The sequence below is a fragment of the Ovis aries genome, chromosome 21, assembly GCF_016772045.2.
Source record: "Ovis aries strain OAR_USU_Benz2616 breed Rambouillet chromosome 21, ARS-UI_Ramb_v3.0, whole genome shotgun sequence".
NCBI classification, from domain to species: domain Eukaryota; kingdom Metazoa; phylum Chordata; class Mammalia; order Artiodactyla; family Bovidae; genus Ovis; species Ovis aries.
The window spans coordinates 35353627-35425715 of NC_056074.1; the positions used below are offsets into that span (position 1 = coordinate 35353627).

The window sequence follows — 72089 nt, forward strand, 5'->3', positions numbered from 1 at the left end:
CTCTACTACTCATTTAATTTTCATTTTTATAACCTGCTATTACTTTGAAAAAAAAGAAGACCCTATTTCTTAAAGCAAACTTCATATATATATATATATATACATATATATATATAATAATTTTTGTGACTTTGTTTTTTTCCTTAAATATTGTATTTTTGAGAATCCAACTTCTACTCTAGATGTTCAATTTTTGATTTTTGGTATTTGTTATCAATTTTGTACCTTTAAGAACCCAATCTTCAGTAACAATTTTTACTCGGGAGAGAGATCACTGGCCTGCTTGCTCGCTCCCAATTTGGATCTCCTTTTTTCCACCAGGTCACCTCTTTCTCCCCCCTCCCCGTTCTCTTCTCTACACAACACTGTGAATCTCTTTGTGTGTTCCAGACTGTGGAGAACACTTAGGGAACTGATTACTGGCTGGATCTGTCTCTCTCATTTTGATTCCCTCCCTTTATCACTCTGGCAACCTCTGTCTCCTTCCTCCCTCTTCTTTTCTCTGTGTAACTCTGTGAACATCTCTGAGGGATTCAGACTGTGGACAGCACATCACTTCAGTTAAGTTCAGTCGCTCAGTCATGTCTGACTCTTTGTGACCCCATGAATTGCAGCACACCAGGCCTTCCTATCCATCACCAACTCCAGGAGTACATTCAAACCCACGTGCATCGAGTTAGTGATGCCATCCAGCCATCTCATCCTCTGTCGTCCCCTTCTCCCCTGCCCCCAATCCTTCCCAGCATCAGAGTCTTTTCCAGTGACTCAACACTTCAAATGAGGTGGCCAAAGTGCTGGACTTTCAGCTTTAGCATCACTGCTTCCAAAGAGCACCCAGGACTGATCTCCTTTAAAATGAACTGGTTGGTCTTCTTGCAGTCCAAGGGACTCTCAAGAGTCTTCTCCAACATCACAGTTCAAAAGCATCAGTTCTTCAGTGCTCAGCTTTCTTCATAGTCCAACTCTCACATCCATACATGACCACAGGAAAAACCATTGCCTTGACTAGACAGACTTTGTTGGCAAAGTATGTCTCAGCTTTTGAATATGCTATCTTGATTGGTCATGACTTTCCTTCCAAGGAGTAAGCGTCTTTTAATTTCATGGCTGTAGTTACCATCTGCAGTGATTTTGGAGTCCCCCCAAAATAAAGTCTGACATTGTTTCCACTGTTTCCCCATCTATTTCCCATGAAGGGATGGGGCCAGATACCATGATTTTAGTTGTCTGAATGTTGAGCTTTAAGCCAAATGTTTCACTCTCCTCTTTCACTTTCATCAAGAAGCTTCTTTTTAGTTTCTCTTCACTTTCTGCCATAAGGGTGGTGTCATCTACATATCTGTGGTTTTTGATATTTCTCCTAGAAATCTTGATTCCATCTTGTGCTTCTTCCAGTCCAGCGTTTCTCATGATGTACTTTGCATATAAGTTAAATAAGCAGGGTGACAATATGCACCCTTGACATATTCCTTTTTTAGGCAAGTGATTACTGGCTAGCTTGCTCTTTCCCCTTTGGATTCCCTCTCTTCTCCTCCTGGTCGCCTCTTTCTCCATTCTACCTCTTCTCTTTTCTATGTAACTCTGTGAACATCTCTGAGAGATCCAGACTGTGGAGAGCACATAAGGAAGTGATTACTGGTTAGCTTGCTCTCTCCTCTTTTGATTCTCCCTCTTCTACTCCAGGTCACCTCTATCTCCCTCCTCCCTCTTCTATTCTCCATGTAACTCTGTGAACCTCTCTGGGTGTCCCTCACTGTGGAGAAATTTTTTCCTCTTTAACCTAGATGTTTTATCATTGGTGCTGTAGAGATGAAAAAGTCTTGAGACTACTGTAAGAGTAAGACTAAAAACCAGAGGCAGGAGGCTTAAGTCCAAATCCTGAGAACACCAGAGAACTCCTCAGTCCAGTGAACCATAATCGATAGGAGCTCATCAAATGCCTCCATACCTACACTTAAATCAAGTACCACCAAAAGGCCAAAAAGTTGCAGAGCAAGACATATGACACCTATTCTCCAGCAACACGGGAACATAGCCTTGAACTTCAATATACAGGGTGCCCAAAGTCACTCCTAACCCACTGACATCTCATAACTCATTACTGGACACTTCATTGCACTTCAGAGAGAAGAAATCCAGCTCCACCTACAGAACACAGAAACAAGCTTCCCTAAGCAGGAAACTTTGACAAGCCTCCCATCCAACCCCACCCACAGCAAGGAAACTCCACAATAAAGAGAACTCCACAAACTGCCAGAATACGGAAAGGTGACCCTAAATGCAGCAATATAAACAAGATGAAGAGGCAGATAAATACACAGCAGGTAAAGGAACAGGATAAATGTCCACCAAACCAAACAAAAGAGGAAGAGAGAGGGAATCTACCTAATAAAGAATTCTGAATAATGATAATGAAAATGATCTAAAATCTTGAAACCAAAAAGAAATTACAGACAAATAGCCTCAAGACAAGGATTGCGAAGATGCAAGAAAGGTTTAACAAGGACCTAGAAGAAATAACAAAGAGTCAATATATAACAAATAATGCAATAAATGAGATCAAAAACACTCTGGAGGTAAGCAAGAGTAGAATAACAGAGGCAGAAGATAGGATAAGTGAGGTAGATGATAGAATGGTAGAAATCAGTGAAACAGAGAGGGAAAACAGAAAAAGAATTAAAAGAAATGAGGACAATCTCAGAGACCTCTGGGACAATGTTGAAAGCCCCAACGTTTGATTCATAGGAGTCCCAGAAAAAGAAGACAACAAGAAAGACCATGAGAAAATATTTGAGGTAATAGTTGAAAACTTCCCTAAATTGGGGAAGGAAATAATCACCCAAATCCAAGAAACCCATAGAGTTCCAAACAGATTAAACCCAAGGCAAAACACCCCAAGACACATATTAATCAAATTAAGAAAGATCAAACACAAAGGACAAATATTAAAAGCAGCAAAGGAAAAACAATAAATATCACACAAGGGGATTCCCACAAGGATAACAACTGATCTTTCAAAAGAAATTCTTCAGTCCAGGAGGGAATGCCAAGGCATACTTAAAGTAATGAAAGAAAAAAAACCTACAGCCCAGATTACTGTACCAGCAAGGATCTCATTCAAATATGAAGGAGAAATCAAAAGGTTTACAGACAAGCAAAAGCTGAAAGAATTCAGCAGCACCAACCCAGCTCTCCAACCAATACTAAAGGATCTTCCCTAGAGAGGAAACAGAGAAAGGGTGTATAATCTTGAACCCAAAATAATAAAGTAAATGGCAACAGGATTATACTTATCAATAATTACCTTAAATGTAGATGGGTTGAATCCCTCAAACAAAAGACAAAGACTGGCTGAATGTATACAAAACCAAGACCCCTATATATGTTGTCTACAAGAGACCCACCTCGAAACAAGGGACACATTCAGACTGAAAGTGAAGGACTGGAAAAAGATATCTCACACAAATAGAGACCAAAAGAAAGCAGGTGTAGTAATACTCATATCAGACTGAAGGGTTAATGTGGCCACAATAGGGAAAGTGGAGATGTGCTGCTTGCAAACAAGATGTTCTGCCAAGGAGACGGACACAGCCTAGAGATTGATGGTCCCTTGCAAATAAGGGAACATTCCCTTCTTGTGATAAGGGCTCTGGACAGACTCTACAGAAGGCCGGAATTTCACTCCCCTTTGCTGTACAATAACATGTATGCACCTGCTCTGTACTGAAAAGGCTTACTCATGTAGTCTGGAATTCTGCCTAGGGGGGCTTTATAATAATAAAGCCCAAATAGTTTGGGCAGTTCTGTTCTGTTCCTCCAGCCGGAGTGTGTACGTGTCGTCTGTCCTTTGTGTGTGTCTTGTTTTATGTCATTTCACTCGTAATCTCCAACATCTGGTGCCCAACGTGGGGCTTGAGTGAAACTGAAAGGGTGAGTAACCCTGGGGGGATTTTAAATCCATAGCAGGGGAACTTTCAGGAAAATCATGGGGGAATTCCTCACCCTAGCAGGGGAACTTTCAGAAAATCATGGGGAATTCCTCACCCTAGCAGGGGAACTTTCAAAAAATCATAGAGAATTGCTAGGGGAATTCATGTACATTGAGTTAGTCAAAGGACTTCTCCACTCCATAGGCGTTAAGGCCTCAACTCGTCGGTTGAGTGAGCTCTTTCGCTTGGTGGAGCAATATTGTCATTGGTTTCAATATCAAACTAAGTTACAGTTAAACTTAAAGGAATAGAAAATAATTCAAAAAGAATTTAAAAAGCAACATCAAAGGGGTAATGTGATCCCTTTGAAGTTATAGACTTTGTGTAGTGCTATAACACAGGCTTTGACCTTGCTCTCTACTGATAATAAAACTAAATCTAATGCTTCAAGGAGGGGAGAAATAATTTATGAGGATGTGTCAGACGTTGGTGGGGCTTCTGCATTGCCTGAAGGCAAGGATACAAATGAGCCTCCTCCTGTAAATGGTGAAACATCTGATAGTTCAAAATCAGATTCGGAGGCTTCTCCGGTTTTGTCAGAGGAAGGCAAGGAGATTAAAGAAATGACCCATCTATTCCGGGAATGGTAAAAATCCCTTAAAGAGAAGAAAAAATCTACACCCTCTGCTCCTCCTTGTGCTTCTCTTTTCCCCACTGCGGTTAATTGGCCCGATGTGGGCAGGGAACGTTGTCGGTTCTCCTTTCCTTTGTCTATGCTTCATGATGATAACTTGCCTGCTCCCACTGGTGGGTTTATTGACCCTCCACAATTATTTCCCATCCAGAGACAGCAGGATGGCAATGTGATAAATGTTCAATATGCTCCTTTAGAATATAAATTTTTTAAAGATCTTAAAGCTACAATAGCGCAATACGGTCCTCAATCTCCCTTTATTTTGGCTATGCTAGATTCATTGGGGAAATGCAAATTAGGGGAAGATAAAATTTCAGAGATATTATTACAAACTTTAACATTTGAAAATGCAAATCCTAAATACAAGCGTATACTGAAACCTTTAAAGGGACAGGGCGCATCTATAGCTAAATATATCAGAGCCTGCTCGGAAATAGGAGAGACTAAGCATCAGGCTAATGTCTTTGCTACAGCCTTGGCCAAAGTTATGAGACCACCAAAGGGAGGTAACTGCTTTCATTGTGAAAAACCTGGTCATATTAAAAAAAAAAAAAAGTCAAAAATTGAAAGCTGATCAAGGTGCAATTCCTAAAGACAAATCTCTTGCTTAAAAAAAAAAAAAAAAAAGACTTCTCCTAGACTTTGCCATCGGTGCAAAAAGGGGTTTCATTAGACTAATAAATGCAGATTTAAAACGGACAAAATGAGCAACCCGATACCAAAAAACTATCCTGCAGGCCTAAGTCCTTGGGGCCCAAGAACAATACGGGAGACTTCTCCTCCTTGCCCTCCTCCCATCCCATCTGCCCCAACCCTATTCCCTCCCAAAAACCGTTATGAGTCGATGACCTGTTAAAAAGACCTCAAATGATGGTTTCAGACTTATGGTCTGCTACTTCAGGGAGTGCTGCTGCTGATTTGCCACTAACTGATAATGGCCTTTTGTCACCAGGGAGAAGCATTTATAAATTAAAAACAAATGTATTTAGACCACTGCCTAAAGGCACTTTTGGCTTGATATTAGGCCGTAGCAGCTCGGCTTTGAGAGGTTTAACCACAATTCCTGGGGTAATAGACTCTGACTATGTTAAAAAAAAAAATTAATTATGGTCTCTATTTCTACCACACTTTTATTGTTAGCTGAAAAACATATTGCTCAAATACTTCTACCTTATCACCCCTTTTTGGCTCTTCCTAATAAACAAACAAAAAGATTTAAGAATACTGGGCAGTACCACTTCACACAAGTCAGAATGGCTGCGATCCAAAAATCTGCAAGCAATAAGTGCTGGAGAGGGTGTGGAGAAAAGGGAACCCTCCTACACTGTTGGTGGGAATGCAAACTAGTACAGCCACTATGGAGAACAGTGTGGAGATTCCTTAAAAAATTGCAAATAGAACTACCTTATGACCCAGCAATCCCACTTCTGGGCATACACACCGAGGAAACCAGAATTGAAAGAGACACATGTACCCCAATGTTCATCGCAGCACTGTTTATAATAGCCAGGACATGGAAACAACCTAGATGTCCATCAGCAGATGAATGGATAAGAAAGCTGTGGTACATATACACAATGGAGTATTACTCAGCCGTTAAAAAGAATTCATTTGAATCAGTTCTGATGAGATGGATGAAACTGGAGCCGATTATACAGAGTGAAGTAAGCCAGAAAGAAAAACACCAATACAGTATACTAACACATATATATGGAATTTAGGAAGATGGCAATGACGACCCTGTATGCAAGACAGGGAAAGAGACACAGCTGTGTATAACGGACTTTTGGACTCAGAGGGAGAGGGAGAGGGTGGGATGATTTGGGAGAATGACAGTCTAACGTGTATACTATCATGTAAGAATTGAATCGCCAGTCTATGTCTGACGCAGGATGCAGCATACTTGGGGCTGGTGCATGGGGATGACCCGGAGGGATGTTGTGGGGAGGGAGGTGGGAGGGGGGTTCATGTTTGGGAACGCATGTAAGAATTAAAGATTTTAAAATTAAAAAAATAAAAAAAATAAAAAAAAAAAAGAATACTGGGCAACATATATTTAAAAAAAAATGCTTATCAAAGATTCCCACCCTGTTCCCTCCTTGATTATACAAAAAAACAAAACAAAACAAAACAAAACAAAACACCACAACTTTAAAAGACTAATAGACGCAGGGACAGATGTTTCAGTCATTTCTTCTAAACAATGGCCCTAAGATTAAAAAAAAAAAGAAAGAAAGCCCTTTAATGCTGACGAGATTGGGCTCCATTACAAATGTCTTGAAGGCTTAAATAAAATAAAAAAGGGGGAGATGAAGTGTTAATGTGGCCACAATAGGGAAAGTGGAGATGTGCTGCTTGCAAACAAGATGTTCTGCCAAGGAGACAGACACAGCCTAGAGATTGATCTTGCAAATAAGGGAACATTCCCTTCTTGTGATAAGGGCTCTGGACAGACTCTGCAGAAGGCCGGAATTTCACTCCCCTTTGCTGTATGATAATATGTATGCACCTGCACTGTACTGAAAAGGCTTATTCATGTAGTCTGGAATTGTGCCTAGGGGGGCTTTATAATAATAAAGCCCAAATAGTTTGGGCAGTTCTGTTCTGTTCCTCTGGCCGGAGTGTGTACGTGTCGTCTGTCCTTTGTGTGTGTCTTGTTTTATGTCATTTCACTCGTAATCTCCAACATCAGACAAAATAAACTTTGAAACAAAGGCTTTGAAAAGAGACAAAGAAGGCCACTATATAATGATCAAAGGATCAATCCAAGAAGAATATATAACAAGTATAAATATAAATGCACCCGACATAAGAGCATGACAATATGTAAGACAAATGCTAACAAGTGTGAAAGGGAAATTAACAATAACACAATAATAGTGGGAGACTTTAATACCCCATTCACACCTATGGCAAGATCAACTAAACAGAAAATTAACAAGAAAACACAAACTTTAAATGATACAATAGACCTGTTAGACCTAATTGATATCTATAGGACATTTCAAGCCAAAACAATGAATTTCACCTTTTTCTCAAGTGCACACGGAACCTTCTCCAAGAGAGATCACATCCTGGGCCATAAATCTAGCTTTGGTAAACTCAAAAAAATTGAAATCATTCCAAACATCTTTTCTGACCACAATGCAGTAAGAGTAGATCTCAATTACAGGAGGAAAACTATTAAAAATTCCAGCAAATGGAAGCTGAACAACACGCTGCTGAATAAGTAACAAATCACAGAAGAAGTCAAAATATGCATAGAAATGAATGAAAATGAAAACACAACAACCCAAACCCTGTGGGACACTGTAAAAGCAGTGCTAAGGGGAAGGTTCATAGCAATACAGGAATACCTCAAGAAACAAGAAAAAGAAATAAGATCATGAAACAGGAGGGAAGAGGGCAGAGCACAACCTTTGAAAGAATGACATAGCACAAGGGTATAATGTAAACCAATTAAAATCAATTGAATCCAAGATGACAAGTCAAATTCAAGTAAACCTTAATCCCCAATCTATAAGCCAACATACCCACCCAGAGTTGGCAGGACAGCTCCAAGGCGCTGTGAAAAAGATGGGGGAGTGGGTGGTTCCCCAATGGGTGGGATGATCCTCTCACTCCTTAGCATACGAATTCACCCTGCTTGCAAAACCTAGCCAGGCAGCATTCCATGACCTGTACCCTGTAGAGTGCAGTACTTTTCTCTGAATCTTAACAAGTTTACTTGGTAAGTCTATCGCTTTGACTCTCAATGAATTTTTGTAACGAGATCTCAGAGCCTAAGCTTTATTAATTTAGGCCGGGCTTGAGTCCCAGGAGAGAGCTGAAGGACAGGAAGAAAAAGCAGTGGGAAAAACGTGTCAAGGAATCCCCTTCATAGCCCACCGGAAAATTTGCTAAATATCTAACCGGTGCTCACCATTTCTTTGGTCCCATCCTTGGTACAGAGAAAAGAAAGGACAAAAGAACCCCCATCGGCTTGTGTAACAGCTACTGAGGCTCAGCAGATAGCACCTTTTGGACATGCTGAGGAGTAGCCTCTCCAGAGTCCCTCAGTTTTGCCCCCTGCTGCCCACCTGTTCACGGGAGGTTCGAGGAAACAAGAAATGAGAGATTGTAAAGGAATTAAGATTTTGTTAGGCATGTCCCTCCAGCCAGAAGAGCAAGGACCTCTTACCTTAACTGGAGTTCTCCTGGGATCTGAGACTGGGCTGCGTGGGCTTTCCGTTGTCCCGGTTTCCACAACGATGGGCCTTCCCCTGCGCTGGATTTTCTTCGCATTCTGCCTCTACAGCGAGAGCTTCACTGAGTTGGGCTCCTGCTGTGCTTGGCCTCTTCCAAGCGGAGGTTGTTTCAGCCAGGTTAAACCCAAGTCACAGCACCATAGATGTCACTCGAGTGTATGTTCCTTGATTCTTTGTCTTGTCACAACAGAGATTTAGAGTGATGGATATTAAAGCCCCCTTGGTGTGTCACAGCTCTCAGGTCTTAGACTGTGTTATAGCTCTCAGGTCTCAAATGGACCATGTTATAGCTCTTAGACAAATCAGTGTTACAGCTCAGTGTTACAGCTCTATTTTATTTAGAAGATACCATGAAAATCAATCTTTGAGGCATGAGGGCACGTTGATCTAAAGACAGGAGAAGAGCGTCCCAGCGCGTGGGGGAGAGAGAGCGAGAGCTAGCTTTGGCCCCTCAGTTTATATGCTTATCTCTCCCTGGGCCTGTTCTAAGTAAATTGGGCCAGCCAGGAGTGTGGCTTATTTTTCCTGAGGTCCTCACTCCGGTCCTCGGACCTTCCTTGTCTTATAGCCACTGCCATTTTGGACTCCTTTTCCCTATTATACCTACCTAACAGTTCCATGACTGCTTCCAAGTTGAGAAGGGGCGTTGTCCCTAAATTGGTGAGGCAAGATATTCTCCTAATCCTCATATTGAGGATATCTGATCCAGGGGCCCCAAATAGTAGTTAGAGGCAGGTGCAGCAGAAGCAGGAGTTTGAGCAACCATTTGTAACTTAAAAGCTTTCATGTGGCTAGAAACAAATTTAGTTACACAGTTACAGATGTAAGGCAACATAGTCATTAAAACAAGTTAAAATCAAAATTAAAAATCATATTATTTCCATAGTTAAAGTACAATGTGTTGCACCAGTCCATTTTAGGGTTGTTAGATGTCATCAGATGAAGAAGAGGCATCGCATGTGACTGTTGTTGAAGGTATTCACACACTTGGAGAAAGTCTTTTCCCTGAAGTGGAGAAGTCCACCATGGGAAGCCTTCCACTGATGAAGAGGGAAGTGCTCCAAGACCCAGCAGTTAGACTGATTGTGGAATGCAGGATAGGAATGAGCCCAGGACAGGAAGGCATTGTCTTGAGAATCCAATGGCAGACTCAGGATATTTGGAGTCAGCAGAAGTAAGCTCACATAGGTTATCAGGCCCATCTGGAAAGTACAAAGTCAGAGCATAGAAAATAAAGACATAAAAAGATGTTACTTAGTTTTGGTCAGGGTGCCACCTCTTAACTTGAGTGTGATCTACCCACGAATCAATTCCTGGCACTTTGACAGCTGTGGGAGAAGAAAGAATAACCTGGTAATGGCCTTCCCAGAGGGGCTCAAGGGATGGGCCCCCAGATCCCAAAGTTTTTATGAGGACCTCAGTTCCTGGCTCAAATAGAGGCTTGCTTGACTCAGAGGCGGGGTCAGGAGTCGTCTCCTGGAGTTTTGTTAATGTCTGTTGAATAGCTGAGAGCTGAGTTACATAACTAATTAATTCCAAGGCTTCAGGGTCTATAACAATGTCTGTGTGTAAGAAAGGCCTTCCATAAATACATTCAAAGGGGGAATGTCCCTCTTTTGGGGGGGAAGTTCGAGCCCTCATTAAAGCTATGGGTAGGACTTTAATCTAATTGTCCTGTGTCTCTTAATGTCATTAGCTTTTTCAACCTTTCCTGAGGATTGGGGTCTCCAGGAACAGTGTAAGTGATATTCTATTCTTAGAGCCTTAGATACCCTCTGAAGGCTCCCCGTGGCAGTCTAAACCTGGGGATAATTTCACAGATTAAAATCTTTATAACCTCCTTAGCCTGTTCACTACGACAGGGAAAAGCCTCAATCCATATAGTAAAAGTATCTACCCAAACTTTAAAGCAAGAATATCCATTAGCTTTTGGCATACGAGTAAAATCAATTTCCCAGTCCTCACCAGGGTACTTCCCACTTCGGTGTAATCCACATTTTGCTAGCTTTTCAGTCTTTGGGTTATTTTTCTGACAAACCTCACATCTTTTGAAAATATTCTTTAAAGTTTTCATTACATTTTTACCTTCAAACAAACGAGAAGCCATTTAGTAAGTACTCTCCGCACCCAAATGAAAACTCTGATGTAAACCCTTAAGAATTTTCCATTGAGCATTTTCAGGAATTTTTAATCGTCCATCCTCAGACTGTAACCATCCTTTATTAGTAATCTTTGTTCCTCTTTTTTCATATCTTTCTAATTCTTACTCAGTATACTGTGGTTTTTCCTGTTCCACAGGACCTGTCCCGATCAAAGGTGTCTGCAGTGAAGGGGCTTTGTAAAGTGCTGCTTTTCTGGCTTGACAGTCAGCCAGCTGATTACCTCCAGCTACTGTACTCCCATCCCTGCTGTGCCCTTTGCAATGCATAACAGCTACTTCTTTAGGATAATATATAGCAGTTAAAAATCTCTTGATCTCCCTGAAATGCTTAACACGTTCTCCTGTTGCCATTTTAAACTGTCTTTCTTTTCATATTGCAGCATAAGCATGTAAAGTCAAATAAGCATACTTAGAATCAGTGTAGATACTTACCCGCTGCCCTTTGCTTAACTCTAGAGCTTGGATCAGAGTCACAGGCTCCCCTAGCTGAGCACTGGTTCCCTGGGGAAGAGATTTTGCTTCCAAAACCTGTTCAGGAGTCACCAGGGCAAAACTTGCTTTACGCTTTCCATCCCGAACAAAAGAACTGCCATCTGTAAATATTTCCATGTCAGGATTGTCTAATGGGGTATCCATTAGATCTTCCCGAGCTGCATAGTTTAAAGTTAGGAATTGAGAACAATCGTGATCAGGTGTTTCATTTTCTTTCTCAGGAAGGAAAGTGGCAGGATTTAAATTTCCACAGACTTTAAACTTAGTGACTGGTCCTTCTAACAACAATGACTGATATTTAAGAAACCTACTGTCTGTCATCCAAATAATAACCTTAGAATTTAAGATTCCACTCACATCATGAGAAGTCAGTACAGTAAGTTTTCATCCATTAATTATTTTTAAAGCTTCAGGTGCTAATAAAGCCACTGCCCCAATTACTCTTAGGCAGTGGGGCCACCCACATGACATTACATCTAATTCTCTGCTTAGATAAGCAATAGGTTGCTGGTGAGGCCCTCGGGTTTGGGTCAAAACTCCCAAGGCCATACCTTTCCTTTCAGTGACAAAAAAATTAAATTCTGACCACGTGGGCAAGCTCAAAGCTGGGGCTTGCAGGAGAGCAGTCTGAAGAACCTTAAGAGCCTTTTGAGTTTCTGGAGACCAAACCAGTTGGTCAGTTTGGGCCTGCTTAGTTTCAGCTATAAGTATATATAAAGGCCAGGCAAGTTCCCCATAACCTGGAGTCCAAATGCAACAGTAACTTGTGATTCCCAAAAATCTTCTCAACTGTCTTAAATTCATACATAGGGGATGATTTAGTATAGGTTTAATTCTCTCAGGGCCTGTGGCCCTAGTCCCTTCTGATATGGTTAGGTCCAGATATCTAACCGATTGTTGACAAAGCTGAGCCTTTTCTCTTGATGCCTTGTAACCACAACCTGCCAGAAAGTTTAAGAAATCTTCTGAGGCTCGTGAACAAGCTTCCTCTGTCTCAGCACAGAGCAAAGTATCATCCACATATTGTAACACTACCGCTTCAGAGCTATTAAAGTTTTGTAGATCCCGAGACAAATTTTGTCCAAATAAGTGAGGACTGTCATGAAATCCCTGGGGCAAAACTGTCCAGGTTAAAAACGCACTGAATAGAAGGCATCTTTTAAATCAATTACTGAGAAATATTGGCTCGTAAGGAATTTCAGAAAATAGAATATAAGGATTAGGCACCACGGGGTGTAAAGGAACTACAGCCTCATTTATTATACGTAAATCTTGAACTAGTCTCCATTTAACATTTGATTTCTTTATGCACAAAATAGCAGTGTTGCAAGGACTGTTACAGGGAATTAATAGTCCCTGTTCCTCTAAATTTTCAATGATAGGTTTTAACCCTTCCTTAACCTCAGGTATCAGTGGATACAGCTTCTTATGTGGAAATAAGTGCGGGTCTTTGAGCTTGAAACTACAGGAATAGCATTTTGTCCTCAACCCACAGATTTTCCATCAGCCCATACTCCAGGATTTACATTTTGTTCAACTAAGGGGAGAGAAAGGGAGAGCTCCATATTCATAAAAAGAGAGGCATGGACCTTGCTCAGTATATCCCTCCCCAAAAGGGATGAGGGAGTTTCTGGCACGATCAGAAACTCGTGTGAAAATAGCACAGAATCCCAGTTGCAAGATAAAGAATAAGTGAAATAATTCCTTTTGGCTCATCCAGACAGTCCCATTATGGAAGCGGATTGGGAAGCAAGTGGACCGGGGGCTTCAGTAAGCACAGAGTAAGTTGCCCCATTATCTAAAAGGATATCGATCAATTGGCCCCCCACAATTATTAATACCCGGAGTTCCTCAGGTGTAATTAGTACTGGAGCTTGTGTGGGGACCCCCGGGCACCTTCAGTCCTGATTGTCTTGAGAGTCTGACCCTGGACACCTACACCTCTAAGGGCAGTCTGTCTTGCCGTGTGGTCCTTTGCAGAGCAGACATGGAGCAGGGGGCGGCTTAGATTCCTGAGGGCAATCCCGCTTGAGGTGGCCCTCCTTTCCACAGTAATAGCAAGCCCATCCCTTGTCACCTGGGTCCCTCTGGGCATTTTTCTCTGGCTGTTTAAGAACGTTTTTCATAGCCGTTGTGAAGGCTTCTGTCTTTTCCTTTGTCTTTTTTTTTTTTTTGCCTTTCTTTCTTTTCCTCATATTCCCTACCATAATAGACTGTCTGAGCCAGTTGTAACAGAGTATCTAAAGACTGATTTGGTTCATACGCCCGTTTTTGTAGCTTATGGCAGATATCTGGAGCTGACTGAGTGAGAAATCTATCTTTTAAGATCACTTTTCCTTCTTCACTTTTGGGATCAATCTCAATGAATCTGCTAAGAGCTTCTGTTAGTCTGTCTAGGAATTTACCAGGAGCTTCCTTCTCCTCCTGTTCTATGTTAGCCAATTTGCTATAGTTTAAATGCTTAAAACGCACTTGCCTGAGTCCTTCAAGAATACACCTGACAAAATGACTCTGATCCCGTCTTCCTTTAGCTGTGTTGTAGTCCCAGTCTGCTTCTATAGTTGGGACCACCTGATTCCCAGGGGGAGGGCCACTGTCTTGTCCTCCCTCTTCCCTACTGATTCATTACCAAGCCATTCATTTCCATAAGCAACCACTTTTCCCAAAACTCAAGTCTTTGAGTTGGAAGTCATCATTTGTCCCAAGATATACATCACATTCTTCCAAGTAAGGTCATAAGCAGAGTAACACCTTTTAAAGCTCTAATATTTTTTTCTGGGTCCTCTAAATAGTCTCCCAGATCCTCCTTGATTCTTTGTATTTTTTGATAATAAAAAGGCTTATTAACTCTCATAGACTGATTATTTCTCCCGGTGGGTGTTTCATGAAGAGACAACAGCTGTGTGGCTGTTCCTCAGTCTCTCTGGCAGCTCTGTGCATAAGATCCCAGGATAGACTGGAGAAACCTGTTATTCTTTTTCTCTTTGTCTCCTGTCATCCATCTCATCTCTTACTTCGATGGTCTGAGTTTCTACTGAAACCAGACAAGTCTGAGGTCATATGGAGACAGGAGTTGTTTGGACCTCCACGTGGGCAGTTTGAATCTCAGTATGGATTTCTACTGAGACCAAAGCAGTTTGAATCTCAGTTTGGGTTTCCACTGAGAACAAGGCAGTTTGAATCTCAGCTTACTCAGCTTGGAGCCCCGGGTACGGGGGCAAAGTAGGAGGACAAGAGGGACCTGAAGGTTTCACGTCCAAACCTATACCATTAGGACATAAGTTTGGCATATTTTGCAGAGAGAAAAAGGGCAACACTTATGCTACTTCTACCCACTTCCCTTGTTCCTTACAGAACAGATCTAATTATAAAACAGAATTATATTTAAGAGACCCTCCAACCAGCCACCATTCTCCGTCCTCGAATGGATACTGTGGTCAGGCAGTATTGCATAGGAAGACCAGGTGTGTCTTCTTTAAGCCCTGGGGATCAAATCTATCCCAGTTTTTCAGGATACAGTTCATCTGTAAGGGAGAAAAAAAGCGACCAGTGCCATTTTTCTACCGGAGGCGTCATTCCCTGCTCTAGATGGGGGTGTAGACAGACTTTACACCAAAAGCTTTTCCTTCCTGGTCGGACTTAGTCTGTCCCTTATCGACGCAGGCGCTGTTGTCGACCCTCCCGGTTCTACCACCAGGATGGGGTTGGGATGTTCCAGGGTTAGACCTGATAGCATCTCTACCTGATGTCCAGCTTTTCACCTTTAACCTTGCTGGCCTCTGATACCACCCAGAGTGCAATCAGAGTAATCTTCTGGAATGCCTGCCAAGCTAAGACTGCTGGGGGGTGGGGGGGGGGGGGTGGGGGGTGGGAATCATTCATCACCTGAGTGCCTGTGCATGACCCTGAGTATATTCCTGACCACAATGAGACCGATACAAACATAAAGCTGAGATGTTGTTTTCAGGCATCACCACACCAGTATAAGAGCCTCCTCTGGTACACTAAAAGCCAGCGTTACCAAAGGAAAAAAAAACCCATTCCAGTCCCAATATGAGTAACCTTTAACCTCAGAGGTGTTCTTGGAGCTAGAGCTCTGTCTAGCTTCTGAACTTTAGATTCCTAGCGAGGCTAGGCACTTTCTTGACTACCAATCCAAGTTTGGGACCTAAGCCACAGTACACAGTAACAGTATAGATCTTAAGTCCCTTGAAAGTCTATGATCCAATAGATTAGGTTAGAACTTCTAATTCCCAAGGAGTTATGAAATGGTCAGAGAGACTGAAAAGTTTGACCAAGAAAGGAGAGTTTGGTCCACACGCTTTGCCCATTTCTGGTCGGTTTCCAAATGTCTCCTTTGGCATTGGCAGGTCAATATAAACCCCTGACAGTTTTCTGCCATGAGCTGTATGAGATCACCGTGGAACCACCGAGCATGACTCCTCACTTGCTTCTCACAGGGCATGTCATTCATTCACACAAGCACACCGTAGAGTTAGTAAAGCACAGCATAAAACATGTTCACTAAGAGAACAAAAAACTAGAGCTCCAAGCATCCTTACCTTGTCCTGAAGGATCCCGGACGAGCCCCCAAGATGAAAGGTTGTTGTTGAATCACGACACTGGGATTCTTGGCCCCCGGAAGAAAACAATTCAATCTGGGGCCAGAGACAAAGCTTGATATCTCAGAGCTTTTGTGTAATAAAATTTTATTAAAGTATAAAGGAGATAGAGAAAGTTTCTGACTTAGGCATTAGAAGGGGGCAGTCCTAAGATGGCGGAGGAATAGGACAAGGGGAAGACTTTCTGCCCAACAAATTCATCAAAACCACATTTGAAAAATGAGGAAATTCCACAAAACAACTTTTGAATAAAGGCAGAGGACATCAGGCACCCAGAAAAGCAGCCCATTGTCTTTGAAGTTCAGTTCAGTTCAGTTGCTCAGTCATGTCTGACTCTTTGTGACCACAGCATGAATCACAGCACATCAGACCTCCTTGTCCATCACCAACTCCTGGAGTTCATCTGAGTGATGCCATCCAGCCATCTCATCCTCTGTCGTCTCTTCTCCTGCTGCCCCCAATCCCTCCCAGCATCAGAGTCTTTTTCATTGAGTCAACTCTTCTCATGAGGTAACCAAAGTACTGGAGTTTCAGCTTTAGCATCATTTCTTCCAAAGAAATCCCAAGACTGATCTCCTTCAGAATGGACTGATTGGATCTCCTTGCAGTCCAATGGACTCTCAAGAGTCTTCTCCAACACCACAGTTCAAAATCATCAATTCTTTGGCACTCAACTTTCTTCACAGTCCAACTCTCACATCCATACATGACCACTGGAAAAAACATATCCTTGGGAGGTAGGAAAAAATGTAAAAATATAAAAAGAGAGACAAAAAAGGTAGGGACAGAAATCCGTGCCAGGAATCAAGTCTTAAAAAAGAGAGAAGTTTCCAAACACCACGAAACAGTCTCAATGTCAAGTCTGTGGTGAGCCTTGGCACCTCAGAAGGCAACATAACTGGGAGGAAAAATACAATGAAAATGAAAATAAAACAACACAAACCCTGTAGGACAGTGTAAAAGCAGTGCTAAAAGGAAGGTTCATAGCAATACAGGCATACCTCAAGAAACAAGAAAAATGTCAAAAAATAACCTAACTCTACACCTAAAGCAACTAGAAAAGGAAGAAATGAAGAACCCCAGTGTTAGTAGAAGGAGAGAAATCTTCAAAATGCAAGCAGAAATACATGCAAAAGAAACAAAGACACCATAGCAAAAATCAACAAAGCCAAAAGCTGGTTCTTTGAGAGGATAAATGAAATTGAAAAACCATTAGCCAGACTCATCAAGGAACAAAGGGAGAAAAATCAAATCAATAACATTAGAAATGAAAATGGAGCGATCACAACCGATAACACAGAAATACAAAGGATCATAAGAGACTACTCTCAGCCATTATATGCCAATAAAATGGACAACTTGGAAGAAATAGAGAAATTCCTTGAAAAGTACAACTTTCCAAAACTGAACCAGGAAGAAACAGAAAATCTTAACAGACACATCACAAGCATGGAATTGAAACTCTAATCAGAAATCTTCCAGCAAACAAAGGCCCAGGACCAGACGGCTTCACAGCTGAATTCTACTAAAACATTTAGAGAAGAGCTAACACCTATCCTACTCAACATCTTCCAGAAAATTGCAGAGGAAGGTAAAGTTTCAAACTCATTCTATGAGGCCACCATCACCCTAATACCAACACCAAACAAAGATGCCACAAAAAAGAAAACTACAGGCCAATATCACTGATGAACATAGATGCAAAAATCCTTAACAAAATTCTAGCAATCAAAATCCAACAACATATTAAAAAGATCATACAACATGACCAAGTAGGCTTTATTCCAGGGATGCAAGGATTCTTCAATATCTGCATATCATTTAATATAATACACCACATTAGCAAATGGAAAAATAAAAACCATATGATTTTCTCAATAGATGCAGAGAAAGTATTTGACAAAATTCAACATCCATTTATGATAAAACCCCCAAAAAAGCAGGAAGAGAAGGAACCTACCTCAACATAATAAAAGCTATATATGACAAACCCACAGCAAACATCCTCAAGTGGTGAAAAGTTGAAAGCATTTCCCATAAAGTCAGAACAAGACAAGGGTGCTCGCTCTCACCACTACTTTTCAACATAGTTTAGGAAGTATTGCCCACAGCAATCAGAACAGAAAAAGAAATGAAAGAATCCAAATTGGAAAAGAAGAAATAAAACTCTCACCATTGCAAGTGACATGATCCTCTACATAGAAAACCCTAAAGACTCCAACAGAAAATTACTAGAGCTAATCAATGAATATAGTAAAGTTGCAGGATATAAAAGCAACACACAGAAATCCCTTGCATTCCTATACACTAATAATGAGAAAGTAGAAAGAGAAATAAAGGAAACAATTCCACTCACCATTGCAACGAAAAGAATAAAATACTTAGGACTATATCTACCTAAAGAAACAAAACACCTATATATAGAAAACTATAAAACACTGGTGAAAGAAATCAAAGAGGACACTAATAGATGGAGAAATATACCGTGTTTGTGGATCTGAAGAATCAATATATTGAAAATGAGGATACTACCCAAAACAATCTATAGATTCAATGCAATCCCTATCAAGCTACTAACGGTATTTTTCACAGAGCTAGAACAAATAATTTCATAATTTGAATGGAAATACAAAAAACATTGAATAGACAAAGCAATCTTGAGAAAGAAGAATGAAACTGGAGGAATCAACCTGCCGGACTTCAGGTCCTATTAGAAAGTCACAGTCATCAAGACAGTATGGTACTGGCACAAAGACAGGAATATAGATAAATGGAACAAAATAGAAAGCCCAGAGATAAATTCATGCACCTATGAATTTCTTATCTTTGACAAAGGAGGCAAGAATATACAATGGAGAAAAGACAATCACTTTAACAAATGTTGCTGAGAAAACTGGTCAACCACTTGTAAAAGAATGAAACTAGAACACTTTCTAACACCATACATAAAAATAGACTCAAAATGGATTAAAGACCTAAACGTACAACCAGAAACTATAAAACTCTTAGTGGAGAACATAAACAAAATGCTCTCCGACATAAATCACAGCAGGATACTCTATGACCCACCTTCCAGAATATTGGAAATAAAAGCAAAAAGAAAACAAATGGGACCTAAGTAAAATTAAAAGCTTTTGCACAAAGGAAACTATAAGCAAGGTGAAAAGACAGACTTCGGATTGGGAGAAAATGATAGCAAATGAAGCAACTGACAAACAAGTAATCTCAAAAATATACAAACAGCTCCTTTAGCTCAATTCCAGAAAAATAAATGACCCAATCAAAAAATAGACCAAAGAACTAAACAGACATTTCTCCAAAGAAGACATGCAGATGGTTAAAAAATACATGAAAAGATGCTCAACATTACTCATTATCAGAGAAATGCAAATCAAAAACACAATGAGGTACCATTTCACGCCAACCAGAATGGCTTCTATTCAAGGTCTACAAGCAGTAAATGCTGGTCTACAAGCAGTAAATGCTGGAGGGTGTGGAGAAAAGGGAACCCTCTTCAACTGTTGGTGGGAATGCAAACTAGTACAGCCACTATGGAGAACAATGTGGAGATTCCTTAAATAACTAGAAATTGAACTGCCATATGACCCAGCAATCCCACTGCTGGGCATACACACCTAGGAATCCAGAATTGAAAGTGACATATGTACCCCAATGTTCATTGCAGCACTGTTTATAATAGCCAGGACATGGAAGCAATCTAGATGTCCATCAGCAGATAATGGATAAGAAAGCCGTGGTACATATACACAGTGGAGTATTACTCAGCCACTAAAAAGAACATATTTGAATTAGTTCTAATGAGGTGGATGAAACTAGAGCCTATTATACAGAGTGAGGTAAGCCAGAAAGAAAAACACCAATACAGTATACTAACACATATATATGGAATTTAGAATAATGGTAACAATAACACTGTATGCAAGAGAGCAAAAGAGACACAAATGTATAGAAAAGTCTTCTGGACTCTGTGGGAGAGTGCGAGGGTGAGATGATTTGGGGGAATGGCATTGAAACATGTATATTATCATATGTGAAATGAATCGCCAGTCCAGGTTTGATGCATGATACTGGATGCTCAGGGCTGGTGCACTGGGATGACCCAGAAGGATGGTATGGGGAGGGAGGTGTGAGGGGGTTCAGGATGGGGAACACATGTACACACGTGGCAGATTCATGTCAGTGTATGGCAAAACAAATATAATATTGTAAAGTAATTAACCTCTAATTAAAGTAAATAAATTTATATTTAAAAATGAGTAATTTCAACGCTGGTGGGTTGGGACAAAATTAGATTTATTCAAATTTGAGACTCAAGGATTGTTCGCTAGAATTCAGACCATACTATCAACTCTCTGCTGAAAACTGGAAGGGTATCATCTGTACACTCGCACAGTTCTCTTTATGTAGCGCTCTCCTGTGAATGCTAATTATATAGAGTCATAAATCTCTCTTCTTGGGGAGACTGTTTGTCTCTGCCTAGGTACACCTTCCATGTATGTGATGGAAAATATTTTTAGAGTAGAAGCAATTATAGAACTCTCCTTGCTTGCTTCCCGCCTTGGGAATCCATTCTTTGCTGCCAGATGTTTGATGTAAAACAATACTCTTTCATTTGTCTTTTCTACTTTGGAGTTATTTGAAACAGCAGGATAAATGTGTCCTTTACTCCTTTATGTCGACTAAAATGGAGGTCCCCCTGCAATCAGACTCACTGAATACCTTGTGAATGCTAGACACTGACTTCTGTGCATGGGTGCAAACTTGATTGGGATATGTGTTGGGGCCTTAGGGAGCCCCAGTCTTGCTGGAGAAACATGCCAACCACAAATAGTATTTGCTATGTGGTATGTTCAGTTCAGTTCAGTCACTCAGTCATGTCCGACTCTTTGCAACCCCATGGACTGCAGCATGCCAGGGCTCGCTGTTCTTCACCAACTCCTGGAGCTTGAGCAAACTCATGTCCATCGAGTTGGTGATTCCATCCAACCATCTCATCCTCTGTCATCCTCTCTCCTCCTGCCTTCAATCTTGCCCAGTAACAGGGTTTTTTTCTAATGAGTCAGTTGTTCACATCAGTTGGTCAAAGTATTGGAGGTTCAATTTCAGCACCGGTCCTTCCAATGAATATTCAGGTTTTATTTCATTTAGGATGACTGGGTAGATCTCCTTGCAGTCCAAGGGACTCTCAAGAGTCTTGTCCAACACCACAGTTCAAAACCATCAATTCTTCATTGCTCACCATTCTTTATAGTGCAACTGTCACATCCATATATGACAACTGGAAAAATCATAGCTTTGATTATACTGAACTTTTTCAGCAAAGTAATCTCTCTACTTTTAAAAATTTTGCATAGGTTTGTCACAGTTTTGCTTCAAATGAGCAAGCATCTTTTAATTTCATGGCTGCAGTCATCATCTGCAGTGATTTTGGATCCCCCGAAAATAAAGTTTCTCACTGTTTCCAACTCTTAGATCTTGCTCAAACTCATGTCATCGAGTCAGTGATGCCATCCAACCATCTCATCCTCTGTCATGCTCTTCTTTTGCTTTCAATCTTTCCCAGTAATAGCATCTTTTCTAATGAGTAAGTTCTTCACATCAGTTGGCCAAAGTATTGGAGTTCCAGCTTCAGCATCGATCCTTCCAATGAATATTCAGGATTGATTTTCTTGACTTGTTGGAGCTCCTTGTAGTCCAAGGGACTCTCAAGAGTCTTTTCCAACACCACAGATCAAAATCTTCAATTCTGCATTACTCACCATTCTTTTAGCTCCAACTGTCACATCCATACATCACAGCTGGAAAAATCATAGCTTTGATTATACTGAACTTTTTCAGCAAAGTAACGTCTCTGCTTTTAAAAATGTTGCTAGGCTTGTCATAGCTTTCTTCAGACAAGCAAGCATATTTTAATTTCATGCAGTCATCATCTGCAGTGATTTTGGAACCTCCCCAAATAAAACATCTCACTGTTTCCATTGTTCCCCCATCTATTTGCCATGAAGTGATGGGACCAAATGCCATGATCTTCATTTTCTGAATGTGGAGTTTAAACCAGATGTTTCACTCTCCTACTTCACTTTCATCAAGAGGCTCTTAGTTCCTCTTCAATTTCTGACATGAGGGTGATTTCTTCTGCATATCTGAGTCTATTGATATTTCTCCCAGCAATCTTGATTCCAGCTTTTGCTTCATCCAGTTGGGCATTTCACATGATGTACTCTGCATATAAGTTAAATAAGCGAAGTGACAATATACAGACTTTATGTACGCCTTTCCCGATTTGGAACCAGTCTGCTTTTCCATGTTCAGTTCTAACTGTTGCTTCTTGACCTGCATACAGATTTCTCAGAAGGAAGGTAAGATGATCTCGTATCCCCATCTCAGTAAGTTTTCCACAGTTTGTTGTGATCCACACAGTCAAAGGCTTTTGCATGGTCAATAAAACAGAAGTAGGTGTTTTTCTAGAATTTTCTTGCTTTTTCTATGATCCAGTGAATGTTGGCAATTTGATCTCTGGTTCCTCTGCCTTTTCTAAATCCAGCTTGAACATATGCAATTTCTCAGTTAATGTACTGTTGAAGACTTGCTTGGAGAAATTACTTTGGTAGCCTGTGAGATGAGTGCAACTGTGTGGAAGTTGAACATTCTTTGAAATCACCTTTTTTGGGGATTGCAATGAAAACGACCTTTCCAGTCCTGTGGCCACTGCTGAGTTTTCCACATGTGCTGGCATATTGACTGCAGCACTTTAACAGCATCATCTTTTAGGATCTGATATAGCTCTACTGCAATGCCATCCCCTCCACTAGCTTTGCTCTTAGTGATGCTTCTGAAGACCCATTTGACTTCGCATTTCAGAATTGTCTAGCTCTAGGTGAGTGATCACACCATCGGTGTTATCTGGGTCATTAATATCATTTTTGTACAGTTCTTGTACATTCCCTCCCTATCTCTAATTTTCTTGAAGAGATCTCTGGTCTTTACAGTTCTAAAGTTTTCCTTTATTTGTTTGCACTTAGGAAGGCTTTTATTAAATCTCCTCTTGCTATTCTTTGGAACTATGCATTCAGTTGAGTTGTCTTTCTTTTCTCCTTTGCCTTTTGCTTCTCTTCCTTTCTATTTATAAAGCCTCCTCAGGCAATCACTTTGCCTTTTTGGATTTCTTTTTTCTTTGGGATGGTCTTGATGTGGTATGTACAGATCAAAAAATGAAGATCATGGCATCCAGCTCCATCACTTCATGGCAAATACCTGGAAAAACAATGAAAACAGTGACAGACTTTATTTTCCTGGGCTCCAAAATCACTGTAGATTGTGACCACAGTTGTGGGCGGGGGGAGGGGGGGGGGGGGGGGGGGGAGACGTAGCTCCTTGAAAGGAAAGTTATGAAAAACTTAGACAACATGCTAAAAGCAGACACATTACTTTACCAGCAAAGGTCTGCATAGTCAAAGCTATTGTTTTACCAGAAATCGTGAGTGGATGTGAGAGTTGGACCATAAAGAGAGCTGAGTACCAAAGAATTGATGCTTTTAAATTGTGGTGTTCGACAAGACTCTTGAGAGTCCCTTGGACTGCAAGGAAATTCAACCAGTCCATGCTAAAGGAAATAAGCCCTGAATCTTCATTGGAAGGACTGATGCTGAGGCTGAACCTCCAATACTTTGGCCAACTGATGGGAAGAACTGACTCATTAGAAAAGACCCTGATGCAGGGAAAGATTATAGGCAGAAGTTAAAGGGGAAGACAGCATATGAAATTGTTGGGTGGCATCACCGACCTGATTAACATGAGTTTGAGCAAGCTCCGGGAGTTGGTGATGGAAAGATAAACCTGGCATGCTGCCCTCCATGATATAGTAAAGAGTTGGAAATGACTGAGAGATTGAACTGAACTGATGTACAGAGGACATCAGGGAACAGGCAGAAGTCTCTGGGGTCCAGTCAAGCTTGTGGGCCTGGTGGGAGAGGTAAAAGATTTAGTGGAAGGGGAGGCTTCTCATCCTTTGGTGCAGGTCCTTGAATCCAAGGCAAGTAGCACAAGAAAATTTTGTGTTTCCAAATTTTGAAGATTTGAATGTATTACCAAGTATTGTTTTCTAAACAAACAAACAAACAAACAAAACTGTTTTCTGCAGGATTGAGAACTTCGACTGAGTCTGTTCTCTAGATTTTACTGAGGGATGTGGAAGGGATCTGGAGTGGGCTGAGTCTGCAAAAATTAGGTGACCAGGTGCTGGAAAGCCAGGATTATGGTAGACATTCTTCACTAGATGGAAAGCAAATCCAGAGAAAAAGTGTCCCTTCTGCAGTGTACATGCCAATGTATCACATTGTTTCAGCAGATCATTTCAATAGTGTTTTGGGGCAAGCAAGAAATGCATGATGGGTGTTTTTCTTTTGTCAATTCCTGTGGGTAGTTAGATGACTAAATGTTCGGTTACTTCATTGCATGGTTGGGATTATGCTTGGGAAAGAAAACTAGATGAGGTACACACATATTTCAACATTAAACAGCAAGCATAGAAAGGTTACTAAGGCAACTATAGATAATTTAAACATGAGGGGCCAAATGGGGAAAGATTCATTTAACAGCCTAAGATTGGACTGTACAGGTTGCCATAGTTATGACAAGTAGCCATAACAGCTACTTGTTGCTATGCTAGAGATGTGGGAAACTGACAAGAGACCAAGAGCCTTTAGGACTTTCCTTGCAGTGTGATTTCAGGGGAGAAGTAGTTGACAAGGAAAGGCTGACTGGTAAGGCGTAGGAAGGGAGTAATCTGAGAGAGTAATCATTAGCTCTTGTGGTACCACAAAAACAAGCATCAGCTCAGAGTTTTGGGTCAGGGTTCAGAGATAGATGTCGTTTGGCTTGAATCAATATTTAGCCTTGGGGATGGAAGCCATAACCTCTAAACAGAAGATTTCCTTCTCACCAGGTGGCAGAATAATTCATATTTGTTCCAGACTCAGGAACCCAGAAAGTCCTCTCAGCGCCACTTGCTCTTCGCAGGCACACACGCAATCTAGAGGGTGGAATTATCATCATGGTGCCCATTTTCCAGATGAGAAAACTGAGGTTAAGAGACTTGATCAAGCTCACACAGTGAAGCATGTGAAAAGCCAAGCAGAAACCCAGGGTAACAGTCCTCAAATTGTGTGTTTTGGCTCCACACCCACCAGGAATGGTAGGTGATGATCTGGAAGCAATGCTTAGGCAGAAGCAAATTATATTCATGTTTAAATTGAAGAAAGTAAGGAAAACCACTAGGACATTCAGCTATAACCTAAATCAAATCCCTTATGATTATATAGTGCGGGTGAAAAATAGATTGAAGGGATTAGGTCTGTTAGCCTGAAGAACTATGGGTGGAGGTTTGCAACATTGTACAGGAAGTGGTCATCAAAACCATCCTCAAGGAAAACAAATATGAGAAGGCAAAGTGGTTTCCTGAGGAGGCCTTAAAAATAGCTGAGAAAAAAAGAGAAGTGAAAGGCAAAGGAGAAACGGAAAGATATACTCAATGGAATGCAAACTTCCAGAGAATAGCAAGGAGAGACAAGAAAGTCTTCATAAGTGAATAGTGCAAGGATTATAGGAAAACGATAAAATTGTAAAGAGTATAGATCGCTTCAAGAAAAGTAGAGATACCAGAGGAACACCTCATGCAAAGATGAGCACAATAAAGAGAGAAAAGTCAGAGACCTAACAGAAGCAGATGAGACTAAGAAGAGGTGGCAAGAATGCACGGAAGAACTATACCAAAAGGTCATAATGACAGGGATAGGGATGATGCTGCGGTCACTCACATAAAGTCAGATATACTGGAGTATGAAGTCAAGTGGGTTTTGGAAAGCATCACTACAAGAAAAGCTATGGAAGGTGATGCAATTCCAGCTGAGCTGTTTAAAATTCCTAAAGAATGAGGCTATAAAAGTCAATATGTCAGCAAATTTGGAAAACTCAGCAGTGGCCACAGTGCTGGAAAAGGTCAGTTTTCATTCCAATCCAAATGAAAGGCAATTCCAAAGAATGTTCAACCTATCATGCCATTGTGCTCATCTCACTTGCTAGCAAGGTAATGCTCAATATCCTTCAAGTTAAGTTTCAACAGTTCATGAACTGAGAACTTCTAGATAAACAAATTGGTTTGAGGAACCAGAGATCAAATTGCCAACACTAATTGGATCATAGAGAAAGCAAGAGAATTCCAGAAAAACATTTCCATCTGCTTCACTGACTATGCTAAAGCCTTTCACTGTGTGGACCACAACAAACTGTGGAAAATTCTTAAGGAAATGGGAGTACCAGATCACCTTACTTTTCTCCTAACAAGTCTCTTTGTGGGTCAAAAAGCAGCAGTTAGACACAGAACAACTGAAAGATTTAAAATTGGGAAAGGAGCATGACAAGGTATTCATTGCTACTCTGGTTATTTAACTTATAAGTAGGATACATCATTCTATATGCTGGTTTGGATAAATCCCAAGCTAGAATCAAGATTGCTGGGAGAAATATCAACATCCACAGATATGAAAATGACACTACCCTAATAGCAGAAGGCAAAGAAGAACTAAAGAGCCTCTCAATGAGGAGAGGCGCTGAAAAAACTAGCTTAAACTAAACGTTCAAAAAACTATTCATAAAAAAGATGCTCAACATTCATGGCATCCAGTCCCACCACTTCATGGCCCATAGATGAGGGAAAAGTGGAAACAGTGGCAGATTTTATTTTCTTGGGCTATAAAATCACTATGGACCTTGATTGCAGCCACTAAAGTAAAAGACTCTAGCTCCTTGGAAGGAAGAAATGCTATGACAAACCTGGACAGTGTATTAAACACCAGAGATTCACTTTGCTACAGAGGTCTGTAGTGTCAAAGCTATGGTTTTTCCAGTGATCATGTACAGATGTGATATCTGGACCATAAGAAATGGTGAATGCCAAAGAACTGAACTATGGTGCTTGAGAAGATTCTTGAGAGTCCCTAATACAACAAGGAGATCAAACCAGTCAATCTGAAAGGAAATCAGCCTCTGACCCCTGCTGTCTCAGGTGAGGCATCAACTGAGGGCCTCCAGGTGGAAAGAACTCCACTGCAAAAATGCCTAACCATGGCAGCTCCAAGCAAACAGTTTGTAGCCCCACCTGAGCTTTCTGAGAAGCTCAGAAAGGCTGATGGCTTTGTGTACCCTGGGTCTCCTGATACATGCGTTGCATTCTCCCCAGCAGCGTTGGAAGCCAATGAAGGGGCATTCTGGGCCCTGGAGAAGGTGGATGGCTCAGTGATCCACTGGGGCCATCACTTACCAAGTAAGACTGGAAAGGACAGAACAGGCATATGTGGCAGAGACCTGGTGACTGGGTGTGGGACAAAAGGGAACCAGCTCTCCATAAAGTACCTGACTCAAACTCCCTTGGAGGAGAAGCCCAGTGATAAGTTCATCTGAGATGGGATGAAGAGAGTCTATTTCATTACCCCTTATAGTTCCTCCGAGTGAGGAGGTGGTGGAGTTGGTGGGTCATCATAAACTCTTCCGTGGCCTAGACTATCTCCCAGTCACTTTCTTCGGGGCTGCCTCTGCCCAGCTTCAGCCATCTAGTTTTGGAAGAAATTGACAATCATGTGTGCTGCTGGGTCAGGGCCACAGACCATGTAACCCAATCATAGGACCCCATGGCCCTGCCAGGATGGCTGATCTAGGACTGTATATGCAATCTGAGGTGGGTCATTCAGAGAACACCCTTGAACTCTGATGTCTTCAGTATTTTCTTTCCTTTTTCAAGATGCAATTGGGATTTAAAACCCTAGGGCAGGTATCTTAGACTCCCTCACTAGGTGTAGAAGCATTAAGGAAGAAAGTTTTCAGGGTAAGACCATCAAAGAGGAATGAAAGAGTGAGGGTGTGAAATAGAGAACTGATGACTTGATTTCTTGGGTCCAGTCACTGAGATCTTTGTATTTGCTCTGAGTCTTGTGTCCTGGATTTCCAGAATCATTTCAGCGAGTCTCCCCTTTCCTTGAAGTCAGTTGGGGGTGGGCTCCTCTCAACTGTGATTCAGACGTTGATCTAGATCCTTCCCGATCATTGAACACCTCCAAGACACAAACAGAGGCACCTGTTTGTTTCAGCACCATTACGAGTGAAACCCTTTATTTTTTAATGAGAATAGGGTGTGCAGACCACCAAATACAGTTCACCAGCATCCTGGGCAGGAGAACCCTAAGTGTGATTTAGTGTTTGCTAAGAGTGGCCTTACTGATTCCTGAACCACTCCAAGAAATTATACTGCCTGTGCCAGGCCAATCCTGTCATTTCCTCAATCAAAGATCAAGAAATACTGACTCAGAAAGATGTCACCCAGAATCCAGTTCTCTCTAGATGTCCTCACTGTGTTCTCTTCAAAAGTGGTATAGCAGTGGCCTCCAGAATCCCGGGGGAGTCAGAGACACACACCAATTAGCCTTAGCCCTTAATTCGACTCCAACAAATATTGACACTCAGCATAGTTCTTGGTTTTATTTCCCTCTGTTGGTAAGTATCAAGGAATTCTCTCATTAGCAGTATGTATGAGAGTTCATCCACAACCAAAAGGGCCAAACATGAGGTAGGCATGAGGAAGGGTGTGGGGGATGGGAGGACTGGGAGTTGGGGATACAGAGGAATGATAAACAAACTCCTACTGTAGAGCATAAGGAAATATATTAAATATCCAGTCATAAACCATATGAAAAAGAATATATATTTCTGTATGTGTATAACTGAGTCACATTGCTCTGTAGTAGAACATAATGCAACTGAAGATCAGCTATACTTCAATAAAATTTTAAGAAATAAAAAAAGTGTCCACAGTTCTCCTCTCTCCCTATCTCTTTCCTTCTGTCTCCTGCTCTTTGTTTTCTCTGAAGAGAATGCTGGTTCTCATCCCGTGTCCCCACAATCCGTACTTTATGTAAGAAAAAAACTGTATTTTGTATGAGAGTATAGCTGATTAACAATATTCTGAGTTTCAGGTGGACAGTAAAGGGACTCAACCATATGTATTTATGTATCCTGGTCCCAGAAATACCCCTCCCATCCAGCTGGTCATATAAGTAACCGAAGTTCCCCATGCTACACAATAATTTGTTGTTGGTTATCCGTCTTAAATAGAGCAGTGCCCACAACACATTCTTGAAGATTTAACTTAGGAACTCTGGGAAGACTCCTTCGGCCCACACCCACCATCTTTGGCCACTCGAGGCTTGGTTGGGTAATGTATTCTGGTTCCCCATCCCCACCGGTCAATCTGTAGCTCTCATCACCCCAAGTAAGTCCCCAGTGCCCCAGTGCAGAGCACCTTGGGATGCCATTTCCATGGAATCCAGTGCAGTTTTGCCTAGAACCAAGCCACCCTCCATATGGCTCCATGAGTTTACAGTTTTAGAATTCCTGAAATTCCCTCCCTTCCTCAAACTCTTCTTTGAGCCCATCAGCCAGCTCTAAACTCCCCTAGGGAGCTGACATGAAGCATATACCCTGTGTCAGGGCTGAGCAGTCACTGTGCACCCTTTATTTACATTAGCATCCAGCCTCCCCACAGAGGGGTCGGGTAGCCTGACTCAAAAGGGGGCACCCGGCCAGAGTTAGGGGAAGATGCATCGGAGAACTTGGGTGAGCATGTAATTTATCATCCAAACCAGGAAAACTGCGAAAACTGAAGGAAGACTGTTAATCCTTATGGTGGAACAGCACACTGGGACTGTCCCCAGCTATTCTCCTTGTCACATGACTTAATTCAAGGACTGCTAGAGCTGACTTTCCATGTTCATCCATCTGAGGGTTCAGATTGAACTAAAGCTCTTTGAACACTGAGGACCTGAGTGTTCCTCTCTCCTTGCGGCTCCCACCATGCCAGAATGGCGTGGTGTCTCCACATTTATTTCAGGATGATCAGTGTCCCAGATGGCCCTTTACTCTCACGTGGTTCATCTTGTGGGAGGCTCCGGCCAGCCCCAGGCCTCAGCAGCATGTGCAATAGTGTGAGTTGGCCTGCAGAGGGCGTCCTCCTCCCAGCCACAGCCCAGGGGTCCCTGCAAGTTACTATTTGAGAACCACCTTTCAGGCTTCTCTCCTCAACTTGAGAATGTAGTCTTGAGCTGAGACTGGGTAGTTGACACCATTGATGGTGAAGATAATAGAGGACAGTGTATTGACTGCAAAACAAGAAATGCAGTGCTATTAGAGAGAGAAGGAGAGAGGTTGGCCCTGGAGATCCTTGTCGTGTGTGGAGACTGAGAGTGACCCTGGCGCATGACCCTTAACCTTGGAACTCCGTGGCGTGGAACCGATGAGCTTCTGGATGTTATTGACCAGTCTTCTTGGGCCAAGGATCAGTGATGTCCTGGTATCCACAAGGGCCTCACAGCCGCCGAACAAGCAATAACCTTTCTTTTCATGTAGATCCTGAGAGACAATGTGACAAAGCAGGCATCAAGGTCACTCTGAGTCTCCCCAGAGCTGCCCCATTCCTGACTGTCTTCTAAACAGCCCTTTGTCTCCTGCCCTCTTTTCCTTTGCTCCTGACAGGGCATCATCCTTGACATTCTTGAATACAGTACTTGAATACACCAGGCTCTTTTGCACCTTGACACAAGCTGGTCTTCCTTTCTAGAGGACCCCCTCCCCTTTGACTAGCAAATTTCTTCTCATCTTCCAGATTCCAGCTTAATTGTCATGGTTTCAGGGAAGTCTTTCCCTGGGTGTTGATCAGTCTCCTTTGACAGTCTCTGTAGACACTTCCTCATGTCTAGCATGTACCCAAATCATAGTTCACCATGTGTGTGTCTCATTTCCTGTGCATCTGCCTTCTTAGATGTGACAGCAGGTTTTATTCTCACTGCCTCCCGAAAGTGCCTGGCACACAGTGGATGCCCAAGGCTTGTCTGTTTCGTGAGTGAAAGAAGACTGTGAAAATCAGTTCAGTTCAGTCGCTCAGTCGTGTCCGACTCTTTGCGACCCCATGATTCGCAGCACACCAGGCCTCCCTGTTCATCACCATCTCCTGGAGTTCACTCAGACTCATGTCCATCGAATCCGTGATGCCATCCAGCCATCTCATCCTCGGTCATCCCTTTCTCCTACTTCCCCAAATCCCTCCCAGCATCAGAGTCTTTTCCAATGAGTCAACTCTTCGCATGAGGTCGCCAAAGTACTGGAGTTTCAGCTTTAGCATCATTCCCTCCAAAGAAATCCCAGGGCTGATCTCCTTCAGAATGGACTGGTTGGATCTCCTTGCAGTCCAAGGGACTCTCAAGAGTCTTCTCCAATACCACAGTTCAAAAGCATCAATTCTTTGGCGCTCAGCTTTCTTCACAGTCCAAATCTCACATCCATACATGACAACAGGAAAAACCATAGCCTTGACTAGACGGACCTTAGTCTGCAAAGTAATGTCTCTGCTTTTGAATATGCTATCTAGGTTGGTCATAACTTTTCTTCCAAGGGGTAAGTGTCTTTTAATTTCATGCTGCAGTCACCATTTGCAGTGATTTTGGAGCCCCCCCCCCAACAAAAAAAATAAAGTCTGACACTGTTTCCACTGTTTCCCCATCATTTCCTATGAAGTGAGGGGACCAGATGCCATGATCTTCGTTTACTGAATGTTGAGCTTTAGGCCAACTTTTCACTCTCCTCTTTCACTTTCATCAAGAGGGTTTTTAGCTCCTCTTCACTTTCTGACATAAAGGTGGTGTCATCTGCATATCTGAGGTTATTGATATTTCTCCCGGCAATCTTGATTCCAGCCTGTGTTTCTTCCAGTCCAGCGTTTCTCATGATGTACTCTGCATATAAGTTAAATAAGCAGGGTGATAATATACTGCCTTGACTTACACCTTTTCCTATTTGGAACTAGTCTGTTGTTCCACGTCCAGTTCTAATTGTGATTCCTGGCCTGCACACAGGTTTCTCAAGAGGCAGGTCAAGTGGTCTGGTATTCCCATCTCTCTCAGAATTTTCCACAGTTTATTGTGATCCACACAGTCAAAGGCTTTGGCATAGTCAATAAAGCAGAAATAGATGTTTTTCTGGAACTCTCTTGCTTTTTCCATGATCCAGCGGATGTTGGCAATTTGATCTCTGGTTCCTCTGCCTTTTCTAAAACCAGCTTGAACATCAGGGAGTTCACGGTTCACGTATTGCTGAAGTCTGGCTTGGAGAACTTTGAGCATTACTTTACTAGCATGTGAGATGAGTGCAATTGTGTGGTAGTTTGAGTATTCTTTGGCCTTGCCTTTCTTCGGGATTGGAATGAAAACTGACCTTTTCCGGTCCTGTGGCCACTGCTGAGTTTTCCAAATTTGCTGGCATATTCAGTACAGCACTTTCACAGAATCATTTTTCAGGATTTGAAATAGCGCTACTGGGATTCCATCACCTCCACTACCTTTATTCGTAGTGATGCTTTCTAAGGCCCACTTGACTTCACATTCCAGAATGTCCGGCTCTAGATTAGTGATCACATCATCATGATTATCTGGGTCATGAAGATCTTTTGTGTACAGTTCTTCCATGTATTCTTGCCACCTCTTCTTAATATCTTCTGCTTCTGTTAGGTCCATACCATTTCTGTCCTTTATTGAGCCCATCTTTGCATAAAATGTTCCCTTGCTATCTCCAATTTTCTTGAAGAGATCTCCAGTCTTTTCCATTCTGTTCTTTTCCTCGATTTCTTTGCATTGATCACTGAAGAAGGCTTTCTTATCTCTTCTTGCTATTCTTTCTAACTCTGCATTCAGATGCTTATATCTTTCCTTTTCTCCTTTGCTTTTTGCCTCTCTCCTTTTCATAGCTATTTGTAAGGCCTCCCCAGACAGCCATTTTGCTTTTCTGCATTTCTTTTACATGGGGATATTCTTGATCCCTGTCTCCTGTACAATGTCACGAACCTCATTCTATAGTTCATCAGGCACTCTATCTATCAGATCTAGACCCTTAAATCTATTCTCACTTCCACTGTATAATCATAAGGGATTTGATTTAGGTCATACCTGAATGGCCTAGCAGTTTTCCCTACTTTCTTCAATTTCAATCTGAATTTGGCAATAAGGAGTTCATGATCTAAGCCACAGCCAGCTCCTGGTCTTCTTTTTGTTGACTGTATAAAGCTTCTCCATCTTTGGCTGCAAAGAATATAATCAATCTGATTTCAGTGTTGACCATCTGGTGAGGTCCATGTGTAGAGTCTTCTCTTGTGTTGTTGGAAGAGGGTGTTTGCTATGACCAGTGCATTCTCTTGGCAAAACTCTATTAGTCTTTGCCCTGCTTCATTCTGCATTCCAAGGCCAAATTTGCCTGTTACTTCAGGTGTTTCTTGACGTCCTACTTTTGCATTCCAGTCCCCTATAATGAAAAGGACATCTTTTTTGGGTGTTAGTTCTAAAAGTTCTTGTAGGTCTTCATAAAACCGTTCAACTTCAGCTTCTTCAGCATTCCTGGTTGGGGCATAGATTTGGATAACTGTGATATTGAATGGTTTGCCTTGGAGACGAACAGAGATCATTCTGTCATTTTTGAGATTGCATCCAAGTACTGCATTTCAGACTCTTTTGTTGACCATGATGGCTACTCCATTTCTTTTGAGGGATTCCTGCCCACAGTAGTAGATGTAATGGTCATCTGAGTTAAATTTACCCATTGCAGTCCATTTTAGTTCACTGATTCCTAGAATGTCGACGTTCACTCTTGCCATCTCTTGTTTGACCACTTCCAATTTGCCTTGATTCATGGACCTGACATTCCAGGTTCCTAGGCAATATTGCTCTTTACAGCATCGGATCTTGCTTCTATCACCAGTCACATGCACACCTGGGTATTTTTATGCTTTGGCTCCATCCCTTCATTCTTTCTGGAGTTATTTCTCCACTGATCTCCAGTAGCATATTGGGCACCTAATGACCTGGGGAGTTCCTCTTTTGGTATCCTATCATTTTGCCTTTTCCTACTGTTCATGGGGTTCTCAAGGAAAGAATACTGAAGTGGCCTGCCATTCTCTTCTCCAGTGGACCACAGTCTGTCATGCCTCTCCACCATGACCCGCCTGTCTTGGGTTGCCCCACAGGCATGGCTTGGTTTCATTGAGTTAGGCAAGGTTGTGGTCCTAGTGTGATTAGATTGACTAGTTTTCTGTGAGTATGGTTTTAGTGTGTCTGCCCTCTGATGCCCTCTTGCAACACTTACCATCGTACTTGGGTTTCTCTTACCTTGGTGTGAGGTATCTCTTCACGGCTGCTCCAGCAAAGCACAGCCACTGTTCCTTACCTTGGATGAGGGGTATCTCCTTACCGCCCCCGTTCCTGACCTTCAACGTGGGATAGCTCCTCTAGGCCCTCCTGTGCAGGCGCAGCCACCACTCCTCTGGTTGCTCCTCCCGGCCGTCTACGACCCGGCTCACTAAGCACAGGAGGCTGCGAGCCAGCTCACTAAGCGCAGGAGCCAGCCGAGAGTAGCTACCCCACGTCCGAGGTCAGGGGCAGTGGCCTAGAGTGCTGGGCTACGACAGTGCAGGGACGGCCGATAGAAGCTCCCCTGCGTCCAAGGTCAGTGGTGGTGGCTGGGAGGAGCTACCCCGCATCTGAGGTTAGCTGCGGCGGCCTGGAGGAGACACCCCACATCCAAGGTTGGGGGTGGTGGCCCAGAGAAGCTACCCCACGTCCGAGGTCAGGGTTGGTGGCTGAGAGGAGCTACCCTGTGTCTGAGGTCAGTGGCGGTCAGGAGGAGACATCCCGTGTCCGAGGTCAGGGCGGTGGCCAGGAGGAGCTACACCGCATCCAAGGCCAGTGGCGGCTGGGAGGAGACACCCCACGTCCGAGGTCGGGGCGGCCAGGAGAAGCCACCTCGTGCCCGAGGCCAGGGGCTGTGACCTTGAGGAGCCACCCCGAGCCCTAGGCCAGGGCCGGCGACGGCGGGAGGAACATTATCTCTCAAAATTCTTCTTTATCAAGTGTTCTATAATTTTCTAAAACTGAAAGCATCTTAAGGCTAATTTGGAGAAAGGGATTGTCCATCTCAGACTTACTTGCTCAAGTAGAAGGCAAAAACAGGCTCAGAAATGGCACCTTGATTCTTCAGCTTGTCAAAGATGGGGATGGCTCCAGAGAAGGATTCGTTGGGGTAGTTCAAGCCCAAGATGCCATCATAAGCTCTGCCCTCAAACCCGTATTCCACCACACTTAGACCGAATAGTTGGTCAGTACTTACAAGGTCCCCAGTCTGTGGGAGAGAAGAGTGTTCCCACTTACAGATACGTGAAGTGGGGCTAGGACTGGACTAGGGTGTATTGCCATTAGATCCTCAAAGAGGAATTGAGGCTGGGCTGTGTCTTTGATGGACCTCAGATGGTTAGACTCAACTGGAAGGGGAATTTGGGTTCCATTTGTGAGAGGTTGTGAATTTTAAAACATCTGCCCGTCTGAAAAACACCACCTGAGTGAGTCAAATTGGCCTTGTGTCTTCTGTACAGGTGGGGCAACCAAGTCAGGTCAGGACCCATTGCTGCCCCTTTTTGGACAAAATAGGTCGAGAGCAAGGTATCCTTCACTGGCATCACTGTGACCTAATGACAGGAATGGACTGCATTCTCTGTAAAGTACTGTGGATTCTGCATCTGTCCAGGAAGACAGAAGCCAAAAACAGTCTTGCTTGCAGGGATCTAGGAAACTACTGCCTGAGAAATTTACTTTTTGGGATATGTGTGTATTTGTGTGAGTGTGTATGAGACAGAAAGAGAGAGAGGGTCACTACTCAGGTACTTTGGAGAGGCAGGTCATAGGTTTTATTAGACTCTCAAAGTTCCCCTAGAGTGAGAACTCATTTATCAGGCCCCTTGACATCTCTGGCCTCCAGTGTCCCACTATGGGTACCTGAAGCCCTTGACTGCCCCCAGGGTCCCCAGATCAGATTTTTTTTGTTGCTAAACACCTTACAGCAACTTCAGTCCTGAAAAGCCAACCCAGCTCCACCGTTTACCACATGTGTGACCTCAGCAACGCCCTTGCTGTCTGCACCTCAGTTTCCTCATATGTCTCATGAGCTAACCAGACCACCTGCTGTGTGGGGTTGTTGCAGGATTAAACCAATTACTACCTGAAATTGCCTGGAACAGTCTGTGAATATAAAAGTGGTTGCTTTTTCCCCCTCTTCTCACTCCCAGCAAAATGAGCCTTGAACTGCTCATGGGCAGAGGAACTGTAAGTCCACATCTTAAGCCACCCTCTCGGTTAGCTAATCTGTTTGCTCATGTGTCACCATGGGCACTGCCTCCCCAGGGACAGGATCCTGTGTGTAAGATGGCCAATATCTATGGGAATTAGGTTTGGAAGGGTCCTGACAGATGGCCCTGCATCTGTTTTGCAAGCAAGGGTCACTCCATAACCAGTCCTGACTCAGCTTCTCTTTAAAAGTTACCTGCACGGTGTCATAAGCAAGAAATCCCTTCATGTTCCCAGATCCATAGGTGATACTGAAGGTCTTTTGGGTAGACCAGATGGTCGGAGACTTGTAATGTCTGAAGCTAACTTGTGTAGCTGCAGACAAAAGAGATGAGTGTCATCAGGTGCCAAGGGTGGAAACAGGGTGGCAGGGCAAGTGAAGGATGGTCCAGGTATGGGGTCTATACTCACAACAGACTGGACTGGGGCAAAAAAGGGAGGGCACCCACAAGTCAGATGAGCTTGTGTCAAAGATAACCTGGAATTCCTGAAGGGGTGCTCCAATGGTGACTTTACCCATGTAGAGAATCTACATGGAGAAGGAGGGAGTGGATTAGTGCAGAACTGGCTATCCTCTGTTCCCACACTGCTGGGAACAGTATTGGGTGTCACATATCTCTTGGGATCACTTTCTAACCACTGTGCAGCTCACAGCCTTTGAACACAGAGGTGCTTGCATTTGATATTTTTTTTTTTCCTGTGCAACACTGTATGCAGGATATCGATTCTATGACCAGGCGTTGAAGTGGTACAACCTGCATTCGAAGCACAGAGGCAAACTCTAGCCCCATTGGACACCCGGGGAAGTCCTGGTTCATTTATTTGAGAAATTCTGTAGTCTCCTCAAACCCAGCCTTAGCACCGCCTTTTCCAGGAGGTCCTTCTTGATCAACCCCAGCCACTACCTCTAAACTCAGACCACATCCAATGAACAACACACAAGTGACCCTTTCATTTTACATGTATTTACTCTTTCCCTATCTCTCAGCTTGGCATGGGCATTCTTGAAGACAAAATAAGCCCTTTTTCTAATCTAAAAATGTGAGCACTGTGTTAGATTCTGATGACCTTCCACGGAATACAGGTTCAGTAACTTTTTACTGCTGTGGTTCTTGCATCTGTGGAAACTGAATTCGTCTGCCTGGTTATTCACAATTGCATTGCAGTTGGTTCTACCTTCTGATCAGAGATGGTTCACTCTTCATCTGTAACTAGTTGACTGCCTTAGTTCAGAAGGAACTGCTGCTGCTGCTGCAGCTGCTGCTGCTAAGTCGCTTCAGTGGTGTCCCATTCTGTGTAACCCCATAGACAACAGCCCACCAGACTCCACCATCCCTGGGATTATCCAGGCAAGAACACTGGAGTGCATTGCAATTTCCTTCTCCAATTCAGGAAAGTGAAAAGTGAAAGTGAAGTAGCTCAGTTGTGTCATCTCTTAGCGATCCCATGGACTGCAGCCTACCAGGCCTCTCCGACCTTGGGTTTTTCCAGGCAAGAGGACTGAAGTGGGTTGCCATTGCCTTCTGCTCAGAAGGAACAATCTCCCTTAAACTAATGACACATCTTTGACAAAGAAATGGATGTTTACCTGCCACTTGGTAATTTCTGGGCCCAGTCACCAAGATAAGATTTGAGGTTGATAGTGTGTTCTCCTCTGTGTGGGGCCCATTTGGCCCAGTGTTTCTGCCTCCTGCAGGAGCCCCAGCTCCAACATCCCACGTGGCATCTCCAGATGAGCCCCAGTGCAAGGCTAGAGCACCAGGGGGCACGGCGGAGCACCATCCTCCCGAAACATTCACATTCATGATGTTCCTCAGGGGGTGAATAGTTATATTTGAGCCACAAGAAGAAATCTGAGACAGTCTGTAAGCATGTTCCTTAAGGAAATTGTACAGCATTTTTTTTCCCCCCACTGGAGGAATTTCTCATGGTCTTCACTTTCCTTAGAAGTATTCTTTCACCAAACATTTTATAAAGAAAACATTACATTTAGCTGTCAATGTAGATATAATTGTCATTGTAATGGCACTGTGTATTTTCTAATCATTTTTATGAGTTACCTTATTATAAGAATTTTATGCATATTCCAAGGCAAAGAAATAGGTTTGAATAAAGATTCTATTCTATAATGTTGGGTAAGCCATATAAGCATGAGGGGTTTCAGTCTCCGCTTCAGTAAAATGGTGGAATGTAATGATGCAAACCCTCCAAATAGAATATCTTGGGGATAAGTGAAGTGATGGATATAATGTACCTGATAAATAGGAAGTCTCAACAATGACAGTCATTAGCATTGCTGTTGCCATCCCACAGTATCCTTTTCATAGAAGCTCAGGAAAAGAGGTAGGAAGGGGAATTCCTATTCTCTTTTACAAGGGAGGAATTTGAAATGCAACAGGTTTGTGAATTGGCTGTGGTCACACTGCTCGTCAGATATAAAACAGTGAATACATAGCTCTCCCAATTTTTCTCCAAGTTGAAAGAGAAGAGAGAGTTGAAAGAAGAATCCAGGAGATAGGGAACAAGTTCAGGAAATGTAGAAAATAAAAAGAAAAGTTAAAAGAAAACACCACAGAGAGAAATCCACTCACAGAAACTTCCAAAGGGATGGAGAGACAAATGATAGTGATACAGAGATGCAGACATAGACATATACACACTGAAGTAGAGAGGGAACAAAGAGGACATACTAAGTAAAAGGTAGAAAACTGCTATTCCACAGGACCACACCTACATCTGCATTCATTGTGCACTGAACAATTGCAAGGAGTTCCAATTTCAATAGGTTATGACATGACTGGCCCCCAGAGTTGTGCAACTATGCAAATCTACACCAAGACCCTTGGGACCCACAGTTCGTATATCAAGATACTTATCGAGAAGTAAGGGTTGAACTTTAAAATTGTCAAGGAAATATTCCATTTTGTTCTAAACCTGATGAGTAGAAGAATAATCAGATGAAAAGAAAAATCACAGAAAGGAAGATGATGTGGCTTACAATCTCCATAATTAAATGATTCTGCAGTCTGAGAAGCCCACCAGCCCAAGGAGCACAAACCACTTCATGTTTCTTTCCTGGCTCCAAGTACTCAGGAAAGATCAGGTTCTTAGCATGTAGTGGTGACCAGGAGCTTAGTTATACATGCTCTGGCTTGCCCTAGTTTAGCTCTTTAGGCCAATAATAGGTCTGAAAAAAACACAAAGATCTCGATAAAATCTTTATCGTCATCAGTGTCTGTGGCAAGTAGACTTTGAAGCTTCTCAGAATACAGAGAATTGAACTGTAACCTCTTTCTTGAAGCTTGGCTGGAAAATCAAGCTGATCTGCATGGACACCTAAGAAGATGGAGAACCTTGCCTACTTGGAGGAAAAAAAAAAAAAAACTACTGCTAAGTACATCATAAAAATAGATACTAAGGGCCAAGCTTGACATTCGTCATTTCATGTCATCTTCCTAGCCACTTCATGGGATATGCATTGCTGTCTTCACTGGATAGGAGATAATAGGAGGATAAGTTGTCAAATGGCGGGACTTCAGGGACAGCCCAGGGACATACAACTGGCTTTAGGTAGTGGGTCTAATGGCAGACATCAGGGGCACCTATGGTGCAAGCCTGTATCAAAGATTAGGGCAGAGCAGTACTTCAATTGCACGGTTTCAGTATTGGAAGAAATGCCATATGTATCCCCAAGATATTTTATAGCATCCAACAAATGTACAAGGAAGAACTGTGTGCTAGGTTCTGGGTTAAAGGCTTCAAAGTCAAAGTTGATGAAGACAAAAGTAGTCTTTATCTTAAGAGAGCTAGCAGTTTAGTTCTCACAAAGGCATGGCCCCTGGAGGTAAGAGATATGACACTAGGACGAGGTGGCCATGTTGAACCCTGGGCCTTACCACTGGGAGCAGCCTGTCCTCCACTTCACCCATGCTGGAAAGCAGGCCAATTGGCCATGCTTTCAAGAGAACAGGAAGTTTGGATATTTATGTTCAATCTATTGATTTCAGTGTTAGCAACTACCCCCCCCCCCCCCCAGGAAAATGGGAACAAAATCTCCACAGCAATGTGCTGGAATCAGCCTTCAGTCTCTGCAGGTTTTTATTTCTCGCCTGGAGTTGGGAGTGTAGTGGGGACAGAGAGGAATTTAATTCATGTCGGTTGATTTAAAAAAAGAATGCACACTGAAAATGTGTGTTTCCTTTCTATTTATAAAGAAAGATCATCAGGGACATACAAACCAACAAAATTTAACTGCTGAAGATAAATGGATATATTTCTGATATAATTTCCCCATAGGGTCTATGTCATCAAAAATTTTTTCTGCCAAACCAAACATTAAAAAAAAAAAAAAAAAAAGTTTGCAATGTCTTCCCAGTCAAAGAAGACAAAACTACTGTGGCAGCCAAAGTAAACACAATCATGTTTAATGACTCATCCAGTACTCCCAGGGCCTATTTCTGCATGAGATCTATCCATGCCTGTCTCTTGAATACAATAGGAGCCTCTCCTGTTGCCAGGTGTGTTTAGATGGGGCACTATGACTTAATCCTCATTTTTGCATGTTGTTTAAATTCAATTATGGTGGTTATATCTCAACAGGGGGAACATGACATCACTGACAAGTGACACACATATATGCCCTTTAAACTATGGTGTTGGAAAAGACTGTTAAGAGTCCCTTTGACTGCGATGAGATCAAACCAGTCCATCCTAAATAAAATCAGTCCTGAATATTCACTGGCAGGATTGATGCTGAAGCTGAAGCTCCAATTATTTGCCCACCTGATGGGAAGAATTGACACACTGGAAAACACCCTGATGTTAGGAAAGAAGGAAGGCAGAAAGAGAAGGGGAAGACAGGATGAGATGGTTGGGTGGCATTACCAAAACGATGGTATGAGCTTGAGTAAGCTCTGGGAGTTGGTGATGGATAGGGAAGCCTGGCATGCTGCAGTCCATGGCGTTGCAAAGAGACCGACATAACTGAAGGACTAAACTGAACTGAGCAAATTGAGAACAGAGACTGATAAGCCTAATTGCATCAAGTTGGTGACTAGCTGTCCATAACAACACATAACTTAAGAGGCTTTAAAATTTAGAATTATGACTACATTCAGAGTGGAATATCTACTAACAAAAAACAAAAATACTACCCATCTAAAACAAAACAAAGAATAACAGAAAAGAAATCTGAAAACATATTCAACAACTTATAGTTCCTCATAACTTCTGTTATTGTGACACAGAATCATATGCATGTTAACAGGTAAAAGCAAGACAATAATTAAAACTAATGTTCTGAAGTAAGCCTTTCAGTGGCTAGAAGACGTTCACACATAACATGAAGTTTAATTCAAATTATGCTGTCTTAAATCTTCAACTTAAAGCATAAGTTTGTACCAACTAATTATGTTCATTTTTAATTTGTTTTTAAGGAAAATATTTACTTCCTCCTTTAACAACTGTAAAGCCTAGAAGGAGTGACAACTTAATAACAGTGACTATTCGTAGCTTCTAAATACATTTTCCATCAGACAATGCATGGATTCTTAAAGAGATGGCTGACTTCAGGACTGGGTAAAGAAATGCACAAAATAATCTTGAGAATCATGATCGACCAGAAACCTAAGGCACTTTGAAGCCCAGTGGGGACTGGACAGAAAGTTTAGGAATCCAAATGAAAATGCCAAACATCTACCGGTATGTTGGGCAGAATGATGTTTCTGCTTCTCAACACACATTACTATTTTTCTCATAGCTTTCCTGCCAAGAAGCAAATGTCCTCTGATTTCATGGCTGTAGGCAGCATCCACAGTGATTTTAGAGGCTAAGATGAAGAAATCTGTCACTGCTTCCACCTTTTCTCCTATTTGCCATGAAGGATGGGGCTGGATCCCATGATCTTAGTTTTTTTTTAATATTTAATTTTAAGCTGGCTTAATGTGTCCAAATGTTAATAGGCAACATCTAATTTTCACTGTGATAGATTATTAGGGCACCAACTAACCATTCTGAGCACTGAGAAAGGAAAATAATCATCAATATTTATGCTATTTTAAAAAAAGTTTACCTATTTATTAGATCACATCATCCATATGTTTTTTTTTTTAAATATAAATTTATTTATTTTAATTCGAGGTTAATTACTTTAAATATTGTATTGGTGTTGCCATACATCAACATGAGTCTGCCACAGGTATACAACATTCCCAATCCTGAATCTCCCTCCCTCCTCCCTCCCTGTACCATCCCTCTGGGTCGTCCCAGTGCACCAGCCCCAAGCATCCAGCATCATTCATTAAACCTGGATTGATGATTCATTTCATATACGATATTATACATGATTCAATTCCATTCTCCCTAGTCATCCCACCCACTCCCTCTCCCACTGAGTCCAAAAGACTGTTCTATACATCTGTGTCTCTTTGCTGTCTCACATACAGGGTTAGCATTACAATCTTTCTAAATTCCATATATATGCATTAGTATACTGTATTGTTGTTTTTCTTTCTGGCTTACTTCACTATTTATAATAGGCTCCAGTTTCATCCACCTCATTAGAACTGATTCAAATGTATTCTTTTTAATGGCTGAATAATACTCCATTGTGTATATGTACCACAGCTTTCTTATCCATTTGTCTGCTGATGGACATCTAGGTTGCTTCCATGTCCTGGCTATTATAAACAGTGCTGAGATGGACATTGTAGTACACATGACTCTTTCAATTCTGGTTTCCTTGGTGTGTATGCCCAGCAGTGGGATTGCTGGGTGTTATGGCAGTTCTAGTTCCAGGTTTTTAAGGAATCTCCACACTGTTCTCCACAGTGGCTGTACTAGATTGCATTGCCACCAACAGTGTAACAGGGTTCCCTTTTCTCCACTCCCTCTCCAGCATTTATTGCTTGTAGACATTTGGATCACAGCCATTCTGACTGATGTGAAATGGTACCTCATTGTGTTTTTGATTTGCATTTCTCTGATAAGGAGTGATGTTGAGCATCTTTCCATGTGTTTGTTAGGCATCTGTATGTCTTCTTTGGAGAAATGTCTATTTAGTTCTTTGGCCCATTTTTTGATTGGGTCGTTTATTTTTCTGGAATTGAGCTACAGGAGTTGCTTGCATATTTTTGAGATTAGTTGTTTGTCAGTTGCTTCATTTGCTATTATTTTCTCCCAAACTGAAGGCTGTCCTTTCACCTTGCTTATAATTTCCTTTGTTGTGCAGAAGCTTTTAAGTTTAATTAGGTCCCATTTGTTTATTTTTGTTTTATTTTCAATATTCTGGGGGGGGGTGGGTTTTGGAGGATCTTGCTGTGATTTATGTCTGAGAGTGTTTTGCCTATGTTCTCCTCTATGAGTTTAATACTTTCTGGTCTTATGTTTAGATCTTTAATCAATTTTGAGTTTATTTTTGTATATGGTGTTATAAGGAGTTCTAGTTTCATTCTTTTACAAATGATTGACCACTTTTCCCAGCACCACTTGTTAAAGAGATTGTCTTTAATCTGTTGTATATTCTTGCTTCCTTTGTCAAAGATAAGGTGTCCATAGGTGCGTGGATTTATCTCTGTGCCTTCTATTTTGTTCCATTGATCTATATTTCTGTCTTTGTGCCAGTACCATACTGTCTTGATGACTGTGGCTTTGTAGCAGAGCCTGAAGTCAGGCAGGTTGACTCCTCCAGTTCCATTCTTCTTTCTCAAGATTGATTTGGCTATTCAACGTTTTTTGTATTTCCATACCAGTTGTGAAATTATTTGTTCTAGCTCTGTGAAAAATACCGTTGATATCTTGATAGGGATTGCATTGAATCTATAGATTGCTTTGGGTAGTATATACATTTTCACTATATTGATTCTTCTGATCCATGAACATGGTATATTTCTCCATCTATTAGTGTCCTCTGATTTTTTTCACCAGTGTTTTATAGTTACATATGTCTTTAGTTTCTTTAGGTAGTTATATTCCTAAGTATTTTATGCTTTTCGTTGCAATGGTGAATGGAATTGTTTCCTTAATTTCTCTTTCTATTTTTCATTATTAGTGTATAGGAATTCAAGGGATTATTTATGCTATTTTTGTTTCTATTAAGCATATGTTATGTAACTACAAACAGTTCCAGGAAAACAACCTAGACTGTCCCTTCTGTGGTTGATGAGAGAGTGATGGAGAGCTGCTCTAATACAGATGAAGCCTCACTCACTGGCCTGCAGCTCATCTCCTGCTGTAGAGGTCTGGTTCTAATAGACCAAGGACTGGTACTGGTCCTGACCCACTGTGTTGGTATCGTGGACACCTGCTCTAAACCCAATAGTGGGACATCTGTAAGACAAGCCATCCTGCTTCCGCCCTGTTTCTGAACAAATAAATGGCATTAAAATTGAGAGAGGAACAGCTATTTAGTTTTAAAGGAGGACAACCAAGTCCAACATATGACTACATTCTTTCAATAAACTCTGAAAACTGCTTTTTGAGAATGAGGGAAATTTGTACAGGGACTGGATATTAGATGTTAATTTTATTGGGAACAAATGAGCTTTTTTTTTTTCACATCCTATCATTTTACCCCATATACTCATTATGTATATTTTGTGAAATGTTCATCTTGTCCCTAAAACACTTCAGGAAAAATGAATAAGGAGTAAAAGAGACAATGAAATGAGGGTCTGTCTTCATTTAAAAACAGAACTGCATAGCTGCTATGGATTGAATTGTGTCCACCCTTGATTCCCAATGTGATGGTATTAGGAAGAAGGGCCTTTGAAAGTTCCGCAAGTTGACATGGGGTTTTGATGGTGGTCCCTGGTGAAGGAGTATCCTCTCCCTATTTTTCTCTCTTATTCTCCCTCTTCCTCCTTCCCTTCCCTCACTACAAATGAGAACATAGCAAGAAGAGAAAGACCTGATGCAAGTCAAGAATGTCTTCACCGGGAACTCAATTGTCCACCACCTTGATATTGCAGAGTTACTGCTCTATGACAACCTGTGGGACTAAGAGATTAGTTTTGTAGTTATTGATGCTTAATGACGAAATATAGGGTTCATGACACTCTTCTTTTTTATATTTGTAATGTTTGAAATAGTTCTGTAATAAAAAGTTTGTAGAATGAAGTTTCTGTTTTAGCGATACCCTGAGGGGCCCAAGCTAGCAGATTCAGGCAGGTCCCCAATGAGTGAGTGTTTGGAGGACCACATTCTCCTTACTCCAACTCTTCCCTTGTCATCTGAAAACCATCCCCCTTCATACCTGACAACCTTACCTCCAACCCTATCTACATCTCCACACCCCTGCTAAGCTACTGAGTCATCTAGTTGGAGACCTAGATGATTCAGGACAGGGTCTGGAGGGAGAAGGAATGCAGGTATCTTTAGAAAGAAGGATCTGGGCAGAACCCCCCTTGGTTTTACCTTCTTTATTGCCATCTGCAGGTGAGGAATAGGGCCTGGGTAGAGAGGAAGCCACAAGTGAGACTGCATGGATGTTTGCAAGAGAAAAGAGGAGGAATTCACAACCCAATAACCAGGAGGTAGACAGCTTGCACAGGACCCAGGAGGGAAGGAAGAAGCACTGGGAAAAGAATAGTGCCTACCTGAGGATCAGACCTCCCTGAGTCTTCCTGTTAAACTTGGAGGTTGTGTCCTTCCTACTTTAATTTCTTCTCCAGATATGGAGGGGCTAGAGCTGTACTCACTGATAATGAGCCAAAGGGAGAGGGACAGCCTCCCACAGGAGACCATGGATTCCACTCTAACTGTGGGCATCATCCCAAGCCAGAGAGCAAATGGAAGGTCATCCAAAAGATGACCAACTTTAAATAGTATTTAAAATACTGGAGAATTTGTCTAAGAGTCCTGGCATATCTTGTTCCCAGTGTTTTTTAGGAGAGATGATTCGTTAGCCTAATTTGGGTTCTACTGAGGATTCTACAAGCTTCCACATTGGTAACTTCTGACTTATAACTACCTGATCTCATCCCACAGAACCCAAATGATGTTAAGTTCCAGTGGGCAATGCCTCTAAGGTCCTCAGTGTCACAGCAGCTGCGTGCCAAGTGGTCTACCACTCTCAGTCCTGAGCCAAGAACCCATGAATATCACCAGACAGTTACAGCACTCTGTCCACCAGAAGCAGCCTCAGCAACCTCACTGACACCCACCTCTGAGCCTCTTGTCCACTGATTGGCACTGAGCTTCAGTGTGGAACAAGTATTCTGGAGCAAGTCCAGTCTCTCTCATCCAAGAGATGGGAAACTGAACCCTGGGGTGTATGATTCACCTTAAGGCTGCAGGTACGTTAGTGAAGACTTGGGATCCAGGAACTCTGGTTCCCAGGCTAGGAGCCTTCCAGGAAGGGAAAGATGAGAGAAAGCTCAATTGCATCCACTGCTGGGTAGCTCTCAGATGTCTACAAGCACCAGAGTGGAAATTTCTTTCCAGTTACCCCTGAAGTCTTGTTCCCATTTTATCAGCAGACCTGCCTCCATGTAGTAGCAGGAAAGCAATATTCAGGGCTGTTTCTTTTGGGTTCCTTTCTTCTCTTAAGAAAAAGTACATGGAAGTAGAGTCATTGGTGGTGCTCCTGGTACCTGATGCTCTTGGTGATAACCAGTTTTTGGACACTTCCCTGAGTCCAGAGCATATTCAGCCTCGTGATAGCCCCAGGTTCTCTCTTCTTGGGAAGGCTGATATGCCTCATTGCTGCTAACTCACAACTGAAGCATGGGATGAGGTCATGGTGGTTTACCTGTAAGCCAAGTTCCAAGCATGGAAGGAAGGTTGGCAGTGGAAAGGTAGCCATTTATTAAGCTTGGTTATCTTGGTCCTTAGCAGGGTCTACTTCCCACATCTACAATGATTTTCTCTCAGCATTTGCATGGCCAGGTCCTTCTCAACATTTACCATCATCTCAAATGAGTCTCTCTCAGGCTTGCTTTCCCTGGCCACTCCACTCTCACAAGCACAGACCATGATCGAAAAAGTGCCTATAGACACTTCCCTCCATGAAAACAATAATTATAGTTACCAAAGTGGAAATGTGGGAGAGAGATGAATTGAGAGTTTGAGATTAATATATGTATACTATTTTATTTAATTGATAATCAACAAATACCTACTGTAAAACACAGGAATTATGCCCAGTTGTCTTTAATAACCTATATGGGAAAGTAATCTAAGAAAGAATGGATACATGTGTCTGTATAAGGGAATTAATTTGTCATACAACTAATATGCATACAATACTGTAAATTAACTCTACTCCTATATAAATTAAATGCTGAATTTTGAAAAATGTTTATGTCTAGAAACTCATGGAGTTCTTTAAACTCACAGGATTCCAGATATGATGCTGGAGATAGCAGAGAGGGTGCATAAATCGAGACATTGTCTGAGGTTGCATTTTCCTGAGCTTTGGTGTCATTTGCTTCTAGTGTCGCCTTTGATTTGTCTTTGGAGGATCTAATACAAAGGCTCTGAGACACAAGTTCAGTGTTAGTTAAAGGATGAGAGGGAGGTGCTAGTGGGAGAGTGAAATCCCAGCTCCCTAGTCTTGGTTTGGGGTACGTTTGAGGCACATCTTATGTCCCAAGTTCCCTATGAAAACAGGCTGTAGTGTCCCTCTCCACGACTTGCATGATATCAGACCCAGACTGGTTCATCCTTTTTCATGTCCTGCTTCCCCTGAGACCTAACCAATTCCCTATGAGAATATTTTTAAATATAAATTGATTTAATTTAATTGGAGGCTAGTTACTTTACAATATGTTAGTGGTTTTGCCTTCAATTCAGTTCAGTTCAGTCGCTCAGTCATGTCCGACTCTTTGCGACCCCATGAATTGCAGCAAGCCAGGCCTCTCTGTCCATCACCAACTCCCAGAGTTCACTCAGACCCACGTCCATCGAGTCCATGATGCCATCCAGCCATCTCATCCTGGGTCGTCCCCTTCTCTTCCTGCCCCTAATCCCTCCCAGCATCAGCGTCTTTTCCAATGAGTCAACTCTTCGCATGAGGTGGCCAAAGTACTGGAGTTTCAGCTTTAGCATCATTCCTTCCAAAGAAATCCCAGGGCTGATCTCCTTCGGAATGGGCTGGTTGGATCTCCATGCAGTCCAAGGGACTCTCAAGAGTCTTCTCCAACACCACAGTTCAAAAACATTAATTCTTCAGTGCTCAGCCTTCTTCACAGTCCAACTCTCACATCCGTACATGACCACTAGAAAAACCGTAGCCTTGACTAGACGGACCTTTGTTGGCAAAGAAACACATTGACATGAATCTGCCACAAGGATACATGTGTTCTCCATCTTTAAACCCCCTCCCACCCCTCTTCCCATTACATCTCTCTGGGTCATCCCAGTACACCATCCCCAAGCACCCTGTCTCATTCATCAAGCCTGGACTGGTGATTCATTTCACATATGATAATATACATGTTTCAGTGCTATTCTGTGAAATCATCACACCCTCGCCCTCTCCAACAGAGTCCAAAAGACTGTTCTATACATCTGTGTCTCTTTTGCTATCTTGCATATAAGGTTATCATTACCATCTTTCTAAATTCCAGATATATGTGTTAATATACTCTATTGGTGTTTTTCTTTCTGGCTTACTTCACTCTGTGTAATAGGCTGCATTTCACCCACCTCATTAGAACTGATTCAAATGTATTATTTTTAATGGCTGTGTAATATTCCATTGTGTATATGTACCACAGCTTTCTTATCCATTCTTCTGCTGATGGACATGTAGGTTGCTTCCATGACCTGGCTATTATAAACAGTGCTGTGATGAACATTGGGGTATACGTGTCTCTTTCAATTATGGTTTCCTCAATGTGTATGCCCAGCAGTGGGATTGCTGGGTCTTATGGCAGTTCTAGTTCCAGTTTTTTTTAAGGAATCTCCACACTGTTCTCCACAGTGGCTGTACTAGTGTGCATTCCCACCAACAGTGTAAGAGAGTTCCTTTTTCTCCACACCCTCTCCAGCATTTACTGCTTTTAGACTTTTGGATCACAGCCATTCTGACTGGCATGAAATGGTATCTCATTTGGTTCTGATTTCCATTTCTCTCTTAATGAGCAATGTTGAGCAACTTTTCATGTGTTTGTTAGCCATCTGTATGTCTTCTTTGGAGAAATGTCTGTTTAGTTCTTTGGCCCATTTTTTCATTGGGTCCTTTATTTTTCAGGAATTGAGCTGCAGGAGTTGCTTGCAAATTTTTTAGATTAATTTTTTGTTCATTGCTTCATTTGCTATTATTTTCTCCCAAACTGAAGGCTCTCTTTTCACCTTAATTATAGTTTCCTTCATTGTGCAAAGGCTTTTAAGTTTAATTAGGTCCCATTTGTTTCTTTTTGCTTTTATGCCCAATACTCAGGGAGTGGGGTTATAGAGGATCCTGCTGTGATTTGTATTGGAGACTGTTTTGCCTATGTTTTCCTCTAGGAATTTTACAGTTTCTCATCTTATGTTTAGATATTTAATCCATTTTGAGTTTATTTTCGTGTATGGTATTAGAAAGTGTTCTAGTCTCATTCTTTTACAAATGGTTGACCAGTTTTCCCAGCAACACTTGTTAAAGAGATTGTCTTTTCTCCACTGGGTATTTTTGCCTCCTTTTTCAAAGATAAGGTGTCCATAAGTGCGTGGACTTATCTCTGGGCTTTCTATTTTGTTTCACTTATTTATATTTCTGTTTTTGTGCCAGTACCATACTGTCTTGATGACTGTGCCTTTGTAGTAGAGACTGAAGTCAGGCAGATTGATTCTTCCAGTTCCATTCTTCTTTCTCAAGATTGCCTTGGCTGTTTCAGGTTTTATGGATTTCCATACAAATTGTGAAATTATTTTTCTAGTTCTGTGAAAAATACTGTTGGTAGCTTGCTAGGGATTGCATTGAATCTTGTGTCCTCTTTGATTTCTTTCACCAGTGTTTTATAGTTTTCTATATATAAGCCTTTTGTTTCTTTAGGTAAATATATTCCTATGTATTTTATTCTTTTCATTGTAATGGTGAATGGAATTGTTTCCTTAAATTCTTTTCTATTTTCTCATTATTAGTGTATAGGAATGAAAGGGATTTCTGTGTGTTGATTTATATGCTGCAACATTACAACTCTACTAATTTTCTGGTGGAATCTTTAGGGTTTTCTATGTAGAGGATCACGTCATCTGCACACAGTGAGAGTGTTACTTCTTCTTTTCGAGCCTGAATTCTATTATTTATTTTTCTGCTCTGATTGCTGTGGCCAAAACTTCCAAATCTATGTTGAATAGTAATGATGAGAATAGGGACCCTTGTCTTGTTCCTGACTTTAGGAGAAATGCTTTCAAATTTTCACCATTGAGGATAATGTTTGCTGTGGGATTGTCATATATAGCTCTTATTATGTTGAGGTATGTTCCTTCTATTCCTGCTTTCTGGAGGGTTTATCATAAATGGATGTTGAATTTTTTAAAAGGCTTTCTCTGCATTTATTGAGATAATCATACAGTTCTTATCTTTCAATTTTTTCATGTGGTGTATTATGTTGACTAATTTGGGGATATTGAAGAATCCTTGCATCCCTCAGAGAAAGTCCACTTGGTCATGATGTGTGACCTTTTTAATATGTTGTTGGATTCTGATTGCTAGAATTTTGTTAAGGATTTTTGCATCTAAGTGGAAGGTTGTTGTTGAATCACAACGCCAGGATTCTTGGCCCCCGGAGGAGAAGAATTCAATCTGGGGCCAGAGACGAGGCTTGATCACTCAGAGCTTTTGTGTAATAAAGTTTTATTAAAGTATAAAGGAGATAGAGAAAGCTTTTGACATAGGGATCAGAAGGGGGCAGAAAGAGTACCCCCCTGCTAGTCTTCAGCTGGATGTTATATAGTCACCAGCAGTCTGTTAATGAAAGAAAGGAATGTCTCAAAACTTAGAATGGCACCAGGCCCCTCACCCATAAGATGTACTTTGGGATAATCTTGGCACCAAATGGTTTATCTTGGGCCATAAAGTGATTAACTTGAATCTTGAAGAAGGGCAGATCACCATGCAAATAGTTTCATTTACATAGATTAGAGGAACAATATCGGAGTATAACATACTGGTGTATCAAGTAGGTTCTGAGCCCAAAAGGCAGAACGGACATGAAGACAGAGTTTGGGGTAAATGCATAGTACATTAGCATAGCTTAAGATAAACATTTTCATAAGAAAAAGGCATTGGTTAACTTCAGGTGATACCAGGTATCATTATGGTAACACAGAATTTTAAGAGAAACATCCTTTTAAATTTGTATAGAGAAAGAAAAAAATATATCGCTAGTTTGTTTCCTCCTGCCACTTAAGAGAGATAAAAATATCTGACACTTGCAGGCTACTTCCTCCGTTTGGAGACCCCTGGCCTTCTTGCCTGTTATCCTTTCATTCCCCCCTCTTCTTTTAGGAGAATTATGTTGCCTAGGGAAAAGGGTCGTCGTTTTCATTCCATAACTGCTTCTGAGCTGAGAAGGGGCGTTGTCCCTAAATTGGTGAGGGAACATATTCTCCTAATCCTCATGTTCAGGATATCTGATCCAGAGGCCCCAAATAGTAGTTGGAGGCAGCTGCAGCAGTAGCAGGAGTTTGAGCAACCATTTGTAACTTGAAAGCTTTCATGCTGCTAGAAATAAATCCAGTTATACAGTTACAGATGCAGGGAGCAAACAGTAGAAACAAAACAGTTAGAATTATTGTAATTAAGATAGTTGTCTACCATGGGGAACTAGTTAACGTCTCCCAAAGTGAGGCAATTGAGGCTTCAGGACTATCCATGGCCCCAACCATCTTGTTTATGTGTTTACTAAAATAAGTAACATTTGTGCTTATATCAGGTATCTATGTACAGCATTGGGTATGAATAATAGCACACGTTCCTCCTTGCACAGCTGTCAGAATATCTAAAGCCAATCTGTTTTGTAAAACCACCTTTCTAATTTGTGCTTGTTCAGCATTAAGAGCTGAAATAGCCTTTGGAGAATCTTATAATGCCTATTGAGTAAAATTAGTCAAAGCATCCACTTGTAGCATAACATCTGTAGTTCCCAAAGAGGGAAGAAACACTGCAGCCAAATAATCATACCAGTGAAATACAGACCTTGCCCACCGAGTTTTAAGGTGGGGTAAATGAGCAGGCTTTTCCGGGAGCTCTGAAAATAAAAAGCTGTGAGTAAAGGCTAGACCCAGGGTGCATCTCCCTATCCAACAAGGGGGAAGCCATGCCCATATGTAAGAGCCACATATCCACTAAGTCCCGTTTGTAACAAGGCAGCGTAACTGATATATCCAGTCCCAATTAGTACCTGGCCACACAAAGGGAGGACCTGAACTGGGGTTAGAAAACAGGGGAATGATTATGTTGCATATTCCCTGAGGCAAAAATCCCAATTGTTTTCAATCATTGTAATTAAGTTGTTAGCTAACTTTTGGGGATGGCTCTGTTCCCAGCACATAGGGGAAGTAGATATTAAACGTCTTTTTTCAGGAGTTAGCCATATAACCTCATCTCATATTTGATAAACGTCAGGTAAAAAACCACTAGATCTAGACCTATTTGCCTTATGTGTAGCAAAATAGTCATTGAACCAAGACAATGTATAATCAAAATTAAAAGTCACATTATGTCCATAGTAAAAGTGCAAAGTGTTGCACCAGTCTATTTTAGGGTTGGTAGATGTCATCAGATGAAGAAGAAGCATCGCATGTAACTGTTGTTGAAGGTATTCACACACTTGGAGAAAGTCTTTTCCTTGAAGTGGAGATGTCCACCGTGGGAAGCCTTCCACTGATGAAGAGGGGTGTGCTCCACTGACCCCGCAGTTAGAGCCATTGTGGAATGAAGCGTAGGAGTGAGCCCAAGACAGGAAGGCATTGTCTTGAGGATCAAACGGCAGACTAGGATATTTGGAGTCAGTAGAAGTAAGCTCACATAGGTTACAGGCCCGTCTGAAAAGTACAAAGTCAGAACATAGAAAATAAAGACATAAAAAGATGTCACTTAGCTTTGGTCAGGGTGCCACCTCTTAACTCGAGTATGATATACCCACGAATCAATTCCTGGCACTATGACAGCTGTGGGAGAAGAAAGAATAACCTGGTAAGGGCCTTCCCAGAGGGGTTCGACAACTACAGGAATAGCATTTTGTGCTCGACCCACAGATTTTCCATCAGCCCATACTCTAGGATTTACATTTTGTTCAACTAGAGGGAGAGAAAACATAAAACAGAGGCATGGACTTTGCTCAGTATATCCCTCCCCAAAAGGGGCGAGGGAGATTCTGGCACGATCAGAAACTCTTGTGAAAATAACACATAATCCAAGTTGCAAGAAAAAGAATAACTGAAAGAATACGTTTTGGATCATCCAGACAGTCCCATTATGGAAGTGAATTGGGAAGAAAGTGGGCCAGGCGCTTCAGTAAGCACAGAGTAAGTTGCCCCAGTATCTAAAAGGAAATTGATGGATTGGCCCCCCCACAGTTATTAATACCCGGGGTTTCTCAGATGTAATTAGGACAGAAACTTGTATGGGGATCCCCACGCACCTTCGGTCCTGATTGTCTTGAGAGTCTGACGCTGGAGACCTACACGTCTGAGGGCAGTCTCTCTTGCAGTGTCGCCCCTTGCAGACCGAACATGGAACTGGGAGTGGCTTAGATGCCTGAGGGCAATCCCACTTGAGATGCCCCTCCTTTCCACAGTAATAGCAAGCCCATCCCTTTTCCCCTGGGTCCCTCTGGGCATTTTTCTTCAGCTGTTTAAGAAAGTTTTTCATAGCCATTACTAATGCTTCCGCCTTTTCCTTTGTCTTTCTTTGCCTTTCTTTCTTTTTCTCATATTCCCTACCATAATAGACCGTCTGAACCAGTTGTAACAGAGTATCTAAAGACTGATTTGGTCCATACGCCCCTTTTTTGTAGCTTATGGCAGAAATCTGGAGCCGACTGAGTGAGAAATCTATCTTTTAAGATCACTTTTCCTTCTTCACTTTTGGGATCAATCTCAGTGAATCTACGAAGAGCTTCTCTTAGTCTATCTAGGAATTAACCAGGAGCTTCCTTCTCCTCCTGTTCTATTTCAGCCAATTTGCTATAGTTTAAAGGCTTAGAATGTTCCTGCCTGAGTCCAAAAATATATCTGACAAAATGACTCTGATCCCATCTTCCTTTAGCTGTGTTGTAGTCCCAGTCTGCTTCTATAGTTGGGACCACTTGATTCCCAGTGGGGAGGGCCGCTATCTCGTCCTCCGTCTTCACTGCTGATTCATTACCAAGCCATTCATCTCCATAAGCAACCACTTTTCCCAAAACTCGAGTCTTTGAGTCAGGAGTCAGCATTTGTCCCAAGATATACATCACATCCTTCCAAGTAAGGTCATAAAGCAGGGTAACACCTTTAAAACTCTAATGTATTTTTTCTGGGTCCTCTAGTCTCCTAGATCCTCCTTGATTCTTTGTATTTTTTTTTTTTTGATAAGAAAAAGGCTTATTAACTCTCATAGACTGATTATTTCTTCTGGTGGGTGTTTCATAAAGAGTCAACAGCTTGTGTGGCTGTTCCTTAGTCTCTCTGACTGCTCTACGCATATGATCCCAGGGATGGACTGGAGAAACCTGTTATTCTTTTTCTCTTTGTCTCCTGTCATCCATCTCATCTCTTACTTCGATGGTCTGAGTTTCTACTGAAACCAGAGTAGTCTGAGGTCATATGGAGACAGGAGTTGTTTGGACCTCCACGTGGGCAGTTTGAATCTCAGTTTGGATTTCCCCTGAGACCAAAACAGTTTGAATCTCAGTTTGGATTTCCACTGAGACCACAGCAGTTTGAATCTCAGTTTGGGTTTCCACTGAGACCAAGGCAGCCATTCTGAGGGGGGTTCTCTGGCTTTCAGTTTGTTCAGCTTGAAGCCCTAGGTATGGGGGCAAAGTAGGAGGACAGGAGGGAGCTCAAGGTTTCACGCCCAAATCTATACCCTTAGGACATAAGTCTGGCATATTGCGCAGAGAGAAAAAGGGCAACACATATGTTACTTCTACCCATTTCCCTTATTCCTTACAGAACTGGTCTAATTGTAAAACAATATTATAGTTAAGAGACCCTTCAACTAGCCACCATTTGCCGTCCTCCAGTGGAAACTGTGGTCATGCAGTATTGCATAGGAAGACCAGGTGTGTCTTCTTTAAGCTCTGGGGGTCAAATCTATCCCAGTTTTTCAAGATACAGTTCAAAGGAGTGAGGCTGGAATTGTTAGCTTCCATCTGTAAGAGAGAAATAAAGCGACCAGTGCCATTTTTCTACCAGAGGTATCCCTCCCTGCTCTAGATGGGAGTGTAGACAGAGTTTACACCAAAAGCTTTTCCTTCCTGGTCAGACTTAGTCTGTCCCTTCCTGATGCTGGCGCTGTCCTCGACCCTCCCAGTTCTACCACCGAGATGCTGTGGGGATGTACCAGGGGTAGACCTGATAGCATCTCTACCTGATATCCAGCTCTTCACCTTTAACCTTGTCTGTCTGATTCCACCTGGGTGCAATCAGAGTAACCTTTCGATTGCCTCCCAAGCTAAGACCGCTGGGGGAAACATTCATCACCTGAGTGCCTGTGCATGACCCTGAGTATATTTCTGACCACAATAAGACCGATACGAACATAAAGCTGGGATGTTCTTTTCAAGCATCACCACATCAGTATAAGAGCCTCCTCTGGTCCACTATGAGCCTGTGTAACCAAAGGAAAAAATACCCACTGCAGTCCCAATCTGAGCAACCTTTAACCTCAGAGACGTCCTTGGTGCTAGAGCTCCATCTAGCTTCTGAGCTTTTGATTCCTAGTGAGGCTAGGCACTTTCTTGACTACCAATCCAAGTTTGGGACCTAAGCCACAGTACACAGTAACAGTATAGATCATAAGCCCCTTGAAAGTCTATGATCCAATAGATTAGGTTAGTACTTCTAATTCCCAAGGAGTTATGAAATGGTCAGAGAGACCAAAAAGTTTGACCAAGAAAGGAGAGTTTGGTCCACACGCTTTGCCCATTTCTGGTCAGTTCCCAAAGGAGACATTGGGTGCCTCTTGGCATTGGCAAGTCGGTATAAACCGTTGACATGTTTCTGCCATAAGCCATGTGAGATTACCGTGGAAGCGCAAAGCAGGTTTCTTCACTTGCTTCGCACAGGGCATGTCATTCATTCACACGAGCACACCGTAGAGTTAGTAAAGCACAGCAGAAAATGTGTTCGCTAAGAGAACAAAGAACTAGAGCTCCAAGTATCCTTACCTTGTCCTGAAGAATCCCGGACAAGCCCCCAAGATGAAAGGTTGTTGGATCACGATGCTGGGATTCTTGGCCCCCGGAGGAAAATAATTCAATCCGGGGCCAGAGACGAGGCTTGATCACTCAGAGCTTTTCTGTAATAAAGTTTTATTAAAATATAAAAGAGATAGAGAAAGCTTCTGACATAGGGATCAGAAGGGTGCAGAAAGAGTGCCCCGCTGCTAGGCTTCAGCTGGGTGTTATATAGTCACCAGCAGCCTGTTAATGAAAGAAAGGAATGTCTCAAAACTTAGAATGGAACCAGGCCCCCCACCCATAAGATGTATTTTGGGATAATCTTGGCACCAAATGGTTTATCTCGGGCTATAAAATGATTAACTTGAATCTTGAAGAAGGGCAGATTGCCATGCAAATAGTTTCATTTACATAGATTAGAGGAACAATATCGGAGTATAACATACTGGTGTATCAAGTAGATTCTGAGCCCAAAAGGCAGAACGGACTTGAAGACAGAGTTTGGGGTAAATGCATAGTACATTAGCATAGCTAAAGATAAACATTTTCATAAGAAAAAGGCATTGGTTAACTTCAGGTGATACCAGGTATCATTATGGCAACACAGAATTTTAAGAGAAACATCCTTTCAAATTTGTATAGAGAAGGAAAATATATCGCTAGTTTGTTTCCTCCTGCCACTTAAGAGAGATAAAAATATCTGACATTTGCAGGCTATTTCCTCTGTTTGGAGACCCCTGGCCTTTCTGCCTGTTACCCTCTCATATGTTCATCAGTGATATTGGCCTATATGGTGGCATCTTTGTTTGTTTTTGGTATTAGGGTGATGGTGGCCTCATAGAATGAGTTTGCCAGTTTGTCTTCGTCTGCAATTTTCTGGAAGAGTTTGAGGAGGATAGTTGTTAGCTCTTCTCTAAATTTTTGGTAGAATTCAGCTCTGAAGCCGTCTGGTCCTGAGCTTTAGTTTGCTGGAAGATTTCTGATTACAATTTCAATTTTTGTGCTTGTGATGGGTCTGTTAATATTTTCTATTTCTTCCTGGTTCAGTTTTGCAAAGTTTATTTTTCTTAGAATTTGTTCATTTCTTCGAGTTGTCCATTTTATTGGCATATAGTTGCTGAGAGTAGTCTCTTATGTTCCTTTGTATTTCTGTGTTGTCTGTTGTGATCTCTCCATTTTCATTTCTAAGTTTGTTGATTTTATTCTTCTCCCTTTGTTTCTTGATGAGTCTGGGTAATGGTTTGTCAATTTTATTTATCCTCTCAAAGAACCAGGTTTTGACTTTGTTGATTTTCCTTATGGTCTCCTTTGTTTCTTTTGCATTTATTTATGCCCTAATTTTTAAGGTTTCTTTCCTTCTCCTAACCCTGGGGTTCTTCATTTATTCCTTTTCTAGTTGCTTTAGTGTAGTGTTAGGTTATTTATTTGACTTTTTTCTTGTTTCTTGAGGTAAGCCTGTATCGCTATGACCCTTCCCCTTAACACTGATTTTACAGTGTCCCATAGTTTTGGGGTTGTTGTGCTTTCATTTTTATCTGTTTCTATGCATATTTTGATTTCCTTTTTTATTTTTCTGTGGATTGTTCGTTATTCAGCAGCGTGTTGTTCAGCCTCTATATGTTGGAATTTTTAATAGTTTTTCTCCTGTAATTGACATCTAATCTTACTGCATTGTGGCCAGAAAAGATGCTTGGAATTATTTCATTTATTTTGAATTTACCAAGGCCAGATTTATGCCCTAGGATGTGTTCTATCCTGGAGAATTTTCCACGTGCACCTGCAAAAAAGTTGAAATTCATTGTTTTGGGGTGAAATGTCCTATAGATATCAATTAGGTCTAACAGGTCTATTGTATCATTTAAAGTTTCTGTTTCCTTGTTATTTCCCTGTTTAGTTGATCTATCCAGAGTTGTGAGTGGCTTATTAAAGTCTCCCACAATTCTTGTGTTATTGTTAATTTCCATATATATATATATATATATATATAATTTTTGGCTGAACTAGGTCTTCATTGCTGCTCAGGACTTCTCTATTTGCAGCGTGCTGGGACTACTCTGTAATTGCAGTACACTGGCTTTTCAAACCTGTGTTTCTCTTGATGCAGATCATAGGCTCTCGGGCACTCAGGCTCAGTAGTTGTGACCCACTGGTTTTGTTGCCCCGGGGCATTTGAAATCTTCCCAAGCCAGGTCTCAAACGTGTATCTTAAGCACTGGATCAAAAGGGAAAACACTCCAGAAGGAATTTGAAATACATCACTTTTACATGAAACTGGCACCATGGCCTATTTTTAAGGAGACCAACAAAGGATTGTCCGCTACTTCAAGTATCCTCCTGAGACCAGGACTGATTTAGGTTCCCCTTCCAAGTGTTCCTACAGCATCTTGAAGCTGTCCCCGCCATGTCACTTTGTTCTTGCTTGAGTTTCTGAAACCCACTCTAGACCACAGCTTCCAGAGGGCAGGGCTGTCACTTGACTCACTTGTAAGTATACGTCAGTAGATATTGTCTCATTATACCAGACTCTAATGTCAAGACAAGGCTAAAGCAAAGATCAGTTATTCTATTATGAGTGTTAGGCTACAGGTTCAACTACAGTAATTGAAACTTAAATAACATTGTCTTAAATACAATACAATTTCAATTCTCTTTTATATAATATTGGTGCAGGTCTCTCCACAGAAATGGGGACCCACTTCTTTCTTGTCACATCTTCCACCTGTGCTGCTTACTTATAATCTAACATGGCTGCTCCAGCTCCTGTCATTACATCTGCATTCCAGCTAGTGGAACAGTAAATAATACTTCCATTTGGAAGTGACATATCACCTCTACTCAAATTCCACTGGCTAAAGTATCTTCCATGGTCATGGCAAACCTGTGGGTGGTGGGTTCACAGAAGGGCAGGGGAATGTGATCCTACTGAAGAACATTCATGATGAGTAACAAGGGCCACCACCCTTCATTCATGGCCCTCTAATTCATTCTTCTTTGGTTCTCCCCACACAGCTTTCAGCCTGTTTTGGTCTACAGATATAGATATGGATGAGGCTATAAGAGAGGACATGCCAAGGCTGAACAAATATGGAGAAAACAAGAAAGGAAAGAAGATTTAAAAAGTATAAAAATGCAAAATCTATAGGAAAGTATGCATATAATCATAATTTTGCAGTTATAAAATTTAGACATAACTGTGGTTGATTAATCAATTTATAAAATAAAAATAAGAGAAATCTAAAATATAAATATATTCATTAAACCCAACAAAATAATAAGGTGAAATCATATCAAACACATAGTATTGCCAGGATTAGTTTGGATGCACATTGCAAAAAACTAAAGCAACCATTACTTTAGCAAGATAAACTTGATTTTTCTCTCCTACTTAAACAAAGCTGGTGGTGGGCCAGTGAGAGCTTGAGTAGTATCCATCTCCAACATTACATGATTGTCCAATACAACTGCAGGAGTTCCAGCCATCACAACTAAAATCCAGACAACAGTTTGGAAGAAAGTAAGGAAGGAAAGAGTCCCATCTCTCAGCTAAATCAGCTCCTTGAAAGCAGTCTTCCAAGAAATCCCTCTTACAGGTCTTCATGCATCTCAATCACCAGTTCTGACCAAGAGTATGGGTGCGTAGGAAATGCAGTCCTGTAACTACTGGGCTCATGGCTATATAACAAACTATTTTCAGTTTTGAAAGAGAAGCAGAGAATAGATCATTTTGTAGGCAGCCAGCAGTGTCTACCTTAAAGAACAAACCTTTTCTGAATATATTAGGCTGAACAGCTGGGCACAGTGTGGGAGCCAGGAGGAAGGAGCAGCAATGAGAGACAGCTGGATGGATCTGAACTGCTCCAGGAAAAAAAAAAAAAAAAAAAAAGGACAGACTGGTCAGGAGAGATCTTCTAAGGACTAAAACAAGGATTATATATACCACATGACCCAATTTATTTTGAAAACTGCTTTTCCAACTCAGGTCCCAAATCTCTCTCAATTCTTCAGCTTCTAAATACCTTGACTTTGTTACATCACATTCTGACCTACCTGCCTCACCTTCCTTATTTCTGTTCACATCACTTCACCATCTAGTCCACCAGCATTGCAAGATCCAGTACTGAGGAGTCAGTAACACTTTCTAGAAGTGTGTAGAAACACAATGACTATGTCTATTTTAATATTAGTTTCTCCTGATCAAGATCTTTTGAAGGACTGATATGGCTAGAATTATAGAGATCTCACATTTGAGACCTTTTAAAAAACATTTCTTGTTTTATTGGTCTGTTGGTGGTGATGTAGTCTTATTGTTGTACATCTGAGAAAGTATTTTATCTTGTTTTTGATATGTATTCTTCTTGGGTATATAATTCTGAGTCAATTATATTCCTATCAGCATTTTAAGAAGTGGTGCAAGTGTCCTCTGGCTAATATTGTTTCATATGCCTAATCTGCTGTCTTTCCCATTTTTGGTTCTACTGTGTCTGTTTTTCCTTCTGGTTACATTTCTTTGGTTGATTGTTTTAAACAATGAATTATCATGTGCCTTTGAATAGTTGTCCCATTTCCTGTCCTTGAATTAATTGAACTTCTGCGTTAATGAGTTTAAAGCTTTCATCATATCTGGCAAATTTTCAGCCAGTAATTATGAAATTCTTTTCTCTATTCTCCTTCTTTCACTTCTTGTGGGATTCCATTCTCATATATTTCAGTGTTATTAAAATTGTTTCAAATCTCTGTGATGCACAATTAACTCTTTCCCACAGTCTTTTCATTCCTATTTTCCATGTCTCTATTTAACAAAATCAATATTCATCAGCTTCATGACTATAAAGATTATTATTCTAGGAAGGATTTTAATGTCTTTCCCAACTAATTATGTAATGTTTACCTGTGTTTTTACTAATTGATTTTTCCCTCATTATGGATATTTTCTTGCTTCTTTACACACTGGAAATTTTTTTTCTTTTTAAATTTATGTAATTATTTTAACTAGAGTATAATTATTTACAATATTTTGATTGACCTAGGACAGATGTTTTCACAATTCATATGGAAATTTTAAATTGGATATTGGATTAGAAAGATGGTAACGATAACCTTGTATGTGAGATAGCAAAGGAGACGTCAATGTATGGATATGGCAATATTTACCCTTTGGATGCTGGATATTCTTAATGTTTATAAATTATTCCTACAATGTTTGAAAATACTATTAATTTCTTGGAAACAATTGTATTTTTTGAAGGCTTGCTGTTCAGGTTTTTTAGCTAATATAAGACCAGACTTTAGACCAGGTTTACTATTCCCCACTAGTGAGGCAATATTGTCTTCAGGGCCATAGTGATGTCATGGGAATTATGAGTAATTTCCATGCTGGTGAGTGGGGACACCAATAGACCTGGCTCAATTTGAGACTCACGGATTGTTCCCTATAATTCTGACCAGTACTATCAACTCTCTGCTGAAAACTGGAAGGGTATCACCTGTACACTTGCACAGTTCTCTGTGTGTAGCTCTCTCCTGTGAACCCTAACTATCTAGTCTCAAATCTCTCTTTTTGAGGAGACCGCTTGTCTCTGCCTAGATAGCCCTTCCATGTATGTGTTGGAGACTATTTCTAGAGTTGGGGCAATTGTAGAACTCACCTTGCTTGCTCCCCGCCTCAGGAATCCATTCTCTGTTGCCTGACATTTGATGTAAAAAACGGCTCTTTCATTGATCTCATCTACTTTCAAGTTGTTTGAGACAGGAGGATAAATGTGTCCTTTGCTCCTCTATGTTGACCAAAATGGAGGTTCCCCTGCAATCAGAACTCACTGAATGCCTGAGTGAGTGAATTCTAGGCAGTGACTTCTGTGCATGGGTGCAGACTAACTACGGATATGTGTTTGGACTTTGGGGAGCCCGTCTGGCTGGAGAAACATGACAATTACAACTAGCATTTGCAATGGGGTATGTGCAGTTCAGTTCAGTCATTCAGTCATGTCCAACTCTTTGCAATCCCATGGACTGCAGCATGCTAGGCTTCTCTGTTCTTAACCAACTCCTGGATTTTGCTCAAACTCATGTCATCAAGTCGATGATGCCCTCCAACCATCTCATCCTCTGTCATCCTCTTCTCCTGTCTTCAATCTTTCCCAGTAATAATATCTTTTCTAATAAGTCAGTTCTTCACATCAGTTGGCCAAAGTATTGGAATTTCAGCTTCAGCATTGGTCCTTCCAATGAATATTCAGGATTGATTTCCTTTAGAATGGACTTGTTGGATCTCCTTGTAGTTCAAGGGATTCTCAAGAGTCTTGTCCAACACCACAGTTCAAAACCTTCAATTCTTCATTACTCACCATTCTTTATGCTCCAACTGTCTCATCCATACATGACAACTGGAAAATCATAGCTTTGATTATACTGAACTTTTTCAGCAAAGGAATGTCTCTGCTTTTAAAAATGCTGCTAGACTTGTCATAGCTTTTCTTTCTTTCTTTCTTTCTTTTTTTTTTATTGTCCTCATCTTTATTTTTTTTTTTTTACTTTACAATACTGTATTGGTTTTGCCATACATCAACATGAATCCGCCATGCGTGTACATAAGTTTCCACTCGTGAACCACCCTCCCACCTCCTTCCCCATACCATCCCTCTGGGTTATCCCAGTGCACCAGCTCCAAGCATCCTGTATCCTGCATCGAACCTAGACTGGCGATTCATTTCTTATATTATATTATACATGTTTCAATGCGATTCTCCCAAATCATCCCACCCTCTCCCTCTCCCACAGAGTCAAAAAGTCTGTTCTGTACATCTGAGTCTCTTTTGCTTTTTCGCATACAGGGTTATTGTTACCATCTCTTCAAACAAGCAAGCATTTTTTTAAATTTCATGGATGCAGTCATCATCTCCAGTGATTTTGGAGCCCCCAAAAATAAAGTCTCTCACTGTTTCCATTGTTTCCCCATCTATTTGCCATGAAGTGATGGGACCAAATGCCATGATCTTCATTTTCTGAATGTGGAGTTTAGGCCAGATATTTCACTCTCCTCTTTCACTTTCATCAAGAGGCTCTTTAGTTTCTCTTCACGTTCTGCCATGAGAATGGTGACTTCTGCATATCTGAGGTTATTGATATTTCTACCGCAAATGTGATTTCAGCTTGTGCTTCATCCAGTTGGGCATTTCACATGATGTACTCAGCATATAGTTTAATCAAGCAGGGTGACAATATACAGCCTTTACGTACTCCTTTCCTGATTCGGAACCAGTCTGCTATTCAAAGTTCAGTTCTAACTGTTGCTTCTTGACCTGCATACAGATTTCTCAGAAGGCAGGTAAGATGGTCTGGTATTTCAATCTCAGTAAGTTTTCCACAGTTTGTTGTGATCCACACAGTCAAAGTCTTTTGCATGGTCAATAAAGCAGAAGTAAGTATATTTCTGGAATCCTCTTTCTTTTTCTACGATCCAACAGACAATGTCAATTTGATCTCTGCTTCCTCTGCCTTTCCTAAATCCGGCTTGAACATATAGACATTCACAGTTCATGTACTGTTGAAGACTTGATTGGAGAAATTACTTCAATAACATGTTAGATGAGTGCAACTGTGTGGTAGTTGAACATTCTTTGAAATCGCCTTTCTTTGGAATTGCAATGAAAACGACCTTTCCAGTCCTGTGGCCACTGCTGAGTTTTCCAAATTTCCTAGAGTATTAATAAGTGCAGCACTTTGGCAGCATCATCTTTCAGGATTTGAAATAGCTCAACTGCAATTCCATCACCTCCACTAGCTTTACTCGTAGTGATGCTTCTTAAGGCCCTCTTGACTTCACATTTCAGGATGTCCAGCTCTAAGTGAATGATCACACCATCGTGGTTATCTTGGTCATTAATATCCTTTTTGTATAGTTCTTCTATATATTCCTTCAACCACTTCTTAATATATTCTGCTTCTCTTAGGTCCATGCCATTTCTGTTTTATTTGGCCCATCTTTGCATAAAATAATCCTTCCCTACGTCTAATTTTATTTTGGAGATCTCTGGTCTTTCCCATTCTATTGTGTTCCTCTGTATTTTTGCATGGATCACTTAGGAAGGCTTTTTTAAAATCTCTTCTTGCTCTCTTTGGAACTCTGCATTCAGATTGGTATGTGTTTCTTTTCTCTTTTGCCTTTTGTGTCTCTTCTTTTCTAAGTTAGTTCTAAGGCATCCTCAGATAACCATTGCACATTTTTTCATTTCATTTTCTTGGGGATGGTCTTGATGAGGTACATACAGATCAAAAAACAAAGATCACTGCATCCAGTTCCATTATTTCATGGCAAATATATGGAGAAACAATGAAAGCAGTGGCAGACTTTAGTTCCCTGAGCTCCAAAATCACTGCAGATAGTGACTGCAACTGTCAAAAAAAAAAAAAAAAAGACACTTGGTTTTTGAAAGAAAAGCTATGAAAAACCTTGACAGCATACTAAAAAGCAGAGGCATTACTTTACCAGCCAAGGTCTATATAGTTAAAGCTATGGTTTTTCCAGAAGTCATGAGCAGATGTGAGAGTTGACCATAAAGTAAGCTGAGTACCAAAGAATTTATGCTTTTAAATTGTGATGTTGGACAAGACTCCTGAGAGTCCCTTGGAATGCAAGGATATCCAACCAGTCCATCCTAAAGGAAATCAGTCCTGAATATTCATTGGAAGGACCGATGCTGAAGCTGAACCTCCATTACTTTGGCCAATTGATGGGTACAAATGACTCATTATAAAAGACCCCAATGCTGGGAAAGATTAAAGGCAGGAGGCAAAGGGGAAGACAGAAGATGAAATTGCTGGGTGGCATCATCAACTTGATGAACATGAGTTTGAGCAAGCTCTGGGATCCTGGCTTGCTGCATCCCATGATATAGCAAAGAGTTGGACATGACTGAGAGATTGAACTGAATTGATGTACAGAAGACAATCAGGGAGCAGGAAGAAGTCTTTAAGGGAGGAGGAAAGAACAATTCCTGGATAGCTGGGAATTTTGGGTCAGTAGGCCATTTCAAGCTGGAGAGGCTCTAGGGAAGCAATTCTATGCCAGGTGGAGAGAATGGTAAAAGAAAAGCAGGGTGGCAGTGCTGGGATTTCCCAGATGACTAGATCACACTTCTATTAAACTTTATCACCCGTGGCAGATTCATGTCAATATATGGCAAAACCAATACAGTATTGTACAGTAAAATAAAGTAAAAATAAAATTAAAAAAGAAAGCAAACTTTATCAGTGGTGAATATTGTTAGGTGATTGGAAACATGAGTTTTGTCTTTAAGTGGTAGAGAAATATACAATGGAATGACTGATGATGAAAATGAAGTGCCAACACTTAGGCCAATGGTGTCAAGACCCAGCTCTTTGGAATAGACCTTGATGCTGGGGAAGATTTTGGACAGAAAGAGAGGGAATAAAAGGATGAGATTGTGAGATGGCATCACCTACTCAAAGGACATGAACTTGAGGAAACTACACAAAATAGTGAGAGACAGGGAAGCCTGTTTTGTTGCCGAACATATAGTCACAAAGAGTCAGACATGACTTAGCAACTGAACGATGCCAGTGAGGACACAGGGTCCAGTGAAGGCACTGGTCCTGGTTGGAGTGGAGAAAGACTTAGCTGGAAGAGGAGACTCCCATCCTCTGGTGCAGGTCCTTGAATCCAAGGCAAGGAGCACAAGATTTTGAATGTGTTACCAAGTATTGTTTTCTGAAAAACAAAATTTCTTTTCTGCAGGAGAGAGAGCTTTGACTGAGTCTGTTCTCTAGATTTTACTGAGGGATGTGGAAGGGATCTGGAATGGGATGAGTCTGCAAAAACCAGGTGACCAGGTGCTGTGGGTTGAGGCTAGTGGTAGACATTCTACACTAGGTGGCAAATGATTCCAGAAAAAGTGTCCCTTCTGACGTGAACATGCCAGTGTATCACATTGTTTTAGCAGATCACTTCAATGTTATTTTGGGGCAAGCATGAAATGGATGGGTGGTTTGCTTTTGTCAATTCTTGTGGGTAGTTAGATGACTAAAGGTTTGGTTACTTCATTTCATGGTTGGACTCATGCTTGGGAAAGAAAATTAAATCAAGTCCACACATATTTGGTCATTAAACAGCAAGCATAGGAAGGTTTCTAAGGCAACTGTAGGTAATTTAAACATGAGGGGCCAAATGGTGACAGTTTCATTTAACATGCTGAGATTGAACTGTACAGGTTGCCATAGCTGTTGCTATGACAAGTTGCCATAACAGCTACTTCTTGCTACGCTGGAGATGTGGGAAGCTGAAAAGAGACTAAAAGCCTTACAACTCTCCTTGCAGTGTGATTTCAGGCTAGAAGTAGTTGACAAGGAAAGGCTGACTGGTAAGGCTGGGAAGGGAGCAATCTGAGCCTGTAATCATTAGCTTTTGTTGGGGCCAAGGAAACAGAAGCATGGGCTCAGTCAGAGTTCTGAATCAGGGTTCAGAGATAGATGTCATTTGGCTTGAATCAATATTTAGCCTTGGGAATGGCAGCCATAACTTCTAAACAGAAGATTTCCTTCTCCCCAGATGGCAGAATAATTTGTATTTGTTCCAGACTCAGGAACCCAGTAAACCCTTTCAGGGCTACCTGTTCTTAGCAGGCACGCATGCATCTAGAGGTGGAATTATCATCATGGTGCCCATTGACCAGATGAGAATACTGAGGTTAAGGTACTTGATCAAGGTCACAGAGCTAAGCACGTGTGAAGCCACAAACCCAGGGTAATCCTTCTCAAATTGTGTGTTTTTGCTCCACACCCACTGGGAGTGGTGGGTGGTGATCTGGCAACATTGCTTAGGCAGAAGCAAGCAGTATCCAGGCTTAAATTGAAGTAAGTAAGGAAAACCAGTAGAACATTCAGCTATGACCTAAATAAAATCCATTATGATTTGATAGTGGAGATGAAAAATAGATTAAGGGATTTGGTCTGGAAGCCTGAAGAACTATGGATGGAGGTTTGTAACATTGTAGGAGAGATGGCCACCAAAACCATCCCCAAGAAAAACAAATGTGAGAAGGAAAGGGGTTGCCTGAGGAGGCCTTAAAAACAGCTGAGAAAATAAGAGAAGTGAAAGGCAAAGGAGAAAGGGAAAGATATACCAATGGAATGCAGCATTCTGGAGAATAGCAAGGAAAGATAAGAAAGTCTTCATAAGTGAACACTGCAAGAATTAGAGGAAAAAAATAGAATTGTAAAGAGTATAGATCGCTTCAGGAAAATTGGGGCTACCAGAGGAATACTTCATGCAAAGATGGGCACAATAAAGGACAGAAAATTCAAAGACCTAACAGAAGCAGATGAGATTAAGAAGAGGTGTCAAGAATGTGCAGAAGAACTGTACAAAAGCTGTCATAAAGACCGGGATAGTGATGATGCTTGGGTCATTCATGTAAAGTTCGATATACTGGAGTATGAAGTCAAGTGGGCCTTAGGAAGCATCACTACAAACATTGATAGGAGAGGTGATGGAATTCCAGTTGAGCTATTTAAAAATCCTAAAGAATGAGGCTGTAAAAGTGTTGCATTCAATATGTTATCAAATTTGGAAAACTCATCAGTGGCCACAGTGCTGGCAAAGGTCAGTTTTAATTCCAATCCAAAAGAAAGGCAATTCCAAAGAATGTTCAACCTATCATGCATGTGTGCTCATCTCACTTGCTAGCAATGTAATGCGCAAAATCCTTCAAGCTAAGCTTCAACAAACTGTGGAAAATTCTTAAGGAAATGGGAGTACCAGATCACCTTACCTGTCTCCTGAAAAGTCTGTATGTAGCTCAAAAAGTGGCACTTAGAATCAGACAGAAAACAACTGAAAGATTTAAAAGGGGGAAAGAAGTGTGACAAGGTGTACAACCTCACTCTGGTTATTTGCTTTCTATATATGTATCCTATATTTCTATATAGGATACATCATTTGATATGCTGATATTCATAAATCCCAAGCTGGAATAAAGATTGCTGGGAGAAATATCAATATCCACAGATATGAAGATGACATTGCCCTAATAGCAGAAAGCAAAGAATAACTTAAAGAGCCTATTGGTGAGGAGAGGAGCTGCAAAAACTGGCTCAAAACTCAATATTCCAACTATTCACAAAAAGATACTCAACATTCATGGCATCCAGTCCCAACTTCATGACATATAGATGAGGGAAAAATGGAAACAGTGGCAGATTTTATTTTCTTGGGCTCCAAAACCACTATGGACCTTGACTGCAGCCACAAAATTAAAAGACACTTGCTCCTTGGAAGGAAGAAAGGCTATGAAAAACCTGCACACTGTATTAAAAAGCAGAGACTCACTTTGCTACAAAGGTCTCTAGTGTCAAAACTATGATTTTTCCAGTAATCATGAACAAATATGCTAGCGGGACCATAATAAAGGGTGAATATGAAAGAATTGAGCTTTTGAACTGCGGTGCTTGAGAAGATTCTTGAGAGTCCCTTATACAATGAGGCGATCAAACCAGTCAATCTGAAAGGAAATCAACCTGTGACCCCTGCTGACTCAGCTGAGGCATCTACTGAGGGATTCCAGATGGAATCAACACTACATGAACTGAAGGAATGGATGAACTGAAAGAATGGAAAGAATGGATGCTTCCACTTCAAAAGTGCCTAAACATGGCAGCTTCAAGCAAATAGTTTGTAGCTGCACCCCTGGAGGAAGCTCAGTAAGGCTGAAGGCTCTGTGTAAACTGGGTCCCCTGATACATGTGTCGCATTCTCCCCAGTAGCATTGGAGGCAAGGAAGGGCATTCTGGACCCTGGAGGAGGGGGATGGCTCAGGGATCTACTGTGGCCACCACTTACAAATTGAGACTATAAAGGACAGATCAGGCATATTTGTCAGAGAGCTGGTGACTAGGGTGTGGGAACAAGAGGGAACCAGCTGTGCATGAAGTACCTCACTCAAAATCCCCTGGAGGAGAAGCCCAGTGGTAAGATCATCTGAAATGGGACAAAGAGAGTTTATTTCATTATCCCTTATAATTCCTCTGAATGAGGAGGTGGTGGAGTGGTGGGTTATCAGAAACTCTTCCATGGCCTAGACCATCTGCCAGTCGCTCTCCTTGGGGCTGCCTCTCCCCAGCTTCAGTCATGTAGTTCTGGAGGAAATTGACAATCATATGTGTTGCTGAGTCAGGGCCAGAGACCATGTAAAGCCAGTCATAAGACCACATGTCCCTGCCAGGATGGCTGATCTGGAGCTGTACATGTGAACTGAGGTGGGTCATTCAGAGAACACCCTTGAACTCTGATGTCTGCAATCTTCTTTCCTTACTAGGTGATGCTTTTGGGATTTTAAACCCTAGGGCAGGTAGCTTGAACTCCCTCAAAAGGTGTAGAAGGCTTAAGGAAGAATGCTGTCACACTAAGACCATCAAAGCAGACTGAAGGGAAAGTGCTAAGGTGAGAGAGAATTGATGACTTCTGATTTCTTGTGTCTAGTCACTGAGATCTTTGTATTTGCTCTGATTCTTGTATCCTGGATTGCCAGAATCATTTCAGTGAGTCTCCTGTTTCCTTGAAGCCGGTTGGACTAGTGCTCCTCTCTATTTTGATTCAGACTTGGTTTTAGATCCTTCACTCCAGACACAAACAGAGGCAACCATTTGTGTCCACACCATTAAGAGTGAAACCGTTTATTCTTTATTGAGAATAGGGTGTACAGACCACCAAATACAGTTCACCAGCATCCTGGGCAGGAGTGCCCAAAGTGTGAGTGAGTGTGTGTTAGAAGAGGCTTTACTGATTCCTAAAACACTCCAAGCATTTACACTGCCCGTGCCAGACCAATTCTGTCATTCCCTCGATCAAAGACCGAGAAATACAGCCTCAGGAAGACGTCACCCAGGATCCAGGTCTCCGTAGATGAACTCAGTCTATGCACTTTAAAGGCGGCAAAGCAGTGACCTCTATCATCCTGGGGGAGTCAGAGACACACACCAGTCAGCATGAGCCCCTACTGGTGACTTCCCCCCAAATTCAGAACCAGTGCAATTCTTTGCTTTATTTCCCTGTTTTGGTAAGTATCAAGGGGTTTTCTCACTAGCAGGGGTTGTGAGAGTTCATCCAAAAGCAAAGAGGGCCAAGACATGAGGTTGTCATGAGGATAAGTGTGGTGAGTGGAGGACTGGGAGTTGGGGGAACAGAGGAATGAGAAACAACAAAGTCCTACTGTAGACTGTAAGGAACTATATTCAATATTCAGTGATAAACCACATGAAAAAGAATAAAAGAAAATATATCTTTTATGTGTATACTGAGTCACATTGTTGTGTGGCAGAACTTAACACAACCCTGAAGATTAATCACACTTCAATATAATTTTTTTAGAAAATAAAAATTATGTCCAAAGTTCCCCTCACTCCCTGTTTCTTTTCTTCTGACTCCTACTCCTTGTTTTCTCCTCCTGCATCCCAACAATCCATACTTTATTTAAAAACATTTTTTGTATTGGAGTATAGCTGATTAATAATATTCTGAGTTTCAGGTGGACAGTAAAGGAACTCAACAATATGCATCCAGGTATCCTGGTCCCAAGGACACCCCTCCTATCCAGGCTGTCATATAACTGAGCGGAGTTCCCTGTGCTACAAAGTAACTTGATGTTGGTTATCCATCTTAAATAGATAGTGCCCATAACACGTTCTTGAAGACTTAACTCAGGAACTCTGAAAAGCCTCCTTCATCCCACACTCACGCTCTTTGGCCACTCCAGGCTTGGTGGGGTAACATACTCTGGTTCCCCATCCCTACTGGTCAGTCCGTAGCACTCATCACCCCTCATAAGTCCCCAGTACCCCAGCACAGACCACCTTGAGATGCCATTTGCATGGAATCCAGTGCAGTTTTGCCTAGAACCAAGCAACCCTCCATATGGTTCAGTGAGTTTGTGGTTTTAGAATTCCTTGAATTCCCTCTCTTCCTCAAAGCCTTCTCTGAGCCCATAAGCCAGCTCTGAACTCTCACAAGGAGCTGACATGAAGCCTCCACCCTGTGCCGGGGCTGAGCAGTCACTGTGCACCCTTTATTCACCTTAGTATCCAACCTCTCCACAGAGAGGTCTGGTACTTCAGCTAACAAATGAGGCTCCTGGCCTGAGCAATGAGAAGATGCAGCCAAGAACTAGACTGACCATATAATTTATCATCCAAACCAGGAAAAGTTCGAGAAGGGAACAGAGGCTGTTAACTTATTCTGGGACATCATACTGGGACTGTCCCCAGCCATTCTCCTTGTAACATGGCCTATTTCAGGGACTGCTAGAGCTGAATTTCATGTTCTTACACCTACGGGTTCAGATTGA

General features: G+C 41.6%; 1 protein-coding gene and 1 pseudogene across 1 annotated transcript in view; both read right to left on the reverse strand.

Annotated features, from left to right (window-relative positions):
- Positions 1-28494: 28494 nt before the first annotated feature.
- Positions 28495-47395, reverse strand: LOC101105291 (pregnancy-associated glycoprotein 1-like; annotated as a pseudogene).
- Positions 47396-70406: 23011 nt separating this feature from the next.
- LOC101105540 (pregnancy-associated glycoprotein 1-like) overlaps positions 70407-72089 on the reverse strand; it is a 9206-nt gene continuing 7523 nt past the window's right edge. The window contains exon 9 of the mRNA XM_004019847.6: positions 70407-70703. Coding sequence (XP_004019896.2) covers positions 70554-70703 — 150 coding nt within the window. The 3' untranslated portion in view covers positions 70407-70553. The remainder of the gene's footprint in view (positions 70704-72089) is intronic.